Source organism: Spinacia oleracea, chromosome 6 (assembly GCF_020520425.1).
Source record: "Spinacia oleracea cultivar Varoflay chromosome 6, BTI_SOV_V1, whole genome shotgun sequence".
Lineage (NCBI taxonomy): Eukaryota > Viridiplantae > Streptophyta > Magnoliopsida > Caryophyllales > Amaranthaceae > Spinacia > Spinacia oleracea.
The window spans coordinates 615,407-687,495 of NC_079492.1; the positions used below are offsets into that span (position 1 = coordinate 615,407).

General features: G+C 36.0%; 3 protein-coding genes and 1 long non-coding RNA gene across 10 annotated transcripts in view; 2 read left to right on the top strand and 2 right to left on the bottom strand.

Annotated features, from left to right (window-relative positions):
* Positions 1 to 37,795: 37,795 nt before the first annotated feature.
* LOC110793588 (protein FAR1-RELATED SEQUENCE 4-like) lies at positions 37,796 to 38,850 on the bottom strand. Its single transcript, XM_021998476.2, has 2 exons — positions 38,110 to 38,850; positions 37,796 to 37,990 (listed from the first exon to the last, which is right to left on the bottom strand). The coding sequence occupies exons 1-2, from the start codon at positions 38,848 to 38,850 to the stop codon at positions 37,796 to 37,798; spliced, it is 936 nt and encodes a 311-aa protein (XP_021854168.2).
* A 4,758-nt stretch (positions 38,851 to 43,608) lies between these two features.
* LOC110781192 (uncharacterized) lies at positions 43,609 to 48,978 on the top strand. Of its 7 annotated transcripts, none has more exons than XR_008924535.1 (7): positions 43,609 to 43,905; positions 45,083 to 45,189; positions 45,706 to 45,824; positions 45,944 to 46,054; positions 46,221 to 46,414; positions 46,568 to 46,644; positions 48,735 to 48,978. It is a non-coding gene; the product is annotated as an uncharacterized lncRNA (long non-coding RNA). The 7 variants fall into 7 exon arrangements; XR_008924537.1 differs by having other exon boundaries at positions 45,100 to 45,189; XR_008924540.1 differs by having other exon boundaries at positions 45,100 to 45,189; positions 45,761 to 45,824.
* A 529-nt stretch (positions 48,979 to 49,507) lies between these two features.
* Positions 49,508 to 50,332, top strand: LOC110793587 (uncharacterized). Its single transcript, XM_021998475.2, has one exon. It carries the CDS (start codon positions 49,508 to 49,510, stop codon positions 50,330 to 50,332), a length of 825 nt encoding a protein of 274 aa, XP_021854167.1.
* An 18,189-nt stretch (positions 50,333 to 68,521) lies between these two features.
* The window catches only part of LOC110777041 (pyrophosphate--fructose 6-phosphate 1-phosphotransferase subunit beta), an 11,839-nt gene continuing 8,271 nt past the window's right edge, over positions 68,522 to 72,089 (bottom strand). Inside the window, exons 13-16 of the mRNA XM_021981634.2 lie at positions 69,696 to 69,780; positions 69,239 to 69,283; positions 69,005 to 69,073; positions 68,522 to 68,871 (exon numbers count right to left, since the gene is read on the bottom strand). Coding sequence (XP_021837326.1) covers positions 68,795 to 68,871; positions 69,005 to 69,073; positions 69,239 to 69,283; positions 69,696 to 69,780 — 276 coding nt within the window. The 3' untranslated portion in view covers positions 68,522 to 68,794. The remainder of the gene's footprint in view (positions 68,872 to 69,004; positions 69,074 to 69,238; positions 69,284 to 69,695; positions 69,781 to 72,089) is intronic.

Here is a 72,089-nt window from a genome sequence, read left to right on the forward strand (position 1 = left end):
TATTTTCCGATACGTACCATGTTTCCGTTTCCGGCAACATCTACGACTTGGATAATATTCATATTTCCGATACGATCCATATTTCCGTTTCCGGTAATATCATCGTTTCCGGAGTATTCATTTCTTGCCTGTGACGATCTTAGCTCCCACTGAAACCAAGATTCGTCGGTTCCGAATATTCATAGATGGAGTATTTAATGCCATTAAATACTTGATCCGTTTACGTACTATTTGTGTGACCCTACGGGTTCAGTCAAGAGTAAGCTGTGGATTAATATCATTAATTCCACTTGAACTGAAGCGGCCTCTAGCTAGGCATTCAGCTCACTTGATCTCACTGAATTATTAACTTGTTAATTAATACTGAACCGCATTTATTAGACTTAACATAGAATGCATACTTGGACCAAGGGCATTATTTCCTTCAGTCTCCCACTTGTCCTTAGGGACAAGTGTGCATTTCCTAATTCCTTTGTCGCTCGATGCTTGCTCTTGAACATAAGGTAAGAGTTGTCATCCTTATTATGTCCAGAGGTGTTCCTCGGTTTCAGAGTTCAACTGATCAAATAAACAGATAATCATAGCCTATGATTCATCCGAGCACGGCCATGCATTTCACAGTTTCTAGCTCTCCGAGTGGCCTTGTACAACTTTTAAGCATCTCTTCCCGATTTATGGGAGGACAATCCCAATCTTGCGATCTTGAGATTAGACTTCGTTTGATAGGTGATTACCTGAGCGTTGCCTTTATAGCCTCCTTTTACGGTGCGACGGTTGGTCAACGTCAAAGCAACCAGTTCTCAAACAAGTAATCTCAAATCACTCAGGTATTGAGGATTTAGTGTCTAATAATTTAATGAAATTTACTTATGACAGACTTTCATCTCTTACAGTAAAGTTTCATAGGTCTTGTCCGATACTAGTCTTCCCAAAGTAAGTATCTATGCAAATGATTATGACATTGCCATGTCCACATAGTTCAAGAAACAGAACTACTAGTCATCTTGCACTCTAATCGTCTAACGTTTTCTATGCGTCCACTTTTATAGAAAACTCCGATTAGGGACCATTTTCAACCTTTGACATTCAAGTTCACTTGATAGACATTTCTTAGTCACAGGACTGGTCCTGACAGTCTATCTTGAATATATCGTCAAATTGAAGGGACTCATCATTTAATAAACCACAAATTAAATGGAAAAATGAATTTCTTTCATTTATTGTGAATGATTAACCAATAATGTTTTACAAAGATTTAAACTCTAAAACTTTAAAACATTAAACAGAGACATCAAAGCCATTCTCCAATATGCTTGATTCCCATAGCTGCTGTGTGCGAGTTGTGCTTCGCTTGCGGCAGAGGTTTAGTTAATGGATCTGATATGTTGTCATCAGTTCCAATTTTGCTTATCTCGACTTCTTTTCTTTCAACGAACTCTCGTAGAAGGTGAAATCTACGAAGTACATGCTTGACTCTCTGGTGGTGTCTAGGCTCTTTTGCCTGTGCAATAGCTCCGTTATTATCACAATACAGGGCTATTGGTCCTTTAATGGAGGGGACTACACCAAGTTCTCCTATGAACTTCCTTAGCCATATAGCTTCCTTTTCTGCTTCATGTGCAGCAATGTACTCCGCTTCAGTTGTAGAATCCGCAATGGTGCTTTGCTTAGCACTTTTCCAGCTTACTGCTCCTCCGTTGAGGCAGAAGACAAACCCAGACTGTGATCTGAAATCATCTTTGTCGGTTTGGAAACTTGCGTCCGTATAGCCTTTAACAATTAATTCATCATCTCCACCATAGACCAGGAAGTCATCTTTGTGCCTTTTCAGGTACTTCAGAATGTTCTTGGAAGCAGTCCAATGCGCCTCTCCTGGGTCTGACTGGTATCTGCTCGTAGCACTGAGTGCGTACGCAACATCCGGGCGTGTACATATCATAGCATACATTATTGAACCAATCAATGATGCATATGGAATCCCATTCATTCGTCTACGCTCATCAAGTGTTTGTGGGCACTGAGTCTTGCTTAGAGTCATTCCATGAGACATGGGTAGGTAGCCTCGCTTGGAGTCCGCCATCTTGAACCTATCAAGCACCTTATTGATATAAGTGCTTTGACTAAGTCCAATCATCTTTTTAGATCTATCTCTGTAAATCTTGAAGCCCAATATGTACTGTGCTTCTCCTAGATCCTTCATCGAAAAACATTTCCCAAGCCAAATCTTGACAGAGTTCAACATAGGAATGTCATTTCCGATAAGCAATATGTCGTCGACATATAATACTAGGAAAGCAATTTTGCTCCCACTGACCTTCTTGTATACACAAGATTCGTCCGCGTTCTTGATGAAACCAAAGTCACTGACTGCTTCATCAAAACGTATATTCCAGCTCCTGGATGCCTGCTTCAATCCGTAGATTGACTTCTTTAGCTTGCATACCTTTTTAGCATTCTTTGGATCCTCAAAACCTTCAGGCTGTGTCATAAACACAGTTTCTGTTAAAACGCCGTTTAAGAAAGCAGTTTTGACATCCATCTGCCATATTTCGTAATCGTAATATGCAGCGATTGCTAACATTATTCGAATAGACTTTAGCATTGCAACTGGTGAAAAGGTTTCATCGTAATCCACACCGTGGACTTGCCTGTAACCTTTTGCAACCAATCTAGCTTTGAAAACTTCAAGTTTCCCATCCTTGTCCTTTTTCAGTTTGAAAACCCATTTGCTTCCAATGGCTTGGTAGCCATCTGGCAAATCGACCAAATCCCATACTTGGTTTTCAGACATGGAGTCTAATTCAGATTGCATGGCTTCTTGCCATTGCTTGGAGCTAGGGCTCGTCATAGCTTGCTTGTAAGTCGCAGGTTCATCACTTTCAAGTAATAGAACGTCATAGCTCTCGTTCGTCAAAATACCTAAGTACCTTTCCGGTTGAGATCTATATCTTTGCGATCTACGCGGGGTAACATTTCTAGATTGACCATGATTCTCACCAGATTCTTCTAAAGATCTCTGAGTTTCATCCTGAATGTCATCTTGAGCATTCTCTAGAGTTTGTTGTTCGACTCGAATTTCTTCGAGGTCTACTTTTCTCCCACTTGTCATTTTGGAAATGTGATCCTTCTCCAAAAAGACACCATCTCGAGCAACAAACACTTTGTTCTCAGATGTATTGTAGAAGTAATACCCCTTTGTTTCCTTTGGATAGCCCACAAGGATACATTTGTCAGATTTTGGATGAAGTTTGTCTGAAATTAATCGTTTGACGTATACTTCACATCCCCAAATCTTAAGAAAAGACACATTTGGAGGTTTTCCAAACCATAATTCGTATGGAGTCTTTTCGACAGCTTTAGACGGAGCTCTATTTATAGTGAGTGCAGCTGTATTTAGTGCATGTCCCCAAAATTCTAATGGAAGTTCGGCCTGACCCATCATTGACCTGACCATGTCTAGCAAGGTTCTGTTCCTCCGTTCTGACACACCGTTCCATTGTGGTGTTCCAGGAGGAGTCAATTCTGATAGAATTCCACATTCTTTCAGATGGTCATCAAATTCATAGCTCAGATATTCACCGCCTCTATCAGACCGCAGTGCCTTAATCTTCTTGCCTAATTGATTCTCTACTTCACTCTGAAATTCCTTGAATTTGTCAAAGGATTCAGACTTATGCTTCATTAGGTAGACATAACCATACCTACTGAAGTCATCAGTGAAAGTGATAAAGTAGCTGAAACCACCTCTAGCATTTGTACTCATTGGTCCACATACATCTGTATGGATTAAACCCAATAGTTCATTTGCTCTTTCTCCGACTTTAGAGAAAGGTTGCTTTGTCATTTTGCCAAGTAAACATGATTCGCATTTACCATAATCCTCTAAGTCAAATGGTTCTAGAATTCCTTCCCTTTGAAGTCTTTCTAAGCGTTTCAAGTTTATATGGCCTAATCGACAATGCCACAGATAGGTGAGATCTGAATCATCCTTTTTGGCCTTTTTGGTATTTATGTTATATACTTGTTTGTCGTGATCTAATAAATAAAGTCCATTGACTAATCTAGCAGATCCATAAAACATCTCTTTAAAATAAAACGAACAACTATTGTCTTTTATTATAAAGGAAAATCCCTTAGCATCTAAGCAAGAAACTGAAATGATGTTTTTAGTAAGACTTGGAACATGGAAACATTCTTCCAGTTCCAAAACTAGCCCGGAGGGCAACGACAAATAGTAAGTTCCTACGGCTAATGCAGCAATCCGTGCTCCATTTCCCACTCGTAGGTCGACTTCTCCCTTGCTTAACTTTCTACTTCTTCTTAGTCCCTGTGGATTGGAACATAAGTGTGAGCCACAACCTGTATCTAATACCCAAGAAGTTGAATTAGCAAGTATACAGTCTATAACGAAAATACCTGAAGATGGAACGACTGTTCCGTTCTTCTGATCTTCCTTTAGCTTCAAGCAATCTCTCTTCCAATGCCCCTTCTTCTTGCAGTAGAAGCATTCGGATTCAGAAGTGGGTTGACTGACCTTCCTCTTTGCAGATTTGGCGCCAGTTTGCTTAGTTGGGCTGGCCTTGTTGCCACCTTTCTTAGCATTCCTCTTCTTTCCAGATTTCTTGAACTTGCCCCCACGCACCATAAGCACATCCTGCTTATCACTTTTGAGCGTCTTTTCAGCGGTCTTCAGCATACCGTGAAGCTCAGTGAGCGTTTTGTCCAGACTATTCATACTGTAGTTCAGTTTGAACTGATCATACCCGCTATGAAGAGAATGGAGGATGGTGTCTATAGCCATTTCCTGAGAAAATTGCTGATCCAGCCGACTCATATTCTCAATGAGTCCAATCATTTTGAGAACATGTGGACTTACGGGCTCGCCTTTCTTAAGCTTGGTCTCAAGAATTTGCCTATGAGTCTCGAATCTTTCGACTCGAGCCAGATCTTGGAACATGTTCTTCAACTCACTGATGATTGTGAAAGCATCTGAGTTGATGAACGTTTTCTTCAGATCCGCACTCATGGTGGCGAGCATTAGACATTTCACATCCTTGTTGGCATCAATCCAACGATTGAGGGCAGCCTGAGTGACCCCGTCGCCAGGAGCTTCGGGCATCGCCTCATCTAGGACATACTCCTTTTCTTCCTGCATAAGAACTATTTGCAAGTTCCTTTGCCAGTCAAGGAAGTTTTTCCCGTTCAACTTCTCCTTTTCGAGAATTGATCGAATGTTGAATGAATTGTTGTTTGCCATATTAAAAACTACAATTGAAAAGAATAAACAAATAAATAACCATTCACAGTTTCTCTTAATAAACTTAAATTCTAGCATACATGCATAATTCAATGTTTATTAAGCATTTTATTCAAGTTATGTGTTCCGGCAGGTGTGAATAAAATGATTCCAAGACATATTTAAAGCAATAAATAACTTAAAACATGCATAAGATATTTGTGATCTAGTATGGCCCGACTTCATCTTGAAGCTTTGACTTCAAAGTCCGTCTTGAAAATCTCCGTGGGAGGCACCATTTTCTTCAAATAGGATAAGCTATAACTAATTACAACTATTTGATGGTACGCAGACCATTTTGAATTGAAAAATAACTTTGGTGCTTTAGACCAATTACATTCAAATTAATGGTACGCAGACCATATTTTCTATCCTATTTGGGCCATACTAGTCACTTCATAACCTGCAAAACAGTACATATACAATATATACCATTCACCCATTCATTATCATGAATGGCCCACATAGCTGGTTAGTAAAACACATTATGCATCACGTAAACATTTGCAGCAATTAATCAAGGGCACCAATAATCTACCAATTATTCAGTCCTTATTAATTCTAATCGAGTTGTTTTAACCTTAAGGATTTGTAGACCTAATCAAGAGTTTATGACTAAAAAGCGCTCCCACTGAAACCAATAAATTCATATGCTTTACTAATTTTAAACATAAAATTGTATTTCTAGTCTAACCGGAAACATACAAATTTAATTAAAATTTAAAGCTCATATAAATTTATAATTGAATCCAAAAATTTAATTTAATTTCAGTCGCATTTAAATTAATCCATGATTTTAATTTTAGTAAAATAATTAGAATAAATTCCATTTATTATAATTATAATATTCAAAATTAAAATCCAAGAAATTAATTCAAATTATTAATTTTAAAATTAATTAAAATTACTTGAACTGAAATTTTCAAATTAAACATTCAAAAACGATCTAATCGTAACGCAAACACCCTACGCGTTGCACGCCCATGGGCCGCACGCACACAGCCATTGCTGGCCATGTGCGCGCAGCTCATGCGCTCGTCGCATAGCTGCTGCTGTCCTATCGCAAGCCTCCGCACAGCGCCCCATCGCACGCGAGCTATCGCTCGCAGTGCGCGCGCGCGAGATCGCTCGCTGGGCGCGCTGGCTCGCTCGCTGCGCGCGCGAGCCATCGCTCGCTGGGGCGCGACATCGCTCGATGGGCGAGCGACATCGCGCGCTGCGCGCGCGAGCCATCGCTCGCTGGGGCGCGACATCGCTCGCTGGGCGAGCGACATCGCGCGCTGCGCGCGCGAGCAGTGCTGGGCGCAGCGCTCGTGGCACGCGAGCTTGCGCTCGCTGCGCGCGAGGCTGCGCGCACTTGTGCGAGGCAGCGCGCGTTGTGGCGCAGCTCGCTTGCTGCCCACACGCGACTGCCTTGGCTCGCCCTTCGCCCATGCCCATTCGTTCATTGCTCGTGGAACACGACACAAGGCAGGGCTGCTGCCTTGTGCTCGTGCACTACGCCCTTGCTCATTGCATTCGTGCCGCACGGGCGACGAGCTCCCTTGCTCGTCGTCGCATGCCCGCATTATACAACACCCCTTAAGGGTAACACGAAGCGTCCATTGCTTCGTGCGTGCAAGTTATTTGAACGAATCGCATAAAAATTTAAAATTTATATTTAAAATTAATGACAAATTAATAAATATTATTAATTTCATAATTTTAGGGCGAAAAATCGAAAATTTATTATCCAATTGATTTCCGATTGATATGGATTCAAGTCTAGGTCATAAAAATTTAAAATTTATCGTAAATTTACAATTTTTATGGTGGTTTTTAATCATAGGTTTCTAATTAAATTACAATTAATTATGAAAATCAAATTAATTCTAAATTATTCTAATTTTCAACAATTAATCATAATTACAAATTAGATTGCATAATTAACAAGACTAGGCATTCAAACTTGTTAAACATATGCAGTAGGTCAATCAAAAATTCAAGATTTATCAACAGGAATCGCAAATATTTAATTTAACATCTTAAATTTACGAAATTTTGCATTCGAAAAACTAAAACCTTCGAAAAGTCATAGTTAGGCTTCGAATTTGAGAATTCTGGGTTCGGCAGAAAAACACTATTTTTGTCAAAATTTTAGAATGCCTTTTACATGCGGAATTGACACAAAAATCACTCAATTCGGATGAGTAACGAAGAAACTGCCGAAAAACTGCGTACGTATAATTAAATAAACGCAATTTGCAATTAATTAACAATTACGAAAATTAATCACCCCTTTTAATTCTTGCAAATTTGTAATATTTAACCATGTTCATGCAATTTAGATTATGAAAATAATAAGGGGCTCGTGATACCACTGTTAGGTTATGATACATATGACATTACATAGATCATGCGGAAACAACCATTAACCCAGGACAACATATTATTTACACATAATCATATAGCATAATTTAGATGCATACTCTTTGTTGCGTGCCCTCCCTAGCTGCGCCCGAACCGAACAAGAACAAGTCTTTTAGGACTCCAAGTGTCGTCCCTCCGTAGATAGTCCACAGCACGTCCGGATCCGCCTTAAGATTGACCAACTAGAATCGCCCTTAAGGTACTAGAAAATTTCGGCACTTTATGAGCAAGATGTGTTTTAATTTTCTCTCAAAAAACTCACTTTTGAATACTTTGAAACTTATGTATAAATTATGACCCCTAGGCCTTTATTTATAGAGTTATGGAAAAGGAATCGTAATCCTAGTAGGATGCGAATTAATTGGAATTAGAATCCTACATGAATTCTATTTAATTAATTTATCCAATTAGGAATAGAAATTTAATCATACACTGACTCTTGTAGATTCAGGAATCACGCATGAGCACAAACTCACACACACACGGCAGCCACAAGGGCTGCCCATGCGCGTGCGAGCAGCAGCCCGCGCAGCACGGCCCACGCAGCCGTGGCCCTTGGCGCGCGCTGGGCCTGCCTTGCGGTAGGCCTGGGCGCTGCCTTGGCTGGGCTTGTGGCGCGCATGCTTGCTGGGCGATGGCCCCGGCTTCGTGCTGGGCCTTCGTCCGGCAAGCCTCGTCCGATGCTAATTCGTACGATACGCTTCCGATTAAATTTCCATTTCCGGAATCTATTTCCGATACGAACAATATTTAATATTTCCGATTCCGGAATTAATTTCCGTTTCGAACAAATATTTAATATTTCCGTTTCCGGAATTATTTTCCGATTCCGGCAATATTTCCGATTCTGACAATATTTCCGTTTCCGGCAATATTTCCGATTCTGGTAATATTTCCATTTCCAATAATATTTTCCGATACGTACCATGTTTCCGTTTCCGGCAACATCTACGACTTGGATAATATTCATATTTCCGATACGATCCATATTTCCGTTTCCGGTAATATCATCGTTTCCGGAGTATTCATTTCTTGCCTGTGACGATCTTAGCTCCCACTGAAACCAAGATTCGTCGGTTCCGAATATTCATAGATGGAGTATTTAATGCCATTAAATACTTGATCCGTTTACGTACTATTTGTGTGACCCTACGGGTTCAGTCAAGAGTAAGCTGTGGATTAATATCATTAATTCCACTTGAACTGAAGCGGCCTCTAGCTAGGCATTCAGCTCACTTGATCTCACTGAATTATTAACTTGTTAATTAATACTGAACCGCATTTATTAGACTTAACATAGAATGCATACTTGGACCAAGGGCATTATTTCCTTCAAATGGTAAGGATAAGCTAGTCACACTTTCTTATTCGTATTAAATGGTGTCTTTACTCGTCTCGTCAAATAAATTTTTAAATAGTCACACTTATCTAATTAATGATAGACACACTTCCTTACAATTCATTAATTTATGTTTACACTTTGTCTCAAGATATCAAATAAGAATAGTAGAAAACAGGAAGTACGATTCGTTAATATTATCGAATACTTTGCTTAACTAGGATTCAATAAATTAATACATTAATAAACAGTAAGTAAGTAAGATTCAATAAATTCAATAAGTAGTAAGATTCAATAAGTGCAAGTCGTGAAATTAAGACAAGGCGGCTTCTTGTCTCGTCTCGTCAAATAAATACTAAGGGGGCGTCTTGTCTCATCTCGTCAAATAAATAAATACTAAGGGGGCGTCTTGTCTCGTCTCGTCAAATAAATGTAAAGCTAATGCTAGTCACACTTTCTTATTCGTAATAAATGGACTAATTGGAATTAATACTAATGGGGTGTCTCGTCTCGTCAATAAATGTAAAGCTAATGCTAGGTGCAAGTAAACTTTTTCGTAATAAGTAAGTAGTAAGAACTAACTAGGTGCAAGGCGTGTAATTTATTGTAAAGCTACCCTATCAAGTCAAGACTTTACAACTACTTTTAAAAAACTTATCCCCTTTTACTCTTTAAACTAGAATTAAAACTTCTCTCTCTATTCCCTTTCACTCCCTAGTAAAACAACATGCCACGAAACATAGTGTCCCAATGTGATTTAGGAAAAATTTCATCCCGACGACGGAGGTTGGTTTATCATCCTAAAACTGTGTGTTACTTCAGACGTTCAGGACCTTCGGAGGGAGACGAGTTTGACCTTAATACCACGAAGTAGTACGATTCATATGCTGAAATGAATGTAGGTTATAATGTGCCAGAGGATGAAATCAAAGAAGAGCTATTCGCATCTACAGAATCTCGGAAAATGGTTACCAATCCGCACAGGGTGATGAAGCTTTTGGATAACTCGACCGGTCTGGCGTACTTGCCCGTCCTTGAAGATCTGGCAAACATACATCGAGGGGTTTGTTGTTTCGTGAACTGGTAATGTCATTATCACCACGGTACTACGGATGTAGTACCAAGGGAACTTTCCCCAATCATGAACATGAATCCTAATATTGACCTGGCAATCATCCCGACGTACACCTTGCCCAAAGGGGCAGCCACCATATTTGTCGGTCCTTACACCGACGCCGTTCATCTAATGCAAGTATCAGACACGATCACTGAAGTTGACATTGAGGTGCATCTTTGGAGAATATCAATTATGGATCGAAGGTACTACGTACTACATTAAAATTTCATCCCAGCTGGATTCTAAGGACGACAAGAAGCTTGTGGTTCCTAAGGGGTCGATGTTTGTTTGTTGGAATATCAAAGACATGAAGAGGCCCTCATTTGTTGATAATTTTCAGGTGTTGGTAGTGACACATTCCCCGTTGGTATTTGTCTTGACTGAGTGTCGCATTTCCAGAGACATGATCAACGACGCCCTCGCTACACTAGAGGATCGGTACATGTACCGTGCTGAACTGTTCGGGGACGATCACTGTGTTCGAGGTCCCGGCGTGGCTGTTGTTATGTGGAAACCATTCGATATTTATCCACGATTTTGGCTTACAGGATATGGGGTTGAGGGTTCATTGCTCGGAGCTACTTTTAAGGTAATAATTTCATATTCTCTTTCTATTGCTAATAATTTCATATTTTATTTCTATTTTAATTCAATTGTTAATATTTATTGTTATATTTATTTTTTATATTTATTGTTTAGCTATATTATCATACACCTTGTTTGTGACTTCTATTGTTAATATATATTGTTTAGCTATATTATCATACGTATTTACTATAAGTTAGTTACTTTATTGCCAATTTCTTGTAGTGCTAGTTACTTATTATAACCACAAATAAGTAATTTGGTTACTTAGAAGGGGTTTGACTAAAAGTATTTGGTTCAAAATAAATAATCGTACTTGTTAATTTGGTACTTATGGACAGTTGATACATGGATTTAAAGTATCTGGTTACTTATTAGAACCATAAATAAGTAATTTAATTCATACTTGTTGTAATCACTTTTATGGACAGTCCTTAAACCAACCAGGAACAATAAGAAGGATCCCTATCCCAACCCCAATAAGAAGGATCCCTATCCCAACCCCCCTGGAATCATCATCTGAAGAGGAATGGGATGATGACATGGCAGCTAGGTACAGGCCCGGGGATCAGAACTAGCGCGGGTGATGACGACCCCTCAATACCTGATTGGAATACCTAAACGGGGATATGCCCGACCGTGGGATATGCCCGGCCGTGGGTGGATGGATGCGTTTATTAATTATGCTACTTTATTAATTTATGCTACTTTTAACTCACGTGTTTATGTTTTGAACGTAATATATGTACTAGTAATGTACCCAAATATTGAACATTGAATGTACTCTACGTACTAATAATTATTGTTTCTTTTAATTTTACAAGGTTGTCATTGAATGTACTCTACGAACATTGAATATTGAACATTGAATGTACTCTACGTACTCTACGTAATAGCGTGCTTGCTTGTGACTTGTTTATTGCATACTTGTTTACTATGATGTGAGTTACTTGATTACCATAAATAAGTAAATTTAAAACCTCTTAATGGACAGTCGTTAATCAGCCGGGAGCAATAGGAAGGATCCCTATCCCAACCCCCCTTGAAGAGGAATCACCCAATTTTCCAGACATTGACTTTCAGACTTATCTGGATGAGGAAGAAGAGGAATCACCCGACTTTCCAGACTTTGACTTTCAGACTTATCTGGATGAGGAAGAAGGGTATGATGTCATGGCGTCTTGGTAAAGGGAATCTGGACTTGATGATGACCCCTCAATACATGAATGGAATATCTAAACGGGAATCCGATCGACTGCGGGTGGATGCATTTATTAATTATGCTACTTTTACCTCTTGTTATTAATCACTCTTATTATGAATTACGTACACTATCTTTTATGTTATGAACTAAATGCAACGTTTATTAATTTTGTTTAATAATTATGAAAACTAATGAATTGTTAATAATTATTGTTTTATTTTCACCGTTATTATTCACACATAAGGAAACACTAAAGTCAAATATGGAAATCGTCAAGGACACCTCCCTCTTTTATAAACATATCTATCTTTTTAAGACATCTCTCTATTTAAACACATCCCTCTCTGCCTCTTTCCTTTTTATTTAAGACGCCTACCTCCATAGCTCCCTCTTTCCTGTTTAGCTTATCTCCACTTTCTTTCTCCCACATTTCATCTTTATCCACATAATGCCTACCACTTTCAGTTCCAGTTTCATTGTTGACTTCAACAACTACATGTGGAACTCCTTGGTAAGTAACCTGGCAAATTCTTAACTTAGTCTATACAATTTCCCTAATTAATATATAAACTTTATTTTGTAATGAATGAAGGTTATTCTACGTACTTTCAACCCAAATCCCACCGACCAACTCGTCGGTAGTCGTTTGCTCCGCCCAAACACGGACGCTTTTTGGAATGTCAACATCACATATGGCTTAGATTCCCCATATACAATCGTCGGTGATGGGTGGGAGCGTTTCCTTAGGGATAACCGAGTATGCGTCGGAGACAGTCTTCACTTTCATTACGCCGGCTTCGATCAGATCATGGTGGATGTTGTTACCCCCACTGGTGTATTTAAGATATATGGAGAGAAACTCGAAGAAGATGAATCGCCTGAGCCGGTACGACGGCATTTTCCTGGACGTCTAAGGGTATGTCCGTAATTATTGTTATTTACGTGTGGTAATATGTTAACAAAAGAATTATTTATGTGTTTTTACATCATTATATTTAATTTTATACTACTCCCCCATAAAGAGTTACATTATATAGTTATTTTATTGACAGTTACTATTTAAACGCTAAACCCAAGTACCAATCCCCCTTGTTGTTATCAGTGGTTTTTCAGAATATCCCCCTTTCATCTCCCCCTTTCAAATTTCTCTTTCAGAATCTCCCCCCTTTCATATTTCTCTTTCAGAGTCTCCCCCCTTTCATCTCCCCATTTCCATCATCAATGGGTTATCATAAAAAACAAAATCAAAACATAGTCTCCCAATCTTCCTTAAGCCAAATTTCATTCGAACGTATGAGATTGTTTTATCATCCTAAATCTTTGTGTTACTTCAAACGGTCAACGTCAACCGAAGGCGAACTCGATTTAAACAACACAGGCCACTATGATTCATATTATCACTTAAACGTGGGGGACCAAGTTCCAAACGCTTTAATTCGTGGCGAACTTCAAGCATCAATGTTGAAACGCCGGATTTTCACTAACCCTACCAGAATTATGGTGCAATTAGACGGTACGACGGGTCCGTCGTACGTGCCACTTCTTGAAGACCTCGGTGGTAACTTTCATCCTGTCGCCCCCACTCTTCGTGGAATGGTTTTGTGACTACAACGATGATGTTGTTGTCGTACCATATGATCTTGGTCCTATCATAGCACTGAAGCCGAATATCAACCTAGACGCTCCGATTTACACACTTCCCATTCGAAAGGCCTTCATATTTATCGGCCCTTATGTCATTCATCAAATGGAAGTACACCGAACTGTGACGGAAGTCACCATTGATGTGTCTAAATTCACTGAGACAACTAAACGATGGTATTACATAGTCAATTTTTGTTCCAATCGGGGTAAATTAGAGGGGGGCACACATGTTGTGCCGAGAGGGGCGGTGTTTCTGTGTTGGAACGTGAAGGACATGCAGGCCATCATTTGTTGACAATTTTAGTCTACTTTTACAGAAATACTCACCTATGGTGTTTGTTTTAACCGAATCTCGCATTCGTAACGAAATGATGGAGGTTGTTTTAGATCAACTACCGGGGTTATATAGTTTTCGTGTATTTGGGGCGCAATCAGGAGGTCCGGGCGGGGTTGTGATACTCTGGAAAAGGTTCGAAGTGCACCCGCTCTATGCTGATCGGGAACTAGGTCAGATGGCTAATTTTACTTTTAAGGTAACTTTCATTTAACATGCAAGTGTAGTTGTTCGATTTTATTGTGATTGGATTTCATCAAGCATGCAGGTGTAGTTGTTCGATTTCATGCATTGTGATTCATTCTTTGTCGTTTCCCATTGTAGATTACTTCTATTTTATATTCATTCTATTTATATTCATTCTATTCATTTTATTGCCATTCTATTTGTATTAAGTTTTGGACGTTCATTCTTTGTTGTTTTAAGATCAAGTGTATGATTCAATTATAATGCTATTTATTCTTTGATTCTTTGGATTTTACAGTCTTTGAATCAACCTGGGGCTAGATCAAGGATTCCTATCCCTACCGTGCCATCTCGTCCCTCCTGGAGATTGGAACAAGAGGAGGTTGACGAAGAACAGGAATCTGATCCACCAAGCGAAGACAATGATCTTTTTGAGGGAGAGGAAGATGAAGACGAAGACGGTATTTTTGAGGGAGAGGAAGAGGAAGATGAAGACGAAGAGGAAGAGGAAGACGCGAGCATGTGTTCCACTTGTCTAACCCCTTCTTTAAGTGATGTAAGTTCTGAGCATATGGACGTCGAGTAAAGGGGATCCCGGGAGTGTGCCCTTGCGTTTATTTAAAGTTGTGTTTTATTTTTAGTGTATCTATAGTGTTGAGTAATATAGTGTTTTGATGATTATGAACAAATGATGATTATCTAACTAATGTGTGTATTGTTTAGATGTGCATGAACAAGTAATGAAGGTTAATAAAGATCATTTAGTTGGAAATTTCTGAAGATATATACAAGAAGAAGTGAAGTTCCTGAAAGGAACTCAAGAAGTGAAGGGAACTTCAGAAGAGAATTCTAATTATATAAGTATACCATTAGACTTAGAGTTTGTGTCCTTAACTACTGCATACTTTTTTATTAGTTTGGTTTTCTTCATCTTGCTTGTATTGGTTGTCATCACTGACTTTATGGTTTTGATGACAACTAGCAAACGACTAACCTATGTTTGAGTTTCAATATGTATACGAAACAAATATAGGTTTGATGAAGAAACAAACATGAAGAGTTCAAGTCAATAAATCAAGTATCCAAGCTGCAACAAAGTTCTTCAAAGGAACACAAACAGATCAGTTCCTCAGCAGATCCTACGAGGAACAACGAGTATAAAGTTCCTGAGTAGGAACAAGCATGGAGAAGTTCCAGAGGCGGAACTATCAACATGAGGCTCTTGAGTTGGAGCATCATGAAGCATGAAGAAGAAAATAAGAGTTTATTTTCTAGGATTCATGTAAGTATGTAGAAACTTGAATAATTGAGGAACACGGTGCCAAAAGGAACTTGTCGGAACTTATGAGAAATAACGTCAGTTTATCTTCCTAGAATACTCCTAGTTTTAAGGTAATTTTAAATGTCAATAACGTGGCTTTTAACACTCCTAGTTGTTAGGGATTTACCTTTGACTTTGAGTATTTATCTCCTAGTAAAACTCTATTTATTTATGTTTTTAAAATAAAAGATAATTTTTATAAAATCTTATTTTAGTTAGGATTCTGATTTTTATATCATATATTTATTTATTTATTATCTAAAATTCGTTTTTAATAATGTCCTATTCATTCTAGGATTTGTTTTGAATATCTTTTGTAGTTTAATGTGTTTAAAATTTTATTTTTCATAAATAAAAAATAATTAATCTTTTTGTAAAATAAAATCTGATTGTTAGTTATTTTATTTTAATAAAATTTATTTTTCTATTTTATTAAAATCAGATTTAAAAGGTTTTGTTTTAGAAAATTAAAATCATTGTTTTACGTTGTTTTGGAAAAACTACATTAGTGGAGAAATAATAGGAGATCATGGAAAACCTGATTATGCTTAGCCCTAACTCCATGATTTTCTCTACTGACTAAAGTCATGGTATCATGCCTAAATTGAAGGGCTTAGTGGTTGTTAGTGGAGAAGATTATGGAGAAAGTGGTTGAGGTTTCTTCCTCTATAAAAGGAGAGCTTTCTCATTCATTCAAGAGTGTCTGACTTGCGTTGTCATTCCAAAAAGGGTCTGGTTTATGTGGAATAATTTTACAGAAATTATATTTTGTTTTCCACGTTTTTAGAGTCAGTTCCTACAGTTCCAAGTTCCTGACAGTTCCGAGTTCCTTTACAGTTATTCACTCTCTACATATTAGAGTTTAATCAATTATCAAATGTCTATATTTTAAGAGTTGTTCAAGGGTTGAGTGAGCTCTTGTAATGGGTAATTTGTCAAGGGTTTGAGTGAATTCTTGTATAAGTTTTGGGCAGGAACTTGAGTGAGTTCCTGATGTGTATGGGGTAGGAACTTGAGTGAGTTCCTGTTGTATTTGGGGAGGCTTTGAGTGAAGTCTATGAGAGAGAAGCTGATAGGCTTTGAGTGAAGCAAAAGAGTCAAGAGAGACTTCTAGGGAAGTCAGTGAGAGCGTAGTTGTTTGAGGAACAACTATTGGAACTTGAGTTCGTAGAGGAACTCAAGTAATGCCCGAGTTCCTTATAGGTTTGTAACTGAGTTGTTGCCCTATAGTGAAAAGAGTTTAAGTTGAAATCCCTAGTGGGTCGAGGTTTTCTTTCTAGTTGGGCGTAGAAAGTTTCCTCGTAAAATCTCTCTTGCATTGTTTCTCTACTTGCTTAAAGTTTCTTTATAATTCCGCAAAATTGGCTAGAAAGTTCCATACTACAATTCACCCCCCCTCTTGTAGTGTTCCATCCGAATAACAATTGGTATCAGAGCCGGAACTCGCTGATAAGCAGGAAACCCTGCTGAGTTAAGTTCCTGGAAGGAGGAACAATTACAAGAAACTTGATGAAAGGAACTCGATCCTACCCATTCAAAGGAACAAGGCAGATCTGACTTTTATTGTTGAATAAAAGTCAGTCAAGGTATAACTGGCGATCTTCTAAGGTAAATATCTATTCCTTTAGACCTTCTTTGTGTGCATACATTAATTTATTGCGTGTTCCTTGCATTGTTTCTAATGGAACTTCTGTTTTGTTTTGATTTAAAATTGAATTTGAAAAATCTAAAATCTATATTTAATAAATGATTTTTCAATTTATTTTTTCAAACTTCAGTACATTAAATTTATTTCAAGGAAACGTATTTTGAAAATGCATATCTGTGGAACTCGGAGTTTTTAATTTTTAGGCAACAAAATATCCTACTTATTTTTTCTCTGCCTAAAAACTATTATTTTATATGCTTCATGAATATATTGAATATCATTTATATGAAGGCATATTGTATCTTGGTAGTAGTTGTTGTGTTGATTAATTTCTTAACAGTTACTACTAACAAGAAGGGACCCAAATCTGTTGGGTTCCCTCGACAAAGAAATTGGTACAGGAACAAACAAAGGTGCACATTAATATGTCAGAGTTCCTGTTAATTTAAGTTCTACATTGAGGAACTCGCTGGATCATTGTTGACCCACGAGTTATACTTAGGAACTCACGAAGGTGCGACATTATAAAAATACATTACATCATCTCCCCACATCCGAACAAGGATCAAAATCCGAAGAGAAACTTTCGAATAAAGGAACTCATTTCAGCACCATTCCAAGGAACAGATAAAGGCTGCAACGAAAAGATCCTTAATGATACAGTTAAGGTAAACATCTAATTTTTGAGATCTTTATATGCATACGCTATTTATTTAAATCAAGTTCCTAACAACGTTTTATGAAAATTGTTCAAATATATTTTAAAATTTGTTTAATCGATTTTGGATTGTCTCAAATATGTTTTTGTGAGACAAATTTCAGATTCTAAAACTGATTTTGCATTCATGCATTATTTGAATGGTTCAAGGAACAAGACAAAGGAACAATGCATATAGCCACTCTTGGAACTTGGTTTCCCTGCAAAGGAAACTTTATTCTTTGGGCTGCATAAGTTAATGTTATATCATTTTATTGTCCAAATAATGGATTTTTCATGTATTATGAGTATATTGAATATTTATTATATGTATGCATGTTAAATCTTAGATCTAGCAGTTTAAAATAATCATTTTCTAAGATGCTACTGCTAAAAAGAAAGGAACTGAAATTATGTCAGGTTCCCAAGACCATGAATTGTTTACAGGTCTGTTAGTATACAATTTTTGTATACTTTAATCTTCTAAATTATGCTACCTAAATATATTTACTACTAATGCATGATTTTGGAATGTAGTAGAAGCGAAATTATTTTTACAGGTTTATAACTCATGATTGAGTGTGTGTATGAGGTAAAGGAACAACATCAGAACTACACCAAGAAAAAATGAGTTGGAAATCCATTAGATTCGTTGGAACAGTGAAGAGGAACTCAGGCTCGGAACTTGGAACTTAAGATGTAAACTAGTTCCAGTTCCACCAACATGTAAGTTCCTTTCAAATATGATGGGTCATATCAACGAATCAACTCACATGAACTATATAATTGGAAGTCACTTTGAACATCTCAAAGGAACTCAATCATGTGAAATGTTAGTAAGTTGTTCCCTCATTTTACTTGTGTTAATTAATGTTGAATATTTTTTTGATAACCTGTTTCCCTTAAATTGTTGTGCAAACTAACCTTATTTGTGTCATAGGTTTTATTTTGAAATTTAATATTTATAAAATGCATAATAATAAGTTCCATTGATCAAAGGAACTCTTCCTAAGATCTGGTGGAACAATCAACGAACTCAAGGTTACAGTAACTTGATAAATGGTACATAAACTATTTGACATTAAATTTATGGTGTCAAAGTTTTTCATGTACAAGTTCTTGATTCTTGTTAACCTAAGTTCCATGGAACAAAATATATGTTTCATGTTTCTTTCGTGAAGTAAATTTTCCAGGAACATTATATGTTGTTATTATGTTTGAGTATATATTTATTTAGACTAACTTGCTAATCATAAATTTGCACAAAAGTATTACACTTGAGTTTTATTTTTTTCCAAATTACTCATATTAAAATAGCTCAAGATGGACAATTTTCATGAATACCATAGGAACATGTTCTAGCTTACTTGAAACATGAAAAATGAGGTGGCTCCAACTAAGGGGGAACACCTCGTTATATCTCGACAACGATTGTTCTATGAGAGAAAATTCACTATATTGTTTGGTTCTACCTACAATGGTTGTAACTTTGGAGAACTAAAAAGATCAACTCGATCAATCAATATCATGCAACAAGTTCCACTACTTCTCTAGTAGTAGAGAAATTGCCAATTTCAATCATCGAGTTCCTATGTGCACTACAACTTTCATTTAATCAATTTATCAATGACATCGGCAAAGGAACTCGGAGAAGGTTGGTTCTTGAAAGGAACAACCAGTAAAAAAGGTATTGATTTTTAGGAGACTCTCACTCCATTAGCTTGCTTATAAGGTAATTATGTATAATTTTATGTTGATGCACATATGGGACTTAGGTTGTTCCAAACAGAATATGACTTCTTTTTGCCTATAAGGAACAATGTCAAGTTCCTTCTTGAAAAAAAATTTAAAATTACTATTTTTTGTTTTCAAGAGAAACTGATTCATTAGTATATATATTTACAATGATATATATACATAAGTGTAGATCCTAACGAATTTTTTTTAAAGGGTTCATGAGCATAAGTGTTTATATTAACATGATGAAGGAACTTTTGAAGAATGATTGACAATATTCGAGTGTAAGTGAAAGTTTCCATAAGATATGAGGGCATCAAGATGATGGAACTAGCACTCAAGGAACTCGAACATAAATTCATCAAAATTAGTCCAGCACCTCAAAGTAATCATACACATGATAAAAAATTATATAAGGTACATTTTTCTTATTCATATCATATCATGTTTTAATGTGTTATATTGTTTACTTATTAATTTAATTGTACAAGTCTTGAAATGCATTATGTGATTATGCTTTCCTTATGATTTCATCTATTCATGGACTGTTTAGAGGATCAATACTTAATGAAGCAATGACATGAGCATAACCTAGTCTTTTCTATGAGTTTTGTTGATTTGGAACTCCTATACATATTTAGATAAGGCAATTATGTATGCTTAAAGTAAATGTGTCGCAGTTATATTTTGTGCTGTAAAAGGCATACTCACTTGCCCAAAGAGTATTAGAGGTCTCATAATAGAACTATATGGATGCTATCAAACAAGAAAATCCTAAGTTGCCAAAGAAACAATGGAAGAAACATTGATGGAACTAGGCAAGTAGATTCCCATAAAAATAGTTCTTTATCTTGCTTAATATTGTCAGAGGGAACAAACCTATATTTTAACCAACTTCCACTTATCCACACCATATGTATTTGAAGAACAACATCTTTCCACAAGACTGGTTTGTGTGTTCGTGATTGGGTTGAGCATTATACTACATTCGCAAAGAGTGTTCTATTGTGCCGAGCCATTAGCATTATTCTACAACCTTTGGGTTGTGTGTCCGTGCTAAGTACAATCATACTCTACAATCCAGTATTGTATCTCTACGTTGTATTCTTTATTCCTATCATTAACATTTCATAACTTCGAAGATCCTTATTTCCAAAATTACCATTCCACTCATATCCCGACACTTCAAATATACTACTTCCCACGAGCTCTAAGTTAATATTCATTGATTTGTATGGTTTGATGATACATAAAGAGTTATAAATGGATGGATACATTTTGAGGGGGAAGTTTGTGGAAGAAGTGAGAAGCAAGTTTATTATACTTTATCAATTGATATTTCGAGGGAAATCATTAGATGGAGCTACACTTACAAGCTCCAAAATGAAGAGAGGAATGGTAAGAAACTCTGGGGGAATAAGAGAGGAACAAATGTAAATGATTCATATTTGGTGGTGGAACTCAAGTATGTATGAATATATTTTCTCTTTACTGTTGTACTTAAAAACTCTAGGAAAGTGCCACAACGTGTAATGACACCCTTGTTTCAAAAAAAAAAAAGGTATGATGAAAAAAAAAATGAAAAAAAAAAGAAAAAGAAAAAGAAAAACAAGGGTGATCAAATCTTTATTATTTCCTAGATGACATATGATTCTGAAGACGTTTACTCGTGGAATCAGTTGAAAGGGGAACATAAACAAAAATTGAAAGAACTTGATGAAATACGTTCAAGTTCCTTTTATCAGTGTGTTTCTCAAGGAAAGTTGGTGGTTGAAGAGAAGTGAACTTGATTGGTACATATCATGGTGAACGTGTGTTATGTTTAGAAGAAATTTCAAGATTGTGAGGTAAAGTGATAAACTCTAATGATTGTTAAGAACCTCACTTTGAAAACCTAACTATAGAGCACACTATCTATCTCAAAGTTCCCTCTATTCAAATTGTTCCATAAATTTCTCTCATACTTCTTTGAGCCCGATATTACAATATCATACTCTCTTAATCCATTTTTGACTTTCAAATTTGATCTATGCTTGACTTTAATTTATTATTTGTCAAGTTCCTTCAGTAATTTTAAAGTTGGATCTTTGGATTGTGAATTGGAAATTCGTGTAGCATATGCATCCTAAGTTTGAAAATTGAGCATCTTGAGACTTTTAGGACTAACAAGTGTTTAACCTTTATGGTGGTAATTGTGGCATATAGCAATATGTATATATGATTTACCTAAAGCAAATATGTGTAAGAATGTCCTTTTCGATAATGACAAAAGGGGGAAGATTATGTATAATGCTTATTGTCTAATATAGTCAAGTCTAAATCCTCTTATGCATGACTTGTTCAATAGTTTCCAGTCTGTATTATTAAGGGGGAATTAATGTAAATCTTTAATGTCTAATTTGCGATAACCATCATTTGTTTGTCATCATCAAAAAGGGGGAATATTGTTAAGTAATATAGTGTTTTGATGATTATGAACAAATGATGATTATCTAACTAATGTGTGTATTGTTTAGATGTGCATGAACAAGTAATGAAGGTTAATAAAGATCATTTAGTTGGAAATTTCTGAAGATATATACAAGAAGAAGTGAAGTTCCTGAAAGGAACTCAAGAAGTGAAGGGAACTTCAGAAGAGAAGTCTAATTATATAAGTATACCATTAGACTAATTAGAGTTTGTGTCCTTAACTACTGCATACTTGTTTATTAGTTTGGTTTTCTTCATCTTGCTTGTATTGGTTGTCATCACTGACTTTATGGTTTTGATGACAACTAGCAAACGACTAACCTATGTTTGAGTTTCAATATGTATACGAAACAAATATAGGTTTGATGAAGAAACAAACATGAAGATTTCAAGTCAATAAATCAAGTATCCAAGCTGCAACAAAGTTCTTCAAAGGAACACAAACAGATCAGTTCCTCAGCAGATCCTACGAGGAACAACGAGTATAAAGTTCCTGAGTAGGAACAAGCATGGAGAAGTTCCAGAGGCGGAACTATCAACATGAGGCTCTTGAGTTGGAGCATCATGAAGCATGAAGAAGAAAATAAGAGTTTATTTTCTAGGATTCATGTAATTATGTAGAAACTTGAATAATTGAGGAACACGGTGCCAAAAGGAACTTGTCGGAACTTATGAGAAATAACGTTAGTTTATCTTCCTAGAATACTCCTAGTTTTAAGGTAATTTTAAGTGTCAATAACGTGGCTTTTAACACTCCTAGTTGTTAGGGATTTACCTTTGACTTTGAGTATTTATCTCCTAGTAAAACTCTATTTATTTATGTTTTTAAAATAAAAGATAATTTTTATAAAATCTTATTTTAGTTAGGATTCTGATTTTTATAGGAAAAATTACATTTAATAATCCAACCTTTTGACGATTTTCCGTTAATAATCCAACCTTTCGATTAATATCTAATAATCCAACCTTTGCACCCCATTAACTTTTATTGCTCCTAACCGGTCATCAACCCACTATAGCAGGTAATATGAACACGTGTCATGCATACATTCGCTATAATTTATTAAAAAATTAATTACTTTTTTTCCTTCATTTTTTCTGACTTTTCTTTCTTTCTTCTTCCTTCCTCCTTCACTCATGCCTGTAATTTTTGTTATAGTGAGAGTCAGAGTTAGCCCTCCTCCCCACTCACTCTCTCTCTCTCTACACCACCACCATATAAAACCACCGCCTTCCTCTGCTCTTCCACAGTTCCACCACCTCCCTCCACTACCGCCACGCTCATCTCCTTTCTCCTTTCCTCCACCCCGTAACTCACCGTTCACTTTCTCCTCTCACTATCACTTACGCACCCCGTAATTCCTCGCCATTTGCCCTACATCATTGGCTGCTTCGTCCATAAACTAAATTCAGTGAAGCATCCATAAAAAGGAGATCGAGAGGAGGGAGAGAAAGAGGAGATTGAGGGGAGCACCCATCCTTACCACCGCGACTCCACTGTCGCCTAACCTATTGTTTCCCTCAAAACCTTTCGAATTCCACCATCTGAATCCATACGACCTTTACCCATAAACACAAAGCTAATTAAAACACTCAGTAGCCAATAACCGTAACACAAACTCACGCACATTACCTATTTTCACTCTCCTATGGTCCACCGCAACACCAGTACACCACCTTGACTCCACCACCTTTGCACCACCCTATCAGCGTGCCTCCAACCACCCAATTAAACCCCGCCCCTTTTGGTCCAACCCATCTCATCTCGCGCAAGCCCATGCCATTTAATTTTCTACTCCTCCTTTGTTTCGTGCCTCACCAAGTACGGGTTTTGAAAGTTGAAACTCATTACCGATTTACTGTAGACATAAATTAAAATATCAACATTTACTTCCTTTTCATGGATTTTAAAAAAAATAAAAATAAAAATAAAATAAAAACGTGACCTTTTTAGCCGGTCTCCCGTCAGTTAGGATCAATAAAAGTTAATGGGGTGTAAAGGTTGGATTATTAGACATTAATCAAAAGGTTGGATTATTAACGGAAAATCGTCAAAAGGTTGGATTATTAAAAGTAATTTTTCCATTTTTATATCATATATTTATTTATTTATTATTTAAAATTCGTTTTTAATAATGTCCTATTCATTCTAGGATTTGTTTTGAATATCTTTTGTAGTTTAATGTGTTTAAAATTTTATTTTTAATAAATAAAAAATAATTAATCTTTTTGTAAAATAAAATCTGATTGTTAGTTATTTTATTTTAATAAAATTTATTTTTCTATTTTATTAAAATCAGATTTAAAAGGTTTTGTTTTAGAAAATTAAAATCATTGTTTTACGTTGTTTTGGAAAAACTACATTAGTGGAGAAATAATAGGAGATCATGGAAAACCTGATTATGCTTAGCCCTAACTCCATGATTTTCTCTACTGACTAAAGTCATGGTATCATGCCTAAATTGAAGGGTTTAGTGGTTGTTAGTGGAGAAGATTATGGAGAAAGTGGTTGAGGTTTCTTCCTCTATAAAAGGAGAGCTTTCTCATTCATTCAAGAGTGTCTGACTTGCGTTGTCATTCCAAAAAGGGTCTGGTTTATGTGGAATAATTTTACAGAAATTATATTTTGTTTTCCACGTTTTTAGAGTCAGTTCCTACAGTTCCAAGTTCCTGACAGTTCCGAGTTCCTTTACAGTTATTCACTCTCTACATATTAGAGTTTAATCAATTATCAAATGTCTATATTTTAAGAGTTGTTCAAGGGTTGAGTGAGCTCTTGTAATGGGTAATTTGTCAAGGGTTTGAGTGAATTCTTGTATAAGTTTTGGGCAGGAACTTGAGTGAGTTCCTGATGTGTATGGGGTAGGAACTTGAGTGAGTTCCTGTTGTATTTGGGGAGGCTTTGAGTGAAGTCTATGAGAGAGAAGCTGATAGGCTTTGAGTGAAGCAAAAGAGTCAAGAGAGACTTCTAGGGAAGTCAGTGAGAGCGTAGTTGTTTGAGGAACAACTATTGGAACTTGAGTTCGTAGAGGAACTCAAGTAATGCCCGAGTTCCTTATAGGTTTGTAACTGAGTTGTTGCCCTATAGTGAAAAGAGTTTAAGTTGAAATCCCTAGTGGGTCGAGGTTTTCTTTCTAGTTGGGCGTAGAAAGTTTCCTCGTAAAATCTCTCTTGCATTGTTTCTCTACTTGCTTAAAGTTTCTTTATAATTCCGCAAAATTGGCTAGAAAGTTCCATACTACAATTCACCCCCCCTCTTGTAGTGTTCCATCCGAATAACATATAGTGTTTATCGTGTGTAGTTAAAGTTGTATTTTGTTTTTAAGGAATCTATCGTGTTTAGCGCGGCTATCGTGTGTAGTTAAAGTTGTGTATTGTTATTAATGTAGCGCATCTATCGTGCTCAGACAAACTTTTTTTCATCCCCTCTATCGTGTTTTTAATCTTCTTTTTATTATAATTACTTTAAAACTTAAAAAAGAAGATTTAAAGTTTTATGTATTAAAACTTATAGTGTTAAAGATTTAGCTTAGAGGCGCATAATTTCAAATAAAAGGTTTCGATATTTAATAACATCAACTTGATTATACATTTAAAAGAAACTCACATACATACTAAGTTACATTTCCTTCTATGTCAAGCCACCATTGTTTCTTGTGATAATGTTTATCCACCAACCCCGTCCAACATTAGCGCACCAAACATATGGAGATGGACATAGGATTTAATCTCTATCAATTACAAACTTACAGTACATGTCACACTATCTTATTAGGTGTAATAAGTAAGTCGTAAGAACTAACTAGGTGCAAGTTGTGTAATTAATTACTAAGGGGGTGTTTCGTCTCGTCAAATAAATGTAAAGGTAATGCTAGTCACACTTTCTTATTCGTAATAAATGGTAAGGACTAAGTACGTAAGAACTAACTAGGTGCAAATTGTGTAATTATGTACTAAAGGGGTGTCTCGTCTCGTCTCGTCAAATAAATATAAAGCTAATGCTAGTCACACTTTCTTATTCGTAATAAATGGTAAGGACTAAGTAGGCCCTGTAATCAATACTAAGGGGTGTCTCAGCTCGTAATACTCGTATATCGTCAAATAAATTTAAAGTAAACACTTTTTCGTAATACTAAGGGGCACCTCTCGTAATAAGTAAACTACCCTTTTATTTGTTTTTTTATTGTGGTGCACCTATGGTGTTTTTAATGTAACGCATCGATTGTGTTTAGAAATCCTTATCTTATCTTAACGTTAGGGTCACACCGTGTTTAGAGGCATTTAATTTAAAAGACAGGTTTCGAAATAGAGTACATACTAACACACTTGTTTAATAGATACACACATTAAAAAGAAACTACATTCTTTAAACACATTATGACTACTTCTTCCATTCTAACACACAGTCTTCGGTACCAACATACATATATACTAAAACTGCACTAGATATCATAAAAATCAACTACATAACACACATTATCTAAAATCCCACTACTGGTTTACATCTGTAACACATGGACGGAGAGTGGTGGAGTACGGAATAAATCGTACTACACGACTTGAACTACGCACATTAGTTTATATGACTTCTAGCTGCCCATAATGTTGCCCATGAAGGAAATATCTATATATATAACTTCCATGACGGAATACCAAGATCTTACCCACGACAGAGAAACAATTTGTCCATAGATGAGGGCTAGGGATGCTTAAACTTTGAACCACGTCAATGCTAATTTGTTCACGCCATGAATTTCTCCCTTGCATGTCTTCAGTAGGTACGTCTAGTACCCACAAAGTAAGAAGGCCTTGTTGGTAACTAGCCAAACAAATAGATTCGAAATACGATTTGCCTGGGTTTCGTTCCCATCCAAAAATTTGTAATGGCCAGTGAGTGTTGAAATACTCAGTTGCTCCTGTGGGCAACGCAATGAATGCGGAGGTTCCATTTTTTGACATTGTAATGGAATACGTAAGGCAGATAAAATTTAGAACGTTCACCTAAATAATCACCACAGTCCGAAAAAACATACAATCCATCACGGCATGCCACCATGTCATCGAAAATCAATCTCCTATGGCCTATGTGAAGATTGACATGTTTCATAATGAACTCACCGTTTGTGGATGTCATACCCGACATTCCATAGATCATTATCATCAGTATCAATGTGCATTATAAACAATAAAAGAGTATAATCGATTGGATGATTACTAATTTCCATTCCAAAACCATAACCACAAACCAAAAAAACATGACAATTATCGGACTCGTTGTAAGTTCCCTTGGATACCTTTACTTCACGAGGCCAGTCTATGTAACTCCACATTTGCATTGCTGGATTACCGATAAAGATCATTGAAGATTCCTCGTCCTCTCCATATGTCGTGCCCACAAGTAAACCATTACTAGATGCTAGGAGACGACGACAGTTTTTCTCCAACCATATCTTCGATTCCATGGGAATATCACATACGTTCAATGCTTCTGGAAGAAAACAAACCCAAAAACGTGTGTCCACTCCAAATGGCCATGACCATTCTTGGATGATCAAGGATTCTACTTCCTTGGTTAGTGAATTTTGGCATTGATTACAAATGAAAACCTTATCAGAAAGGTAGCCTTGACATTCTTTAGACGTAGCCGCAAATCTAAGCAATGGTTTAACAGATAACAAAGACATTATCTCGAAATAAATTGGATCCATTGACATTCCTACGAAAGAAAAAGCTTTATAAATTACCGGCAAGAGAAAGGGGACAAAACTGAAGATGATAAGGATGTGTAACACAAAGGATTTATACAAAGGAAATATGTAACTTACAATGACAGTTATAAAAAAGGAAAATCGACTCATTATTTAACTTACAATGACGGTTATAAAAAAGGATTTATACAAACACAATGACCGGTTATAAAACCTCTATACGGTTACTAGTATAATATAATCATTTGTTATAATATAATCCTTTGTTATTGTATCATTTGTTAGTGTATCATAGACACATGTAATTCCATTGGCCATGGACACTAATCATTTGTATTTGTGTCATGGACTCATTCGCTGTATTTGTGTCATGATAATAATACCTAAGATGGGTCATACCTAAAATGGGTCTACGTTAATCTAATCTAAGTCAAAATATGATAATCATAGAGTATAACAGTTAAATACCAACAATAAACACGAGTTTTAATTTATCCCGCTCTATTAGTAGTTTTATGAATTTTCTAGTTTTAACTTAAGAAACATGTGATTCTTATTATATGATAATGTGGCTATAATACAATTCTAGTGAATTATTGGATTCAACTTTCCCGTTAGATTATTGGATTAACCTTACTCGTGTTGAGTTTGTTCACTTTGGCATATTATTTTTGAATTGGATTGATTAGCTTGGCATATTACTCGTGAGTGTTGAATTACATTTAAAGTATCTTGTATTATCAAATATTACATTTAAAGTATTTTGTATTATCTAAAGAATTGGTTCGTTCACTTTGGCATATTACTCGCGTTGAATTATGATGATTTGCGATAGGAATTGGTTCGTTCACTTTGGCATATTACTTAAATTATTCAAATTTGATATTTACATGCATTTGTTATCCATTTGTTATCCATTTATATGCAAGTGATCTTATGTGACATATTCTTATCCAACAAATAATCTACACTAGTATAATAAATATAATCATTTAAATATATAACGTCATTTTAAATATAAGTTTTTAAGTCGAATTGTGAGTTGCATTTGAAGTTACTTGTGACTCCTAGTAGTAATACAGATAAATAATAATGATAAACACGAAATGCAGTATTAAGTGACCCCTAGTATGAAATAATTGGATTGATCACCTTAAAACCCAACTAAATCAACACAAACCCAGCATAATCGATAACAAATTACAGTAATCGAATGAAGTGAAATCAACAAATCATTATTAATAACAAATGTGACTAATTTAATAACAAAGGTAGCAAAGATATATACCTGCCTCTTTGAGACCCGGCTCTTTGAGATGAACAAAATGGATTTTGAGATTAAGAAAATGGCGGAAGAGAGATAGGATTGTGCTCTAGTGTTTGTGATGTGTGAGAGAGGGAGAGAGAGAAATCACTTTACATATATTAGTTTAGTTGGTTCAACCTTCTTAAATGTGAAAATGGAAAATGTGAATGGAATGTAAATAGACTAGGAATTTATTAAATGGGTCTAACGAAATGGGTCGTGGTAATTGTGTGTTTAACTTGGAATAGCGAATTTTAACTTGAAAAGTCTGAAATCTTAATTAAAAATTATCATTATTATTAATTCGTCAACTCATTGCATTAAAGACGGTTTTCATTTCCGATACAACAGTCTTTGTTCTCTGCGTTAATAATGTACCATACTTTGCATCTTCCTCTTCTATGCCTCTTCTCTCTCTCCTCTGTAGTTTCTCACTCCTCTTTAACTTTCTCTCTCAAAAACACTCTCATTTCTTGCATAACTTCAAGCACATACGGCTGATCTTTACCCTAACACGTGGTCTTTTAGTATCCCAGTTACACCCGATGTAGTAACTAATATGGTATGTCATTTTCTATTCTTTCTCAATTTGAATTAATGATTGTAATTGAAATCGATAGCGATGGGATTCCTGATTAGGGTTTATCTAATAAGGGAATTAGGAAATTAGGGATTCCTGATGGGATTCAGACTAGGGTTTTGTAATCTGTTTGATACTCTGATATTGTTTATCTTAGTTTACTTGATCTAATAGAAATGAGGGTTTTGGATTCCTTATAAGGAAATTACGGGTTTTGAATTTGCGAAATTGTTTACTCTTTATGTACTGCTCATATTTCTGCTGATTTATAATAAGGAAATGAGGGTTTCTACTTATAGAAACGAGGGTTTTGGATTCCTTATAAGGAAATTACGGGTTTTTGAATTCGCGAAATTGTTTACTCTTTATGTACTGGTCATATTTGTGCTGATTTATAAAAGGAAATGAGGGTTTCTGCTTACAAAAATGAGGGTTTTGGATTCCTGATAAGGAAATTACGGGTTTTGGAATTTTCGAAATTGTTTACTCTTTATGTACTGTAGTCATATTTCTTCTGATTTATGATTTATGATTTATAATACTGTTTTAACTATGTAGATTTGATAATCATGCTGTTGATTATCTGTTGATTATATAGGTGATGAAGTATTATTTTGATCCTAAAGTTGATTTTATTTGTTTCTTTTATGTGTATTTGGGTTATGACGAGTTTTAATTTATCCCGCTTTGTAGTTTTAGGGATTTTCTAGTTTTAATTTAAGCAACATGGCTGCAAGTGGACTAAACTAATTACCATGTGATTCTTATTATATGATAATGTGGCTATAATACAATTCTAATGAATTATTGGATTTAATTTTCCCGTTAGATTATTGGAGTGACCTTACTCGTGTTGAGTTTGTTCACTTTGGCATATTATTTTCGAATTGGTTTCATTATCTTGGCATATTACTCGTGAGTGTTGAATTATGATGATTTGTGAGTGGCATATTACTCGTGAGTGTTGAATTATGATGATTTGTTATATTTCACCTCGTTTTGTTGCAATAGATATCCTAACCTATAATCACAGACTATTGAATTATCAAATATTACATTTAAAGTATCTTAATTGTTTATATGCAAGTGATCTTAATTGTTTACTACACTTCATTCGATGAGTGTGATTTGTTATCAATTTATATGCAAGTGATCTTAATTGTTTACCACACTTCATTCGACGAGTGTGATTTGTTATTATCAGTTTTCCCGTAAGCATGCTCGCACTAGGCGTGGAAGACCAAGGTCTTACGAGAGCGCTGGAAATGCCTCTGAACCCCAAGTTAAGAAAGCGTTGGACTATTTAAAAATGCTACAAAATGAGGGATGTATGCACCTCATCACGAAGACGTGCATTAGGCAAAAATCAATGGTGATCTAACTCTTTTTTTATATTCATTTATGTTCCCTCTTAAAACTAAAACTATATATTAGTATAACTCTTTCTTTACATTAGTGTGACTTTTGTTTTGTTGCAGTACATTCCAATGGAGTATGCTCGTCCCTATTTGGACATTGGGCAAGAGCCAGAAATGGAGTTTACTCTTGGTTGTAAGGACATGATGTACAACATTACGATGAAAACGACGTGGAGGCATGATGGAGCTATGTCTTGGTGCTCATTCAAATACATGGATTCTTTCTTCAACAAGCAGGGAATTAAGGAGAAGGATGTCATTACTTACTTTGTTACTAGCAAAAATCCTCTAAGGCTTGAGGCAATCATCTTCCCAGCAGTGATTGATTAGTATATTTGTTGATCCTTTATCGAATATGTTAGTCCTATAATACTTTTAGTATCTTGTCTTTTGTATGCAAGTTGATGATTGTGTGGTACTTAACTTTAAACCAGCCAAATGGATAACAAATCACATTCGTCGAATAAAGTGTAATAAACAATTAAGATCACTTGCACATAAATGGATAAGAACATTAATTGAGTTTTATTAGGTATTTCAGTTTAGAACATTAACAAAAAGTAAGTAGTATAAATTAATAAAGAGAATATAATAATAGATTTAGTAAAATAATAATTACATGAAAGCTAAAACTTGTATTTACAACTAATTGGTGAGTACGAGTTGCTCTTCGGTTCTGATCGGTTCTGGGTAATTTAAATTTTACCGTTATTTTGGGGTTACATATCGGATAATCGTGTTTTCTTTTTCGGCTCTCGTTCGTAAATTCGGATCATTTTCTGGCTGGTCAATTCGGTCATCATTTCCATTAGTAAGCACGCATTTTGGATGTCTTGTCCACTGATTTGTATTAACTCCTTTCTTTACTTGTAGAAACAAGGTGTCATACATTAACTTTCTTTTTGAAGTACTTTGTATCGTCTAATGTACACCTTCGCGTGGTCATCAATTTATCTAATTCACATTTTCGACTAACTCATCGAATGAAGTGTAGTAAACAAATGGATAAGAACAATAATCGAGTTTTATTAGGTATTTCCATTTAGAACATTAACAAAAAGGAGTATAAATTAATAAAGAGATAATAATAATAATATATTCAGTGAAATAATAATTACATGAAAGCTAAAACTTGTATTTACAACTAATTGGTGATTTCGAAAAAAAGTTATTTTAGAATACCTTGTTTTTTTAGACAGATACGAAACTACGGTCGTACCAACCCTCGAACCCATGACCTTGGGGTTATAATTTGTAAGCATTCCCACTAGGCCATGGAAAGTTGGTGACACATAAGCTTTAGAAAATAGTAATAACATTACATGGTTAATGTGGGCCTTTATTTTGGATGTCTTGTTTAACTCCTTTACTTTTCTCCCTGCTTCTACAAGTGGGGAAAGTACCATTTAATATTACTCTCTTCCCAGTGGTATTGCATTAAAGTAAATAACATTTTCCAATAAAACACTCTAACTACCCCATCCTCCCGTTCCTCGTTGTCATTTACTTTTCATCTCTCTCTCCTCTCTCTCCTCTCTCTCCTCTGTGCACTTCTCTCTCTTCTCTGCATTTTCATTTCTTTCTTTTTGTTTTTGACTCGTCTCTCTCTCTGCTTTCTTCCTTTTCGTGTTTCTCTCTTCTCTTTCTTCTCTCCGCCCTTGCACCTACGACAAGTTTCCCTATCACGTGGTATTTTTTCATCGATGTTACCCCCAATATCGTAAATCATGTGGTAAGTTATTTAAATTAGGTTTTTCGAATTGTGTGATAATGTCCTGATATTATTTATCTTAAGTCGCATGTATATTAGGGAATTTAGGGTTTTATCATTTGCGTTTCAATTGTCTCCTGAAATCGCGTTTGAATTGGTTATATGACCTTGAAATACCTTGTTAATTTATATTAGGGAATTTAGGGTTTTATCATTTGCGTTTTAATTGTCTCCTGTTTTATCTGAACTTGAAATACCTTGTTGATTATATGTAGGTTTTAGGATAATATGTAGGATTCAGGGTTGCATGATGATCCTAATATGGTAGTTGATGATCTCTGTTTAAGGTAAATCAGATGGACTTTTAATTAACTAATTCTTAGGGAGTAAGAAGCGGAGTTATAGATTAGCTCGGGTTTATTGATTATCTAGTTTTAATTTGACCTTCACTCCTGTTGGGATTAGCTTGGGTGGTTAGTGTTTATAATTCTTTATATGTTTCTTGTGGATGTTGACTAGAATTTGACTTATTTGCAGTTTAATGTTTAAAATTCTTTAAAAATAAATAATCAACAAATGGATTGATTTAGGGATGTTTCTTGTGGATTTTCACTAGAATTTGACTTATTTACAGTTTACTGTTTAAAATTCTTTAAAAATACATAATCAATAAATGGATTGATTGGGACTTTCTTGTAAAACTGAAATTTGACTTACAGTTTATTATGGACTTTGTTAATACGACTTTGTTTATAATTTATTTGTTGAAATTAAAACAGGATAATCAATAACATGACTTTGTTATATTAGATGCTTCCTGAATATTTCACTCCCAATATTGAAAAAGACCCTTTTGAAAACAGCATACTCTACCGGGTTGTAAATATGAGCTGGGATGTGAGATACGCACAACAAGAAGACACAGGAAGGTATTCAATGCTAGGTGATGGATGGAAGAAATATCTGGTTGATAATGAGGTAGTTGTTGGAGATACCCTAGAGTTTCGATACTTGGGGAAGCAAGGAAATTTTTTGGTTCATGTAATGTCAGCAGACGGTACATACAAGGCCGCTGACTCGGAATGGGATGATTCGGACATGGAGGATGAAGTTGATTCTGATATAATATCTATTGATAGCGATAGTGATAGTCATAGTCATAGTAACGAGTCCAGTGTGTCACTGGTATCTTTTTCTAGTGATACTGATGATGAGGGCGATTTTGCTGCTAGGACAAGTGCTAGGGGGAAAGGAAAAGTTGCTGCTAGGTCAAGTAATCTTGCAGCTAGGACAAGTGCTAGGGGGAAAGGAAAAGTTGCTGCTAGGTCTAGTAATGTTGCTGCTAGGTCAAGTGCTAGGGGGAAAGGAAAAGTTGCTGCTAGGTCTAGTAATGTTGCTGCTAGGTCAAGTGCTAGGGGGAAAGGAAAAGTTGATACTAGGTCAAGTAATGTTGCTGCTAGGTCAAGTGCTAGGGGGAAAGAAAAAATTGAAAATTTTGATTCTAGTGATAGTGATACCGTGTCCAGTGCATCTGCTGCAGTACGTATTTCTAGTGATGATGATAGGGAGAGTAGTGAGGGTTATGTTCCTTTTATTGTTGATAGTAGGCGTGGAAGACCTAGATCTAACGAGATCGCTAGAAATGCCTCTAAACCCCACGTCAAGAGAGCGTTGGCCCATATGGAAGACAATAACCTTGTTGGATTTACGTACCTCGTCACGTCCCCGTTCATTACAACAAACAAAATGGTGACTTACTCTACCTTTTTCCATTCATTCGGTTAATGCTTTGAATAGTTAAAACAAAGTATTATAGATCAAGACTAATTGTGTTGAAAATTATTGTCCCAGAATTTTGCTGCAGTACGTTCCAAAAGAGTTTGCACGATTTGACTTGGACTTTAAGCAAGGGCAGGAAATGGAAATTGATCTTGTTGTAGGCGGGGACAAGCGATACACGATTCTTATGAAAACGAAGAGGGCCAAGGGCGATATTTGTTCGTGCTGGTTCAAGCGTATGAGTTCGTTCATCAAGAAGGAGAATATCAAGGAGGATGATGTTATCACTTCCGTTGTTGATGGCCTACGAACACGCGCTCCGATTAAGGCAACCATCTTCCGGAGTGACCAGGGTATCGGTTGGTAATCTAGCAAACCTTATAATACTTTTGCTGAATTGTTCCACACAAGCATCCTTTTATATTTGAAGCTTGTGTATGTATATGTAAGGTGAACTTTGGTGTTATGCTTTGGTGTTATGTTTTGGTGTTATGCTTGTATTTGTATGTACGTTGAACTTTGGTGTTATGCTTGAATTGTGATCTTATGATATGCTTGTATTTTGTATAACAAATCAACTTTGGTGATATGCTTCAATTGTGATCTTATGATCGACATGTTTGTATTTTGTATATCAAATCAACTTGGTGATATGCTTGAATTGTGATCTTATGATTAGTATTTACTACTAATATTTTATAATTTTCCATAATTAGACGTTACTATAATTAACTGTCATTATAACTAGATGTTACTATGTTTATAAGTTTTTATGTTGAGTAGTTACTATAATTAGTAGTTATTTTATTTAATTATAATTCGATGTTACTATTTAGAAGTTACGATAATTAACCGTCATTATAATTAGTATGGTGAACTTTGGTGTTATGCTTGAATTGTGATCTTATGATGTAAATTATCATATGCTTGTATTTTTGTATATCAAATCAACTTTGGTGATATGCTTGAATTGTGATCTTATGATGTAAATTATGATATGCTTGTATTTTTGTATATCAAATCAACTTTGGTGATATGCTTGAATGTCACGATAAACAAGCATTTGAATAATATATAGTCTAGCATTTGGATGTCTTGTCTATTAATTTCTTCTAATTTACATCTTCGACGTCTTAAATATACATTAGAAATGATAAACATAATTTTTGAATGTCACGATAAACAAGCATTTGAATAATATATAGTCTAGCATTTGGATGTCTTGTCTATCAATTTTGTCTAATTTACATCTTCGACGTCTTAAATATACATTAGAAACGATGAACATAATTTTGGACTAATTTACATAATTTTGGACTAGGGTTGTGTAGTAAAATATCCATGGCCTCCTCTCTATGTTGCTCCAAGTCCTACAACAAACTAAACGGGAATACTCAAGAAAAGACTTAAATACACAACACGACCATCTCTTATTACTTGAAAAACCCTATTTATCTCCAGTTATAGGGTTTGATATGTCATGAATTATCTATATAGCTATAGACTATCACTTTACTTAATTTATGTACTATATCCCATCATAAATAAATGAAGTTAACTACTACTTGATTTATGTACTATGTAGTACTTGAGTTATAGACCATCACTTTACTTAATTTATGTACTATGTCCCATCAAAAATAAATGAAGTTAACTACTCCGTACTACTTGAGTCATCTTTATAAGTTCTTGTCAATTGGGGAATATTCAAATAATATCGTTTCTTTTTCTCAAGTTTTTGTCATCTTATGGACACCTTCGTGTGGTCGTCGTTAGTCCATCATTTTCGTCTAATTTCGACTTATGTCCTTGATTAGTTATAGCCATTTAATTTTATAATACCAAAACACTAAAAATGGCAAACACTAAAAATGGCATAATACATGTATTATCATAAGTCGGTCTACCCCTTTTCATAATGAATAGTTGCAATAATCTAAAATACATTTGAAGAAGATGATAAATAGAGTATGAGGAAGTGTTTGATGAGAGGTAGAGACTGGAGAGACAAGTGGGTCAAAAGTGTAACAATTGTGTCAAAGTGTGTCAAGTTTGACAATGTTTTAGTCACAATTTGATGACGTAGTACATAATAAAATAAGAGACAAGCTAAGTGATAATAATAATAATAATAATAATAATAATAATAATAATAATAATAATAGTTTATTTTTAAATTAAGATAATAAATAAGAGTACGAAGTTACATATTAATATAATACTAAGTAAGATCCGATAATACATGTATTATGCTAGGCTATATTTACGATAGGAGGTGCGAGTTAGACTTCTTTACCATAGGCTATATTTATGATAGGAGGTGCGAGGGTGAGGGCTTGGACATACGGGAATAGGATTACGTGTACGTATGCAGGAGGGTAGGTACCCCTAATCAGTGCGGTCAAAACATTAATTTTTAAGTAGGAAGAACTATTTGATCCTATTTACAAGATTACAATACTCAACGTCACTAAGTAGAAACAGTCGAAAAAATTTGATATAGAAGATCATCAAATTAATGTTTACAAGACTACAATACTCAACGTGATTAAGTAGGAAGAACTATTTGATATATAAGGTCATCATTTCCATTTGTATCTAGCATTTGTAGCTAGCATTTGATTGATATTAACCCACTTGTCCACTTTTACAAGCAAGGTGTCTTGTCCAATTTACTACCTCAACCCCCTTATTAATTAACTCTCTTGGGAACGACCCCCCCCCCTATTAATTAATTCTCTGAAGAAGTTTGGGACGACCCGGTCATTGAACCAGACCAACAAAGCCCTTCTTGTATGAGCACAAATAGCGTTGCGCGGGACGTTGATCTGAAGGGTCAAATATGGTCTAAAGATGGATCGACCAACTAGGGTAAGTTCGGTTTTCGCATGTAAGAAATGGACCATCTACTCTAGAAATGAGCGCTACGCCCTGCTTGTTGTTCCTATTAACGTTGACTTCAACGAATTTGATATGGACTCGCCCAAATCTAAACTAGTTTGGAGAATATCTCATGTTGGACTATAGTTATGCGGCTGTGTACTAACTAGGGTATTCATGGTTAACTTATTATGTCTCGGTTTTATTTGGGTTTGAGTGTGTTACTTCATTTGAATACTCCGTAGTTTTTAAGGGTAAGTATTTTAGAATACCTTGTTTTTTAGACGGATACGTAATGACGGTCGTACCAATCCTCTAACCCATGACCTTAGGGTTATAATTTGTAAGCATTTCCACTAGGCCATGGGAAGTTGGTGAGACATAAGCTTTGAAAAATAGTAGTAACATTACATGGCTAATGTGGCCATTATTTTAATTCATTGTACAGATTCCTTGCAGCAATCTTCTTACTTTCCGGCTCAGTACACGATAGGAACCTCTTACTTGTTTCCCTGTGAGCTTTTCTTTTTGGAATAGGAGGATCCTTGATGAACTCAGCACCAGAAAAAGAACCTACATCACAGCTTCCCTGCTCAGCAATGCTAGGAGTTGCTACATCAGCCTTCCGTTTGTGGGAAACATTATCATTAACCGGGTCTGATCAGGCCGACAACATTGGGAATTTATCATAGCCACAGATGATTGAGGAGTATCAGGGACAGACGACGGAGTGCCCACAACCTTGTCATTGGCCACAGACGACGGAGTGGCGAAAACATTGTCATTTGTCGCAGATTCGGCTTGTGCATCCTTAAGCCTCTTTTGTTTCACCATTACGCTTACCTCGTCAACCCAGATATCCATTAAACTCATCAGTTCTGTCATAACTAACATACTTTCCTGGTACGCTGATGCCTTTGAGCAGATTGACTCCAAGTCTCGCATCATGGAGTCATATATAACTACATCCTCCGTCTTAGACGGATCATGATACGGGACCTTGACCCTTGTATGCTTCCTTGGTATGTCCTTCCACCCTCTCCGCATAATAAATCTTTCGGGAATTATATCTTCACGAATACCATTCATGTCATACACCTTAATAATGTGCCTACACATTATACCCCTACATTCAAACCCCTTGCATTGGCAATATATGTCATGGGTTGAGGTGTGATATGTTACCACGTATTTCACTCGATACTCAGTCGGTATTTCAGCAGCCCTTGAATTCTTTGGTTTAATCCACTTCCGGTCCTCAAAAATATACTCAATGATAGTACCAGTATCACATGTGATGATTTTGGATGCCTCCGACGTCGTGTAACAGAACTTTCGGACCTCCTCTTGCACCAACCAATACGCACTATCTGTATAGATCCTCCGGAACAATGTCTCAACATGGAACGTGGTTGCAAGCTGCCTAACAAACCGTTGATCGCTCCTATCTGCCGAGTCTTCATCCATGGCCTTTTTCGCCATGGCATTAAGATAACTCCGCACAAACTGGTAAAGGTATGTGTTGCGATCCACATATCATTTGAAGAAGTGATTATAACTCTCAGAACGTTGGGTGGTCCGCATGCCAGCCCAAAAAACATCTTTCGTATACGCTGGAATCCACATATGCCTCTCGTTATACATAACTTCACACACAAAAAGTGTAGTTAGTTATCATTATTATTAAACAACAGAAATCATTATTATTAAACAACAGAAATCATTATTATTAAACAACATAAATCGTATTTTGAAATTTATACCTTCCAACCATTTGTACTTGTCATTGTACTTGTCATTCTCTTTGACCCGGAGTGAACAATGACATCATTCCAACTCTTTTCAAAAGTAACGGGATCACCGCTATCATATATTATATTCTCTAGATCAGCCTTCAAATCTTCATATCTCTCATGCTTATTCAAGTATTTGGGGAACTTTTGGAGAATATGCCACAAACACCACCTATGTGTTGTACCTTTCATGGTCTCCTTCAATGCTCTCCTCATTGCAGGATCCTGATCAGTTAATATCGCACTAGGAGATTTGCCTGACATGCAGTTTAACCAAGTGGTAAACAGCCATGTGTAAGTCTCTGCAATCTCGCGAGAAAGCAGTGCACAACCAAAGAGTATCGTCTTCCAGTGATGATTCACACCGCAAAAGTTTGCATACGGAAGACGGTACTTATTGGTTAGGTACGTGGCATCGAAGACTACTACATCTCCAAACTCTTCCTACGCTGCCCTGCTCCTTGCATCAACCCAAACTATGTCTTGAAAATCACCTCCTTCCACGTACCTTTCCATGTGGAAGAAGTTCTGATTATCCGTTGTCAACTTGTGAAAGTAATCAACCATTGCCCGGGCATCACCACCACTTAGGTTCAACTTCACCTCTTCCTTGTTCATCTTTTGAATATCCCTTGAATTACATCGGCAGATTTTCCTCTTCGTCCCTGTCCTCGGCCTGTATTTTTATTATATCACTATTGCTGATACCCGCCTTAGAGCTATTCTTAATGAAACGTACTAAGTGTTTCTCTTTTTCCAGTAAATTGCGTTTCCTGAAAGCAGGCACATCCCTGGATTTCCTCGGTGTGGGTTGGTGATTCTGATGGTCCAACATCACTCTCCTAATAATCCAATCACCCTTTTCATCTACACTTGCATACATTTCAACTGGACAACCTACTTTTTTTTATCTCCTTGCCTTAGTCGTGGCACTCTGAATTTGCTTTGGTAATTTGCTTCCATCTTTGTATTGCTTTGGTGGAGCTGGTTTTCCAGCGCACTCACAATTCCAAGTCCCACAATGCCTCACTTTTATATCACTACCCTTCGATTCCCTTTTCAAACTACTAGCGGTTCTGCAAATTCCAAATCCCTTTTGCCTTGCATAGCTAAAGAAATAATCATGCACTTCTTGATATGTACTAAATCACATGTTTATCTCTGGAGGAGTAATTTCTTCCTCATCCCCAAAACCTGTTTTCACAATCTTCACAATCTTCTTCTTCGGAGTCTGATAAGGTTCAACCGTCTCCTCATAAATATAATCCTCTTTTACTAGCCCAACAATCTCATCCTTATTACAATCCTCATTATCATAATAATCATAATCAGTCTCCAATTCATTACACTCATCATCTTCCTCATTAAAAGGAAATTCATTACACTCATCATCTTCCTTATTAACAGCAAATTCATCATCACCATTATCATCATTAACACGAAATACATTACACTCAGCATTATCATCATGGTGATCATCACAATACTGCAGTCATATAACTAATTATCAATTAACCAATTAAACTAAATAACTAATATCATACTAATTAAATAACCATGGTACCAATTAAACTAAATAACTAATATAATACTAATTAAATAACCAATTAAACTATAATATACGGCAATCCACATAACTAGTTAGCAACTAATTAATTAACTAGTTACCAAGTAAATGTAGTCAATTATAGTCAATTACCAAGTAATTAGATATCAATTTTAAATCAAAACTCAGACTGGCCTCTTCAAATTCTCTGGCACCTCCGCCGCCGTCGTATCCGCCGTAGTATCCTCCGCCACCATCATATCCTCCCCCGACGATCTCATCACCTTCGTCGACCATCTCTAATCTCCTTCTCGCCGGCACTATTGAATAATCCGGCCAATACGGGTCGTTCATCATGTAATTTCAATTTCAATTTCGAAACTCTTCAATTTCGGTTAGTTTTTCTCCCTAGGGTTTGAAGGAAATTGGAGAAGAGGAAGAGGGGGAGAGGAATTCACGATTCACGAGGTGAATATTTTTCCCGCTCATCAACGGCTTCCCCGTTACAAATTTTTACTACCCCGTTTTCCCTTTACCCCCTCATTTTCACCTTACTTTACTTATTTGCATTTACACGTCATTTATTTTTATTTTTGGGCCGCTATTTATTGGGCTCTTGTATAGCCGCTATGTGTAAGTAGTTCCCCGTAATAATAAGAAGCGGCGTATGTAACGAATAAGTGAAGGGTTTTAAATTTTTGTTTTTGGGACTATTAAAATTTAAAGGGTGTTTTTGTCTTTCTTTTAATTTGAATGTCATTATATAGTTCTGCATTTAGGGTTTTTTGTACTGTATTTAGTACCTGCGTTTAATAAATACAAAAAGTAAACTAACAAAGTTCAATAAAAGGAAACATTATTAGGAAAAACTAGCTTTTGAGTCCGGTCAAAGAATGGGCGGTTGTATAGTGGTTATTTAATCTATCTTTTTAAGTTCCATTTTTTTTGAACTTGTGATTTTAAAGAGAATATATGATTTAAATAGAGGTAAATTTTGAAAGTTGAAATAATACATAAATTAAATAGTATATTAATATTAAGTGTTAATCGGGAAGATGAAGTGGAAGATGTTGAATGAATAGATTAATGAATTGATGTTGTATTAGGAAGATGAAGTGAAAGAGGCAATTGGAGTTGTGTAATATATCAAGCAACAAAGAAAAACTAAAATAAAAAATCAAATTGATGGAGGAAAGAATGGGGGACACGTGTCATCTAATTAAATGTGTTGACACGTGTCATCTAATCAAATGTGGTTTAGCTTTTTAAATACTACTCCCTCCATTTCTAAATGTTGTATCCATTTGGAATCTTGGGGGGTTTTTAAGAAAAATAGAATCTTGGTTTGTATGGGTATAAGTGTAATGATTGGGTGTAAGAGAAATGATTGTGTATAAGAATGTGTAAGAGATTCTTTTTTAAAGATTAAAGGAGAGAGAAAATATTAAAGAATTATGGGAAAGGGGATATTTTCAATTAATTAATCAAAAATCAGAAAAAATCTGATTGAAGTGGGGACCAAAGTACATGAGGTGGATTTATTTTATCCAATGAGATTTAAGCAACAAAAAAAACGGAGGGAAGACTTCCCAAATTGGGAAAGTCCACTTCCCTTTTTACACTTCCCTCCCAAAACAGAAATTCAGCCAAAAGTTTTCCCTCCAAACTTTCTACATTTACCACACACCCTTTATAAATAGAGGTCAATTTCTACCCAAAAACCCTCATAAATTCCAACTGTTTTAATATCAGTTACAACAACAAAAAACCAAAGGCAATAAATGCACTACAATTAATCAGCAAGGGGACATTAATGGCTTCAGATCAAGAGGAGGACGAGTTCCTCGGTTTTTCCGATGATGAAGGAGACGGCACGAACTCTGATTCAGATTATGATGATGATGAGGCAACCCAAAATGCTGAAAGTGAAGTAAATGCTCATCAAATAGGGGACTTTGAGTAAAATCAACAATTGCCAGATCTGAATGAAGTGGGACAAGAATATGCACAAGAATGTGAAGTGGGACCACAGCATACATCAGGTATATCAGATAACCACTCAGTTCCATTTTTGTTTGATTTGAACATGCCAACACAACAAGAGTTCCCACCATCTCCAATTCATCAAACAGAAACAGAGCAAAATCATCATAAGCCTAGAACCCCAAGGATTAACAACGAATTAAGGTTGGAAATCTTGTTGTTCCTTCTCTTAAGAAAAGAAAAGCATTCAGATGAACTCATTCATGGGACAAATAGGCAGGCTGTTATAAAGTTTGGTTACACAAGGAAGACAATTAGACTAATATGGCAGAGAGCATTGGCACATAAGGCAGCCATGGATTCGTATTTCTATGATAGCAAATATCACAACTGTGGGAGGAAGAGAATTCAAGTAACATATGAGTCTATAGCCTCCATAGGCATGGGGGATAGAACAACCATTATTGATCTAGCAAGGATGCTCAATTTGAGTCCCACAACAGTTTGGAGAATGGTGAAAAGAAAACAGATAAAACCACATTCAAGTCCCTTGAATCCAGGCATTTCAGAAGAATGCAAGATGGCAAGGATGAAGTGGGTACTTGGTCTCTTAATGGACTACTCAATACCAAATGATCCCACATATTACAACATGCACTAGTAGAAAAATCGACATGTGCTTCCCTTCAAGTGCGGGTTATTTAGTAAATTGGCAGCACTTGAGATCACTAAAAAAAAAAGAAAAAAATACATTATCACAAGTGCGGGTCATTATAGAAAATTGGCAGCACTTGAGTTTAAGTGCGGGCTTTGAAACTCAAGTGCGGGCTCATTTCACAAGTGCCGCACAAAAGTTTCTAAAATTACAATTGCAAAAAAAAAAGACAATTCTAAAATTAAAGAAGCCTCATCTTTCTATCCCTGATTCTTCTCCCTCTTCACCTTCGTTTTCTCGTCGTCGTCGCTTCCTCACTGCCAAACCTCTTCGTCGTTGCGTAGTTGTTCATGGATGTTGTAGGGTTGATTGTTGCAGTAGCTCCACCCTCCATCTCACTTGTCTCTGCGCTCTCCCTCGTCTCCAGTCTGTACCGCCGCCGCCAACGGTGGTCCTGAATCCAATATCAACTAGGCAGAGATGAAGAATGAACCAGAATCTTCGAGTCGCCCTAATTTGAAGAAATCGTTCAACTATCCTGGTGAATTCAAGTTGCCCATGTAATTCCTCTTTCCCTCTTTGTGATTTAATCTACGTTTTAGTTTCAATTCATCTGTAGAATTCAATTCCAATTCATCTATAGATTTCCCAGTTATCAATTCACCAATTTCTGCTTAATTATTCAATAAATTATCAAACGAATTTCTATTGTGCTAAAGAACTAATTCAGTCCCAAATATAAAGAATTGGGTTTTTGTTTTTTAACTTTCTTATAATTATTTGTGCAGAATTATGTTGAGTGTCAATTTGATTATCTTTTCTTTCTTGAAAATTAGTTGATGACTTCACATTAAATTATGCATTATTCTTTATGGAGTAGCAATCAAAATGCTCGTTGAACTTAATTGACAGTGTAATACACCTAGCAGGCTTCCCTAATTGAATTGGTTCATTCTTAGGAAGCAAAAAGTTCATTTGTTAAGAACAACAAGTTAATTGTGATTGTTAAGGGACACGAATCAAAATCAGTTTGGAATTTCATCTTCCCAGCTGAACTTGTCCATTTTTTCTGGTGTCATATTATGCTTTTCAGTTGTCATGATTTGATATTTAAGAATATTTCAATTCAAAACCCATATGTGTCTTCAAATTGTATTTTTGGGACGCTTCTGACTGTTTTACGCTAGTTTATGTCTGGACTGCTGCTATTGTTTACTGCTCTAGTTACTAATGTTGTTGTTTACTGCTGCTGCATACTGTCTGCATCTATTCTGAACAGCTGCTGCTGCTCTTGTGCATCATTTTATGCGTCACCAACATTGGTGCTTCTTTCTTTAATGATGCACGTCTCATATCAGCAAGTTCATTTGGGTGGTAGTCTACAGAGCCATGCAGTGTTGCAGCAGCTGGTGTGGGTGTTTAGGGCCGAATTGTGCTTTGTTCTGGTCAGCAGTAGAAGGATGTTGGGTGTTGGTTATAGCTGGTTGCTTAAACTCAATTGCAAGTTTGCAATGCTACCAGAAAAAGGGTCTTTAAAGTTAGATGTCGCAAACGCATAGCTGCTGATTGTTGAGGTTTGGTAAGAGTTGACCTTGGTTGACTTTTTCTAATATGTTGTTTGGTCTGTTGTGTCTGATCTGCACTGTTGTGTTATACATATCTGCTTTTCTACTATTGTTCTACTTCTAGGGTTTCTGTTTCTACCCTTTAAAATCCTTGCAATCTTATATGCTGCAGTGCCGATTCAAAAGCAGATTGTTGCAAACTCTGTTGTCCAAATGATTATTGCGCTGGCATTCATAAAGATTAGCTTGATTTACGTGGAGCTTAAGAAGATTCACGAGGTTAGTTATTTGTGCATTTGTTTCTTGTCATTTTTTATCCATGATTTCAGTCACTTGTTCTCTTTCTTATAGTTTAAGATTGTTCCATAAGTTGACATTTACTTTTAAAAACCCATGCTGGGAAAACTTTGAGCTTCTTGGTTTAAAAGTTGGTCTTTATTTCTTAGAGTATCCTATTAGATGGATGGAGCTTTGTAACTTTTCATGTTTTTTTCCCCGTAACTACAATGTTTGGTAGCTAGTACAAAAAAGCTCAGTTCACAATTGTTGTTCTAATCTAGTGAACTGAGTTTGTGAAATGAAAGATCAGATCCGAAGCATCAGATCAGAAGCATGCTTGTGAACTGATCTGCTTTGGATCGGATCTTTCAGTTCACAAACTCTGTTGCTGCTTCTGATCCGTTCTTCATTTCTGTTGCGAGAAGATCAGAACACTCACAAATGACTACTTCTTGTGTTGAACTATAGACTATTACATACTGAGCATTTCTTGTACCGATCTGCTGTACTGATCAGTTCACCAGATCAGAACAGCAGTTGTGAACTGATCTGCTGTGAACTGATGCCGCAGATTTGTTGTGAACTGATTCTGGGATGGTGAACGAAAGTCGTAGCATTGATTGTCACTTATTGAGGTTGGATGCCTAATCTCTGTCTTTTTGTAATGACTGGATTTCATGGTAATATTGTTGTCTTTTTGTGACATGATGCATTAAGTTTTTATTATTCACTTTTTGAACCATTTGACAAACAGGTCAGATCTCTTTTCGGAGTCTCAGAGGATTCAATAAACAATCCAAACCCGAACCCGGGGTATTCCAGATGCTCGCACATATCTTTTGGCTTTGAAGGAGATACGACTCAAGTATGTGTACAATACTAAATGTTTTCCTTGCTGTTGTAGTATCTCTCTACCCGTACACATTTTACATGAGCTATTGGATATATATTTATATATATATAAATTTCAATTAGCCATTAATCTTATCTAGTTCAGCTATGCTAAAATCTGTCTGCATTTTTCTGTTTAGGGTAACAAGCTGGTTGACATTTTTCTGTTTAGGGTAACAAGCTGGTTAACATGGTTCATATTTCTTTTGTGCGAAAGCTTTATCCATCTTACACAATCTGCAATCTCGACAAGGCGATCATCCACTAGTGGATGATCGCCTTGTCGAGATTGTTGTATCAACAAATCAAGAACTTCGTTTTCTTTCTATGCAAGGTAGATGTTTCCAACCAGTTATCATATTTCGTAAAGCGCAAAGCATGCATGTTCAATAAATTGAAAAAGTTCCAACTTGACACTTTTGTTTTTTTTAATGTACTTTGCTTTTGGTTGGTAACATCTTACTCTTTTTTCTCACGGGTTCTATAGGTGTTTGCATGACATCTTCGCTATTTGGTAAATATGAAGATGGGGACATCGTGAATAAGTTACAAGAGATGTATGAGGTATATGGAATTTATCTATATCTATTTAGGTAAAAGGTTTAGTATATCTATTTAGATTCATTCGTTAAGAGTTAAGAACGAAAACGACAATTTTAGTCAAAATAATGACATATAACAATCAAACGACCCTTAAATGTGCATAACTTGACCAAATTAGGTAATAATGAGAATTATAAACATAAACCTAAGTATATTAAACATGTAAAAGGTTTGGAATATCTATTTAAATTCATTAGTTAAGAACTAGGAGCAAAAACGACAATTTTAGTCAAAATATGACATATAACGATTAAACAACCCTTACATGTGTATAACTTGACCAAACAAAGTAAGAATGAGACTTAGAAACATAACACCAAGTATGTAAAACATGTATATGGTTTCAAATACCTTTTTAGGTTCATTAGTTAAGAGTTAGGAAAGAAAACGACAATTTTAGTCAAAATATGACATATAACGATCAAACGACCCTTAAATGTGCATAACTTGACCAAATTAGGTAAGAGTTAGACTTAGAAACTTAAAGCCATATATGTTAAACATTTATATGGTTTGAAATACCTTTTTAGGTTCGTTAGTTAAGAGTTAGGAGCGAAAACGACAATTTTAGTCAAAATATGACATATAACGATCAAACGACCCTTAAATGTGCATAAATTGACCAAAATAGGTAAGAGTAGGACTTATAAACATAAAAACAAGTATGTTAAACATGTGTATGGTTTCAAATACTTTTTTAGGTTCATTAGTTAAGAGTTAGGAGCGAAAACGACAATTTTACTCAAAATATGACATATAAGGATCAAACGACCCTTAAATGTGCATTACTTGACCAAAATAGGTAAGAATCAGACTTAAAAACATAAAACCAAGTATGTTAAACATGTATATGGTTTCAAATACCTTTTTAGATTCATTAGTTAAGAGTTAGGAGCGAAAACTACAATTTTAGTCAAAATATGACATATAACAATCAAATGACCCTTAAATGTGCATAACTTGACCAAAATAGGTAAGAATCAGACTTAGAAACATAAAACCAAGTATGTTAAACATTTATATGGTTTCAAATACTTTTTTAGGTTCATTAGTTAAGAGTTAGGAGCAAAAACGACAATTTTAGTCAAAATATGACATATAAGGATCAAACGACCCTTAAATGTGCATTACTTGACCAAAATAGGTAAGAATCAGACTTAGAAACATAAAACCAAGTATGTTAAACATGTATATGGTTTCAAATACCTTTTTAGATTCGTTATTTAAGAGTTAGGAGCGAAAACTACAATTTTAGTCAAAATATGACATATAACAATCAAACGACCCTTAAATGTGCATAACTTGACCAAAATAGGTATGAATGAGACTTAGAAACATAAAACAAGTATGTTAAACATGTATATGGTTTCAAATACCTTTTTAGGTCCATTAGTTAAGAATTAGGAGCGAAAACGACAATTTTAGTCAAAATATGACATATAAGGATCAAAAGACCCTTAAATGTGCATAACTTGACCAAAATAGGTAAGAATGAGACTTAGAAACATAAAAACAAGTATGTTAACCATGTATATGGCTTCAAATACCTTTTTAGGTTCATTAGTGAAGAGTTAGGAGCGAAAACGACAATTTTAGTCAAAATATGACATATAACGATCAAACGACCCTTAAATATGCATTACTTGACCAAACTAGGTAAGAATGAGACTTAGAAACATAAAACCAAGTATGTTAAACAATTATATGGTTTGGAATACCTTTTTAGGTTCATTAGTTAAAATTTAGGAGCAAAAACGACAATGTTAGTAAAATTATTACATATAACGATCAAACGACCCTTAATTGTGCATAACTTGACCAAATTAGGTAATAATGAGACTCATAAACATAAAAACAATATGTTAAACATGTAAAACGTTTAGAATATCTATATAGGTTCATTAGTTAAGAGTTTGGATCGAAAACGACAATTTTATTCTTTATTTCATTGGTATGAGCAAATTAAGTCTTACTTTATTTTACGATACAATATTTATAATATAACTAACTAAAGTATACATATATTTTTTTTTATTGTCAATCTTCGTAAGGTACTCAAAAATTCGAGGGAGGAGCCTTTCACGATTGAAGAGATAAATGAAGTTCGAGAAAAGTTGGCAAACTTCATTTCTAGTGATTGTCTTTGATATTTTCTTGTAGTGAATTTTAGTATTGTTTTTGATATTTCCTTGTAATGAATTTTAGGTTACGGATGCTAGTTTTTTATGACTGTTATGTAATCGAGTTTTCAACTGTACAATTTAATTATCTATATAATTGGGTACTTTTTTATAAGATGTATGGAGGTTAACTAGTGGTGTGGTCCAATTATATAAAATATGTGGCAGGAAAATAGGATATATAACAAATACGGCTCGTTTATAGGCTCGTATATATATCACAAGTGCGGGCTCATTCCCAAAATTGGCAGCACAAAAGTTGTCAAGTGCGGGCTCATTTACAAAATTGCCAGCACAAAGTTTGTCAAGTGCGGGCTCATTTTAAAAATTGGCAACACAAAAGTTGTCAAGTGCGGGCACATTTAAAAAATTGGCAGCACAAAGTTTGTCAAGTGCGGGCACGTATTCGAAAATTGGCAGCACAAACTTTGTCAAGTGCGGGCACGTATTCGAAAATTGGCAGCACAAAGTTGTCAAGTGCGGGCACATTTTCTAAATTGGCAGCACAAAAATAGTTTTGTGCGGGCTCATATATTGGCAGCACTTGAGAAATGCCAAGTGCGGGCAGGCCATGTGTTGCACATGTAAAAGCCCGCACTAAACCCCTTAAAATGAGCCCGCACTTGAGGTTTTTTCCTCTAGTGATGTATGATTTCATTCACATCGATGAGAAATGGTTCTATCTTACACAAAAAAGTCAAAGAGTTTATTTTGCAAACAATGAACCATTTCCACACAGGAAGCGAAAATCAAGAACTAAGATTCCAAAGTTCATGTTTATGGCAGCAGTAGCAAGGCCAAGGTGGGGACAAGATGGGCAGTGTGAGTGGGATGGGAAACTTGGTATATTTCCATTCACAGATGCAGTGGCAGCAAAGAGAACATCCAAAAACAGAGTGAAGGGGACAATTGAGACTAAACCAATCAAGTCAGTGAATCAGATTGCAACTAGGGCCATGCTAATCAACTACCTAATCCCAGCAATTAAAGAGAAATGGCCACCACATGAGGGGGAAAGGGTGATATACATCATTCAAGACAATGCAAAGGCACACATTTTGCAAAATGATCAAGAATGGCAGCAACATTACAAGCAAGATGGCTTCACATTGATATTGACTCAGCAGCCAGCAAACAGTCCAGATTGTAACATATTAGACTTGGGGTTCTTTAGGTCAATTCAATCACTAATGCACAAAAAGATGCCTAAAACAGTTGAAGATTTAAGTGGTGCTGTGACTGAGGCATATAATGAACTGCATGCAAAGACTCTATCTAATGTGTGGATGTCACTTCAATATGTTGGAAATGAAATTTTGAAACACAAGGGGGACAACAACTACCAACTCCCACACAACAAGAAAAAGATTTTAGAAGATGAGGGAAATCTGCCAGAACAAGTTAAGGCCCCAAGGTGGGCTGTGAATGAATGCAAACAACTTGTTGATGAATGGAGAGCAAATCAGTGAAGTATAGAGCAAGAACGAGAGATTACTTTTTGTGTTTTGGGAACATGTTTTAAAAGTTACAAGAACAAACAGAATGTCACTTTTGTAAGCTTGAATGAAAGCATCACATGTATTTAAAACATTTTGGAAGCAACATATCAACTGGAAGAATGAATGAATCAATTTATTGTTGTTAATCTTTAGTTTTTGTTCATCATACTCACATATTTGTAGTTATTCATGTACATTGCATATTAACATATGATTTCAGGATAATTCAAAATCATAAGGGAACATGTACATTGCATATTAACATATGATTTCAGGATAAGTCAAAATCATAAGGCAACAATGCACAAGGCAACATGAACAAGACAGCATGAACAAGGCAACAATAACTAGGCAGCAATGCACAAGGCAACAATAACTAGGTTATCACAATCATAGTTTAGTTTTTGTTCATCATAATCACAATCATGTTTATTATTTCTAGTTGTAATTGAAACACAAAACATCAATTGAATGAGTCAGCCATTCCTTAAACCATGAAGGGGACATCTTTATGTTTTCAAGGCAACACATGAATTCATTTTCAAGCCAAGGCAAAGCATGGGGACATGTTGTTCTCAGTTTGTATGTGTTCATCATCATTGAATCCTAAACTTTAATATCCTCCTCCCAAATGGAGTGAATGACTAACACAAACAGAAATGGGAAAGGAAAGTCACTCCATTTGACAGAGGATACTGAAAGTGTAGGAAACTCAGGACATGCAAAATCACAACTCCGAACACATCGACTTCAAAATGGAAAGAATGCATATCACATCATTTTCAGATGGAATTTCTTCCCACTTTGAAACCGATGCGTCAAAAGATGTAATTGAAGGAAATAATGCCCTTGGTCCAAGTATGCATTCGATGTTAAGTCTAATAAATGCGGTTCAGTATTAATTAACAAGTTAATAATTCAGTGAGATCAAGTGAGCTGAATGCCTAGCTAGAGGCCGCTTCAGTTCAAGTGGAATTAATGATATTAATCCACAGCTTACTCTTGACTGAACCCGTAGGTTCACACAAATAGTACGTAAACGGATCAAGTATTTAATGGCATTAAATACTCCATCTATGGATATTCGGAATCGACGGATCTTGGTTTCAATGGGAGCTGAGATCGTCACAGGCAAGAAATGAATACTCCGGAAACGATGATATTGCCGGAAACGGAAATATGGATCGTATCGGAAATATAAATATTATCCAAGTCGTAGATGTTGCCGGAAACGGAAACATGGTACGTATCGGGAAATATTATCGGAAATAGAAATATTGCCGGAATCGGAAATATTGCCGGAAACGGAAATATTGTCTGAATCGGAAATATTATCGGAATCGGAAAATAATTCCGGAAACGGAAATATTAAATATTTGTTCGAAACGGAAATAAATTCCGGAATCGGAAATGTTAAATATTGTTCGTATCGGAAATGAATTCCGGAATCGGAAAATTAATCGGAAGCGCGTCGTACGAATTAGCATCGGACGAGCTTGCTAGACGAAGGCCCAGCACGAAGCCAGGCCCACGTCCAGCAAGGGAAACGCGCGCCACAACACGCCAGCCCAAGGCTGCGCCAGGCCCACCGCAAGGCAGGCCCACCGCGCGCCCAAGGCTGCGGCAGTCGTGGGCTGCGATGCTCGGGCTGTGCGCGCGCGCGCATGGCGCCCCTCGTGGGCTGTTGTGCGTGCGTGGGTGTTTGTGTTCACATACGAAACCTAAAACGTACAGGATTCGTTTAATGATTAAATTCCTAATTCTATTTGATAAATTAATTAAATAAGAGTTTCATTAGGATTCTAATTTTAATTAATTCTTATCCTAATAGGATTCCAATTCTCTTTCCATACCCCTATAAATATGTGGCCTGGGTTCACAATTTATAACGAGTATTCAAGTATTCAAAGTGAGTTTTTGAGAGAAAAATTCAGTCACATTCCTTGCTCAATAGTGCCGAAAATTATTAGTACCTTAAGGGCGATTCTAGTTGGTCAATCTTAGAGGCGGATCCGGACGTGCTGTGGACTATCTACGGAGGGACGACACTTGGAGTCCTAAAGACTTGTTCTTGTTCGGTTCGGGCGCAGCTAGGGAAGGCACGCAACAAAGAGTATGCATCTAAACTATGCTATATGATTATGTGTAAATAATATGTATTTCTGGCTTAATGGTTGTTTCCGCATGATTTATGAATTGTCATATGTATCATAACCTAATAGTGGTATCACGAGCCTCTTATTATTTTCATAATCTAAATTGCATGAACATGGTTAAATATTACAAATTTGCAAGAATTAAAAGGGGTGATTAATTTTCGTAATTGTTAATTAATTGCAAATTGCGTTTATTTAATTATACGTACGCAGTTTTTCGGCAGTTTCTTCGTTACTCATCCAAATCGAGTGATTTTTGTGTCCATTCCGCATGTAAAAGGCATTCTAAAATTTTGACAAAAAAAAGATTTTTCTGCCGAACCCAGAATTCTCAAATTCGAAGCCTAACTATGACTTTTCGAAGGTTTTAGTTTTTCGAATGCAAAATTTCGTAAATTTAAGATGTTAAATTAAATATTTGCGATTCTTGTTGATAAATCTTGAATTTTTGATTGACCTACTGTATATGTTTAACAAGTTTGAATGCCTAGCCTTGTTAATTATGCAATCTAATTTGTAATTATGATTAATTTGTTGAAAATTAGAATAATTTAGAATTAATTTGATTTTCATAATTAATTGTAATTTAATTAGATACCTATGATTAAAAACCACCATAAAAATTGTAAATTTATGATAAATTTTAAATTTTTATGACCTAGACTTGAATCCATGTTAATCGGAAATCAATTGAATAATAAATTTTCGATTTTTCGCCCTAAAATTATGAAATTAATATTATTTATTAATTTGTCCTTAATTTTAAATATAAATTTTTTAAATTTTATGCGATTCGTTCATATAACTTGCACGCACAAAGCAAGGGACGCTACGTGTTACCCTTAAGGGGTGTTGTATAGTGCGGGCATGTGACGACGAGCAAGGGAGCTCGTCGCCCATGCGGCACGAATGCAATGAGCAAGGCCATGGTGCACGAGCACAAGGCAGCAGCCCTGCCTTGTGTCGTGGGCTATGAGCAATGGACGAATGGGCGAGGGCGAATGCAAGGCACAGCAGTCGCGTGTGGGCAGCAAGCGAGTTGCGCCACAACGCGCACTGCCTCGCGCAAGCGCACGCAACCTCGCGCGCAGCGAGCGCAAGCTCGCGTGCCACGAGTGCTGCGCCCAGCGTCGATGCCTCGCGCATTGAGCGCTGGCTCGCACAAGCGAGCGCTGGCGAGCGCGCGCAGCGAGCGCTGGCTCGCATCAAGCGAGCGCTGGCGAGCGCGCACAGCGAGTGCTGGCGAGCGCGCACAGCAAGCGCTGGCGAGCGAATGCAGCGAGCGATGGCTCGCGTGCATCGAGCGCTGGCGCGCGCGCAGCGAGCACCAGCTCGCGCGATGGCTTGCGAAGGAAAGCAGCAGTAGCTATGCGACGCAGCGCATGGGCTGCGCGCACATGGCCAGCGATGGCTGTGTGCGTGTGGCCCATGGGCGTGCGATGCGTAAGGTTGTTGCGTTACGATTAGATCGTTTTGAAATTTTAAATTTTCAGTTTACGTAATTTTAATTAATTTTAAAATTAATAATTTAAATTATTTTCTTGGATTTTAATTTTGAATATTGTAATTATAATAAATTTTATTTATTCTAATTATTTTACTAAAATTAAAATCATGAATTAATTTAAATACGACTGAAATTAAATTAAACTTTTTGGATTCAATTATAAATTTATATGAGCTTTAAATTTTAATTAAATTTGTATGTTTCCGGTTAGACTAGAAATACATTTTTATGTTTAAAATTAGTAAAGCATATGAATTTATTGGTTTAAGTGGGAGCCCTTTTAGTCATAAACTCTTGATTAGGTCTACAAATCCTTAAGGTTAAAACAACTTGATTCGAATTAATAAGGACTGAATAATTGGTACATTATTGGTGCCCTTGATTAATTACTGCAAATGTTTACGTGATGCATAATGTGTTTAACTAACCAGCTATGTGGGCCATTCATGATAATGAATGGGTGAATGGTATATATTGTATATGTACTGTTTTGCAGGTTATGAAGTGACTAGTATGGCCCAAATAGGATAGAAAATATGGTCTGCGTACCATTAATTTGAATGTAATTGGTCTAAAGTACCAAAGTTGTTTTTCAATTCAAATATGGTCTGCGTACCATCAAATAGTTGTAATTAGTTTTAATTATAGCTTATCCTATTTGAAGAAAATGGTGCCTCCCACGGAGATTTTCAAGACGGACTTTGAAGTTAAAGCTTCAAGATGAAGTCGGGCCATACTAGATCACATTTATCTTATGCATGTTTTAAGTTATTTATTGCTTTTAAATATGTCTTAAAATGCATGAGATCAAAAGCTTGATTATGTTGCATGATTAAAGATTTTAGTTCACTTAAAATCTAACCAACATAGTAAGAGCCTTAAGTTCCAAACTTAAAAAAATTGAGTTAAAAGGTGCCATGCCAAAATATACACTTGCTTGGATATCCTTTACATCAATCTAGTAATAGTTTTCGCTCAGCGAGGTGTTACTTATTGGTCCTAAAGGGGCAAGGTACACAAATAATTGTGAGTACATGTTAGTTTTGGTGAAACTCAACGATATAAGTAAAAGTCCTTTTATGTCGTGGCAAAATCGATAGGTTTACCTAATAAGTTCTTAGACGTACCTATCAACCAAGAATAGTTTCTAGACTATTAGCAAAAGGCTTTTGCTTACCTAAGATGTTTTAGGATTAAGTCGACAAACTGTGCTTAGTTCTTCAATGATTTTAGGATCTTGGAATCATTTTATTCACACCTGTCGGAACACATAATTCGAATAAAATGCTAATGACTTGTTTGAATTGCATGGTTGCTTTAATTTCAAGTTATTATTCATGATAAATGTTTAGACTTTGCATGCTTCAATGAATGTTTTAATTATTGTTTATAATTAAATATCTTGTACTGCAGTAAATCCTTTTAGAAAGGTAACAGTAAATTTCCTCGATTGGTAGTGAATCCAAGAACGATTCACGGAAATGAGAGAAAGTGAGCAATTTAAAATGTACGTTTCTTATAGCGACTTTTATGGTTGTTTTCGAATATCAAAGTCGAATGGCAAACCAATTGGTGCTTGTGAATTCAAAATACACTGTAGTTTTGAGATCATAAAGCATTGAGTCTAATACGCTCAGCTTTACGAATAGTTAACAACCTAATATCTTTGTCCATTTAATTCTCGAATGAGTCTAGTCCCTAGACATTCGAATAGATCGATGCTTAGAGAACTTTAGAAGCTTCTGGTAAGATCATCTAGTTGAAACTTAATATTCAACATAAATTAAATGTTAAGAACCTTGTTGGGGTGACATTGGACATGTCTAACAAAGTATAAAAGTCAACACTAAAGAATTCAATTCTTAAGACTATAAGAAAGGGTACAAGAAATAGGAAAACGAGGAACAAATGAAAGGAATTTACGATTCCGTTTCTACCTATAAGTTTATGTTTAAAGAGAAGTGACCTAGCAATCAAACTTCCTTGGTATCATATACCGCTTGAGGTTCTTACTTCGGTAATAACTCAAACAATGGAAGCTAGGATACACTAATGACCTACAAGTGGGAAATGAAGCATGGCAATGCTACATTAGTTGTAGGGTCATCTAGTTTGTTTTAAGTCCTTTCAAAGGCTGGAACTTAATGGCTATTTTGTTCCATAATCAACATACCTAAATTTCTGTTTTCAAACACAGAAAGACTCACATTCAAGAAAAACAAAAACAATGTTTGTTTGTTTATTTGAATGAATGGTCAATTACAGGTTGAGTCAATATGCTTGATTAAAACAAACAACTCTTTAAAGAACTTTACTAGGTTCAAATCAACCCCTTGATTTGAGTTCCACTAATCTTTGGCATTGTTGCTTAGACCATATTAACAAGTTAACATTCAAAAGCTCTATTTTGATGGACTTTTGAAAGTTGATTGATTTCTAGATCATTTTAAGACAACTAGTCTTACTTGTTGAAAGTAACAAAAGATATGAACTATTGTTAGAACGCCTAGACAATAGAGTTCAAAGCTAAAGAAAGATTTTATGACTTTATTATTTCACACAGATTTGAGTGAATATAGGTTTATTTACTCAATGTGATATAAGTTTGAATCTGTTTGGCTAGTTCAAAGATTCAGAAGTATAAATCCACTTGGCAAGAAATCATAAAGATCTAGGTTAGATCATGTTGATGATTACTTGAGACCAAATATGATCATCAATGATTGTGTGGTGTAATTTCACAATCTAGGTCCATAAGATATGGCATATCTTAGTTGGAATAATCGAAGTCAATTAGTACTTGATTCGATTAATGATGAATCATAAAGACTTTTCCTATAATTTCTAAAACAAAATGCTCAACTACCACCAAACTAAACCAAATTCGTCAAAGCTATTGAAAAGTAATTTCAGAATAACTTTTCATAAAATATATCTAGAGAGTTGCAAAACTCAGTGGGAGCTTAGTGTTTGTCATTCGACAAACTAAGGCCCAAGTATAGATATATGTTTCATTGTGATTTATTCAAATGAGACACAAGGGTATTGTTTCTACCACGAATTTTTGAGAACATAATGTTTGTTTGCTCGAAATAATGTCCTTTTGGAGATTCGTTTCCAAAATGACAAGTGGGAGAAAATAGACCTCGAAAGTCTTCGAGGCGAGCAACAAACATAAACGGACATTCCGGAGGCTTTTCGAAGTGCTTCAGAAAATCCGAACTTATTCTTTAAGGACTTTAGAAGTGGCTTTAAAGAATAGACATCTCTTAGAAGACTTTACAAGTGCTTCAAGGAGAACAGAATATTCAAAGGACTTTCAAGTGGCTATTGATATTCTATTGTTTGATGTTCTATACCCTAGTAGGCATAGAGTTCAACTCACTGGAACTATGAGATTCTTCTATTAGATAGTGAAGAAACATGGAGTTCGGGTCATTGAAACTATGCGATTCTTCCATTAGATAGTGAAGAAACCTACAACTTGCAGTCAAACTATTATCATGTAGATTAATGAGTTTGTGACTTGTAAGAAAGCTATGACGAAACCCAGATTCCCTAAAATGGTTAGAGGCCATATATAGACTCAAATGTTTTAAATGGTTAGAGGCCATAAAACATACTCAATGTTTTGATGACAAAATTGAAATTTTGTTGATTTGCAAGAATAGTTTCACACCTATTGGTTGCAAGTTTGTTTTAAGGATAAAAACCATCAAACATGAATTGTGTTCACACACAAATCTAGATTAGTTGCTAAAAGTTACAAGCAAATTCACGATGTGGATTGTGTTGAAACCTCATGCAAAATCGTAATGCTTCAAGTCTATAATTCAAGAAATGATTGCATATTGGTAAATATGGCAATTGGATGACAAAAGTATTCCTCAATCAAATGTTGGAATAAATTATGTACATGGCATGTCATAGGATTTGTGGATCCAAATAATGCTTGAAAAGGAAAGCTAGCTTATGAAATCTAAGTCCAGATTTAAGCAAGCAATTGGGAATTAGAACTGTATTTTAGTGAAGCTAATAAGTATTTTAGTTTCATAAAATGTACATGATTCTTATAGATATATAAGAAGTTTAGTGGGAGTACATAAAACTTAATTGGTCCTATGTGTATCACACACATATCTCTCTATTGTGAAATAACATTCAAATGCTAAATACTTAGATTTGAGATTATTCATCAATGACGGACCAAGGCGAAACTTAGTACATACTGGGTATTAAGATCTATTTACAAAGATCTTATGATATTGTTTTGGATTAAGTAAATGGCATTTACTAAATCAAACACGAAAGTCTCCATTGGAGATATTCGACCCATGTGAATAAATCTAATTAAAGGATGTTTGAACTATGTATAAGCATTTACTAAGTTAAACATCAAAGGATCTAAATAAGATTCTTAACCTATATTATATGTCAAAGAATTTAGCTGGATTTAGTATCTACTGAAACTAGATAAGCTAAAGTTACATGAATAGAATTCAATTGGGAATTATTCTGCAAAAGAATTTATCATGTATGATATAATATGAGGATCGCCAAAAACGTATCGTATGACTTTAGCCATGACGAACATATACCAATTTCTATTGATCTAAGTAAAGATCAACTAGATTGAGATCAAGAATACTTATGGTACTTGAAAAGGTACATAGGAATAGTTCTTGATTCAAGGAAATAAAGATATGCTAAATATTGATGCTACACGCATAAACACTGGCAAAGGATCAAGCAAGACCCTTTGGAGTTAACCATTGATAAGGACGAGCAATAGAGCATCGTGTTTTGAAAATGGAAACATGGGTTGGAGACCATGAGTTGTTGCGTGGGAAATTAAAATAATAATTTCTATGTTCTAAGATATAGTTGGAGAGTCTTCCACATATCTATGAACTGCTTGGATAGGTAAATCCAAACAAAGCATCACTAGCAACCTAAACAGTTGAAGTAAAAGTACTTATTGCCTAAAAAGCAATAAAACAGGGTTGTTTATGTTAAAGAGTTCTTCACTGAACTTGGGAAGATCACCTATCTGCTGGCTTGATGGTTCTTCATTGAAAAATGCGTAGAACCACTCTTGAAGCAAGAAAAAGGTCTGCTAACTTGATGGTTCTTCATTGAGAAATGCGTAGAACCACCATTGTAGCGAGAAAGACTAGATCACAAAATAAACATACTCAAAAGATCTTATCATCTATCTCGAAGAACATTCGATGAAAAGGATATTAAGATTGGCAAAGCATGATAACTAAACCTATGCAACAAGTGAGAAGCAACACTCACGTTGTAGCACTGGAAATCAAGCATAGCTTTGAATTCCATGAAATGTTTTAAAGATGGGTTAGAGGCCCATGGTTGTAAAACATTGGGGTTGAACATTTATCATATATGAAATGTATTTTCATATTCCATTTAATCTTGGTTTAGTATTAAATGATGAGTCCCTTCAATTTGACAATATATTCAAGATAGACTGTCAGGACCAGTCCTGTGACTAAGAAATGTCTATCAAGTGAACTTGAATGTCAAAGGTTGAAAATGGTCCCTAGTCGGAGTTTTCTATAAAATTGGACGCATAGAAAACGTTAGACGACTAGAATGCAAGATGACTAGTAGTTCTGTTTCTTGAACAATGTGGACATGGCAATGTCATAATCATTTGCATAGATACTTACTTTGGGAAGACTAGTATCGGACAAGACCTATGAAACTTTACTGTAAGAGATGAAAATCTGTCATAAGTAAATTTCATTAAAATTATTAGACACTAAATCCTCAATACCTGAGTGATTTGAGATTACTTGTTTGAGAACTGGTTGCTTTGACGTTGACCAACCGTCGCACCGTAAAAGGAGGCTATAAAGGCAACGCTCAGGTAATCACCTATCAAACGAAGTCTAATCTCAAGATCGCAAGATTGGGATTGTCCTCCCATAAATCGGGATGAGATGCTTAAAAGTTGTACAAGGCCACTCGGAGAGCTAGAAACTGTGAAATGCATGGCCGTGCTCGGATGAATCATAGGCTATGATTATCTGTTTATTTGATCAGTTGAACTCTGAAACCGAGGAACACCTCTGGACATAATAAGGATGACAACTCTTACCTTATGTTCAAGAGCAAGCATCGAACGACAAAGGAATTAGGAAATGCACACTTGTCCCTAAGGACAAGTGGGAGACTGAAGGAAATAATGCCCTTGGTCCAAGTATGCATTCGATGTTAAGTCTAATAAATGCGGTTCAGTATTAATTAACAAGTTAATAATTCAGTGAGATCAAGTGAGCTGAATGCCTAGCTAGAGGCCGCTTCAGTTCAAGTGGAATTAATGATATTAATCCACAGCTTACTCTTGACTGAACCCGTAGGGTCACACAAATAGTACGTAAACGAATCAAGTATTTAATGGCATTAAATACTCCATCTATGGATATTCGGAATTGACGGATCTTGGTTTCAGTGGGAGCTGAGATCGTCACAGGCAAGAAATAAATACTCCGGAAACGATGATATTGCCGGAAACGGAAATATGGATCGTATCGGAAATATAAATATTATCCAAGTCGTAGATGTTGCCGGAAACGGAAACATGGTACGTATCGGGAAATATTATCGGAAATAGAAATATTGCCGGAATCGGAAATATTGCCGGAAACGGAAATATTGTCTGAATCGGAAATATTATCGGAATCGGAAAATAATTCCGGAAACGGAAATATTAAATATTTGTTCGAAACGGAAATAAATTCCGGAATCGGAAATGTTAAATATTGTTCGTATCGGAAATGAATTCCGGAATCGGAAAATTAATCGGAAGCGCGTCGTACGAATTAGCATCGGACGAGCTTGCTAGACGAAGGCCCAGCACGAAGCCAGGCCCACGTCCAGCAAGGGAAACGCGCACCACAACACGCCAGCCCAAGGCTGCGCCAGGCCCACCGCAAGGCAGGCCCAGCGCGCGCCCAAGGCTGCGGCAGTCGTGGGCTGCGATGCTAGGGCTGTGCGCGCGCGCGCAAGGCGCCCCTCGTGGGCTGCTGTGCGTGCGTGGGTGTTTGTGTTCACATACGAAACCTAAAACGTACAAGATTCGTTTAATGATTAAATTCCTAATTCTATTTGATAAATTAATTAAATAAGAGTTTCATTAGGATTCTAATTTTAATTAATTCGTATCCTAATAGGATTCCAATTCTCTTTCCATACCCCTATAAATATGTGGCCTGGGTTCACAATTTATAACGAGTATTCAAGTATTCAAAGTGAGTTTTTGAGAGAAAAATTCAGTCACATTCCTTGCTCAATAGTGCCGAAAATTATTAGTACCTTAAGGGCGATTCTAGTTGGTCAATCTTAAGGCGGATCCGGACGTGCTGTGGACTATCTACGGAGGGACGACACTTGGAGTCCTAAAGACTTGTTCTTGTTCGGTTCGGGCGCAGCTAGGGAAGGCACGCAACAAAGAGTATGCATCTAAACTATGCTATATGATTATGTGTAAATAATATGTATTCCTGGCTTAATGGTTGTTTCCGCATGATTTATGAATTGTTATATGTATCATAACCTAATAGTAATATTCGAGTTACTAAATCATTTCATCATTGAACAACTCAAAAAAACAAGGCCATGAGCAAGGCAGCAAAGGCAAGGTATTTACTTACAACATACTTAGAAAGTCATATGCAAAATCACTTCTCTAAACACATCGGCATCTAAGTGGAAAGAATGCATATCACATCATTTTCAGATGGAAAATCTTCCCACCTAGATACCGATGCGTCAACAAAAGTAAATTTTGATATGCTTAAACCAATTCATCATTGAACAAAGCATGAAGAAGAAGGCATCAAGTACATAGAAGCAAGTACACACAACCATCTCAGAATGTCCCCAAGCATCCCTCACACAAACCCCATCCACCAACACTTAGCTCCTGAGAAGCATTATTCATGCTAATGGCGCATGAGTGTTAATGGAATATAGGGTTTGAGTGTCAGCAAATGAAGACTCATCATAGATGACTCAAAACAAATAACAAGGCAGCAATGGACAAGGCACAACAATCTCAGTTAGGTTGATTTACAGCATATATGTAGTATGTTTCTAAATTTTAACAACCTCATCACCCTTTCACAAAAGGGATTACATGATCACTTCTTTGTTTTTGAAATGAAATTTATCCCCTTTTGTAAAAGGGGACGAGGGAATATGTTAGAAACCAAAATCTAAGATAATCAACAATTACATCACAGATCACAATGATCAAACTCACACATGGGACATTAGCAAACATTAGGGTTCCAATCTCAGTGTTGTTGAATAGCATCATTGATCTATTGTATCAATATTTTCTCAACTTTAACATCCTTTTGCCGAATGGAATGATTGATATTCACTACTGATCATGTGAAATGACAATCACTCCATTAGACAAAAGGAGTTAAAGGACAAGTATTGAAACATAAATCTCAGGATATCAACCTTTAACATCATTGATTATCATTAACACCACAATCAAACATGTTGTTTAAGTGTCATGGTGGTCCTTCCAAAGGGAATTGACAAATTGTGAACTATCGCATTGGATATTTAAAAATAAGTCAATCCCCTTTGAAGGACCACCTAACTAACAAAAGTGAAACATGCATGACATCAAAATTCATCTCAGATGTCCCCAAGCATCATTGAAACAAATTCAACCTACACACACTTAGCGCCTGAGAAGCATCATCACTGATACTAATGGCAGCACGAGTGAGTGTAGGTAACTTGAATTGTTTCTCAGCATATGAAAGACTCATCATCGATGTAACATACAAAGGTACTTAAGGGGACAACTAACCTCTAAGTAAACAAGACATGAATTGCCTTTCTGGTCTAATGCCAGTTTATATGTGACGGAATCAATTGAATTGTTTCCAAAGACATTTAAACTGGCAAAGGATCAAAAAGCCAAAACAAACCATGCTCATTTTGGTCTCAGATGTCCCCAAGCTTCATTGAAGCACACCATGTTCACAAACCATTAGCACACAAAAGCTTCAAACAGCCAAAGGCTGGATGCTAATGACGCACTGTGGTTTATGAAACATGGATAGTTTCTCAGCACTGAAAGACTCGTCATAGACCTCATTCAAACCCTAACATCACAGACCAAGCATTCAGGAAAGGCAAACAATAAGAGGGGACTTTAATGAAACTGTTTTTTTCCAATCACATGTTAAAATTTTATTCATAAACCCATCCCATATGCTTTCACCCCTCTCAAGGCAACACTAATCAACCAGCAAACATATCACAGTTTCAACGGGCAACATTTTTAAACCAGAATAGAGGACATGAATACACTCCAAACCCTATAACATCATCAACAAAACAACAACACCCCTTGCCAACAACAGATCACAGTTGTTGGCTACTCCACCTTATGTCTCCACAGCTAACCAGCAATCCAAATATAATTAAAAGAGGGTTTATAGAAGACACACTTATCTCTAAGCACCATCAACACCCTTAGGTGGCTTTTTTTTTTATTTCATCTTCCTTCACGTTTGGGGACGAAATCGAACATTGCCCATCAGAAACCTCTGGACCAGCAGTTGTGTTCTCACACTCACCCACATAGTATAGGTCGAATGAATCAGAGTGATTGGGTTCCTTGCAATCAAGAGGGGACATAAAATATGTTTAATATATTTCACATCATCACATACATTCATGGGATTTATTATTTAAACTGAACAAGATCATCATAAAAAGATCAGGTCACAAGATCATCATACGAAGACCATCATACATGTCTGAACTGAACAACATCACCAAAGAACAACCACGGGATTCAACATGCAATTTAAAGAACATGCAACATGCAACTGAACTAGATCAACTTAACAAGATCAAAGAACAAAATCATCAAATTAATCGTGGAATTGAACATCCAAATCAACCAAAACAGACCAACATTCATGGTATTTAACATGCAATTTTAAAAAAGTCATAAAATTCGAGAAAAATCAAGGGATCTCTGACATGCAATTCGAAAACTTCATCATTTAACCAAAAAAATCAAGGGATCTCTGACATGCAATTCGAAAATTTATCATTTAACAAAATAAATCAAGGGATCTCTGACATGCAATTAGAAAACTTCATCATTTAACAAAAAATATCAAGGGATCTCTGACATGCAATTCGAAAACTTCATCATTTAACACAAAAATCAAACATTTTTGGGACATGCATGATGAAAAAAAATGAACCAATGTTAAATCTAAAAAAATTCACAAAAATCATCAACAAATGAAAAAAAATCACTAAAATTCACAAAAAATCACAAAAAATCAGAACATGCAGAGTAACCCTAATTTTATTAGAAAACCTACGTTTCAACCAAAAATCACAGATTTTCTCCAAGAAACACAAAAAATCCCAAAAACAGAGTAAACCCTAATTAACTCGAAAAATCAGGAAAAAAACCCAAAAATAAGGAAATATACCTCATCAGATTCGTCTCCTCCAAAGAATCTCAGATCTGCTGGTGTGGGGACTCGATCGTCATATTTGGACTCCACCTCTTCACCAGGCTCCACTTCCATTTTCTCAAACCAAGCTTTGAGATAATTTCGGGTACTCGTGTTCTCCTTCTGGGCCAACCTCAAATTATTCAGATACTCGCCAGAATACGAGTGCTCGTTGTTGGAACAAATGCATTTCGAGCCCCAATCACAGTTTGGGTCAGGAATTCGTTGCCCAGAAGTACCAACCGAATAACTCGGAAGATATTTGGAGGAAGAGGATCCCATTAAGAAATTAATAAAACCCTAATAAAACTCCGATTTTATCCCCCAAAAAAATTTCACCAGAGAATCGATTACCAACCGGGATTTGGGACGACAAAGGGGACAAAACTAGAGGGGATCTCACCGGAATGTCGTTCCGGTTAAAGTTTGAGAACAATTTTGAGCGAAAAACCCAAAGATCTGAGAGATCTCACCAAAAAAAACGAAGAACATGGGCGGAGAAGGTTATGGTTTTTAGAGAAACAGAGAGATTTCTTGAGGAGAGAGAGGGAGACAGGAGGAGAGAGGGATCCGAAGAGAATGAGGAGAGAGAGGGTGAGAGGGACGGTTTATAAGGAGAGAGAGGTGAGAGTGACGTTAGGGTTTTATTAATTTAATAAGGGGGGTGGGTGGGTTAAATGAATAAAATATTGTGGTTGGGGAAAATTAGGTGGGAATATGGGTAGATTCTTTAGGTTTTTTGGTTATTAGATTGAAATATAAGGGTGTTTTAGGAAAAAAAGTATGTCCAAAAATAGAAAGATTCTAAGTGGATACAACATTATGAAACGACTAAAAAGGAAACGGATACAACAAAAAGAAACGGATGGAGTACTAGGTATAGATGTATTGATGGCCAACTTTTGTAAATTGCTAACATTGTTTACAAAAAAAAATATTATTTCAACTAATAAATTTAGGAGACGGATAATTTGTTTAGTATTCAATAAGTTTAATAGCTTTTAAAAAAAATCCCTTAAAATATTTTGTTGGCTATTAATCAATTATATCCAAATGGAAAAAATCATATTTAACCCCCTAAAAAACAAACTAATACGGAATAATGGAGAACATAATTGAAAAAAAAAGGGATGGATATACCGATTTTAAGATTTGGTATTCCGTTTAATTACTTGCCAACATCTATATGCCAACAATTTCGGTGTGGGGGTGGGGGTAGTTGAAATAAGAAGTTGGTGTTTTTTTAGAGAGGTGGGGAAAGTATGGGAAAAGATTGGTCGGGTTTAGTGGTAGTGGTGTTGTGACGACAAAAAATATTTTGTTGCCACTAAGTTAATTGGGAATGTGAGAGAGAGCACAGAAGTTGATATTAAAGTGAGTTGTAGAGAGAGAAAGTATTGGTGATGAAGGTAGATGAGGAGAATGTTGTAGCGTTGGAGGAGGATGTGGTAGTGGTGCAGAAGAGGAGACGGTAGTGGATTTTCTATTGGACGACAATGAACTATCAATGGTAGTGGGTGAGTAGGTCGTTGTGCATTTTTGGTAGTCAATGGTGAAAATTTCTACATAAATGATTTTTACAAAGGTTAATGGTTCTAAATTTGAAAGTTGAATGTCATAGACTATGTAGGTCGATAAAGAACAAAAATAACCGAAAAGTTAAAAAAAAAAACACATGGTACTCCCCCATTTCTTATAACGATTTCTGTTTTCTTAATCGAGTATCCAAAAAACGTTTTATGCATGTTTCACTTTAGTTCTATTTTAAGTCATATAATTCTTGCCACTTTTAGAGAAATTTGTGATTTTTTTTTTGAAGTATTGTGAAAAAAAATAATAAAGAAATAACACACCATTGTTTTTTCCTTCTCAGCCATCCCACATCCATTATTTTTTTTTCTTTTTCATCAAACAACAATTAAATTTTGTACATTTTCAATAAAAATACACAACAATAATTATTTTTTTCTTACACATATTTGTCTTTCTTAATACATGTGTTACATTATTCACCAAACACGAAACGTAATAAGAAATAGAGGAAGTAAGAAATTAATATTATGAATTAGTAGCCAACACATACCACACATGATATTCAAAATCAAATTAGTAGCAAACACATACCACACGAAACGTAATAAGAAATGGTATTATTGTGAAATAAAGTATACCTAAAATTGAGATATTCAAAATTGAAAGAACTTTATGGAATACCCTAAACAGAATGTAGGAAGAACAAAAGAAAACAAAGGGATCAAAGTATTATTACATATTAGGCGACCAATATTATTGTTTAAATGTATCATCAATTTGTGTTAAGCAAATATATATCTGCATAATACACATGCCAATTAGACAAACTGAATTTCATCAACTTTAACCAATATTTGTCCTTTTGAAAAAATAATTATTACAATAGAGAAAGTCACAAAAATATCTCTATATTTTCTATCAGGAATAATTGACATAAATATAAATATCAGTATTGGCATATTGCCGAATAATTATTATTAGCGCATATTTAGCCGTACCTTTTTTGTGACATCTTGATTAACGGATCTTGATTGTTTTTTAAATCACTTCATTAGAGGGGGTGCACGTATAATCGTACACCTATAGAGGCATAGATGGCTATACTCTAGTATAGCTATTAGGGGTCGTTTGGTTGGGGAGAATTATCAAAGGGAAAGGCAATCAACTACCTTAATTCCCCTCTATGTTGTTTGTTAGACTAATTCTATCATTCCCTTTACCCCTATGGTTCCCCTACTTTCCTCTACTTTGATTCACCACCTACCCCAAAGAATCATCCTTACGCCAAAGTCCTCTACACCTAACTAACCTTAACTACCATTTTGACCACCCTTAACTATTCAAGACACCACATCATCGACAACCAGTGACCGGAAAACACCACTCCTACCGGTGGCACTGCCCTTGCAATCATTGACTCACCACCAGCCACCTTCGAAACCACCCTACCACCACCAGCCACGTCAAAAAACCAACTCCACTACCCACAAAACCACCCAACTTCCTCGAACTCCCACCCAACTACCATGATACCACCCTCCGACCACCGAAAGTCCAGCCTAACTACCACAAAATACCACACCATTAACCCAATCCACTCGGAATACAAAAAACCCTTCACCCGGAAAACCATATCTCTAACTCGAAACAACACAACTACCACAAAAATCCAGTAACAAACCAATCCTAACAGTTCAAAAAAGAAAGAAAAAAATCAAGAGTAAGAATGGAAAAATACCACATTTTATCATTGATTATGATTTTACATGGTCGAATTCGACCATGAAAACTCATGATCTGGAGTTTCATGGTCACCTATAAAATCTTCACCTGGCCATTAATGGTAGTGGTGGAGAGACATAAGAAGGGATAGAGAGGAGTCGGCGGCAACACAAACAATAAGGGGGGCTCAACAATTGGTCGGTGAGGCTGAGATGGCCGGTGTTAGTGCGGGTGAGGCGGCGACGGCGACAATGAAGGACAACGGCAGAACAGTAATAAAGGGAGATATTATCAATGAAAGGTAAGGAATAGAAGATAAAAGGAGAGATGAACATCATAAATAGTCTCACAAAAATACGGAGTACACCCAAACTACCCTTTAAATCAAACGGTTTCCCATTTTTTTCCCCCTTCTTTTCCCTTTGTTAATTCCATTCCCTTTACCCCTTTTTAACCAAACGACCAAGGTCAACCATTAAATTTTCTCCACATGCTCCTTCAATACAAATTTCAAGCAATCTGTTAAGAGTAGTAGAGTACCTATAGTACAGACAAATGTACATAAGTTCAGGACGCATGATACACACATCGCGTGCAAAGGCCGCATCGCCACAACTGATTACATTTACGTAATTCTAATGAGTAATGAGGGATCATTGACATCTAGAAATTTGAGATGTGCCATGCACATATGCTCATTGACTCACCACAAAGTCCATACATATTCTAATTAAACTTTCAAAACAGAACATGGACAGCTAAATAGCTAACCATATAAGTCAGTCACCAATGTGTGAATCAAATCAAAATTATATCTTTGAATGTCCGACTACAGATCACAATAGAAAAAGTTGCAGACAGCACAGCTTTGAATCCCATTTTTGTAAGCGTGAAAAATGTATAGAATCGTGATCGACACTATAAAGCATTTACTTGAGTTGAATGTCCTAAAAGCCTAACATCGGAAAAAAAATCTTTAGACTTGGGCTCCAAGCTCCAGAAGCAGGGTGTGACTGACAGCATTCGATGTAGGACCAACGAATTGAATAGGACCTATATTGGTGGGAAAAAATCAGAACAAACATGAGAAATACTTTATAGCTGATAAAGGAAATGCCGAAATGAGCACTAACACTAATATCAAAGGATAGTCAATAATAGATCACAATTCACATGAACAACTTACCAGGACTAATGTACCGGTTATTGATGGCCCAGTCATCTCGCATGGATGCAAACTTCTTAAATGGTGCACCTACAAAAGATGACAGGGAAAACCAATCGTTTCACATAAATATTACTCCATAAATGGTTATACATACAAATAAAAATTTAACAAGAGTGTTGAAAGCATCTAAAAGAAACTCCCTAAACTATTACTGCTAGCATCGAGTAAGAATTGCATATTCAGAACATGTACCTTCCAATTCCACCATAGCCTTCTTAATAACTGGCTTGAACTTACCTGCAAGTGGCAAAGACAGTAAAAATTGTTGGAAAAGATAACCAATTACGATTTATTAGAGGATTGATGAAGCATTTTGTAAATTAAGGATGGTTGCAGATAGTTGTTTAATAAACATGATATGCAAAGTTAGGGACTTCAATGAAGAGACTGGCAAAAAATGTTAAATTACCCTCCGGCTTTCCATTGAGAAATTCACCATGATGTATAACAGAGTATTATACCAAAGACGGGGTTTGTGGAGGTCAACATGTCAGTCCCCTTCCCCTCAAGGTGAAGAAATTCATGATCCCATAGAGATAGTGTTAGAAGATTGCTAAGCACTATCACTTTGGGGTCGTGAATCTACAGCAGGTACTTTAATGGGGGCTCAGAAACAAATCACTTATGGTAATGTAAGTAAAGAAAGTACCATGTCTCCTCTCCACGTCCATTAGAGAAGTCAATGCTGTTCCACCAACAGTCCACTCCTTAACAGGTGCATCAAGATTTCCGACCTGCAAGGAAAAGAATAGATAAGGTCAAAACATCATATAGGCATGCACATCAAGATGTAAATGATTCAATTATTTGAAAGGGTTTAAAAACAAACGACTAATAAAAATGTAAGCAGGACTGGGTAAGTGATCACTTGCCATTCAAACACCACGAACTAGCCTGTTGTTGTCAACCTAACATTAACATACAAAGATGCAGTCGTCCAGGCAATATGGGATTGGAAAAAACAGTAATCGTAAAAACGTCTACTGTCAGGCATAAAGTATGTCCAAAATGTCAGTCTATGTCGAATACAGGATATGTCACATTCTAGAAGTGTCTGCGTTACACCGTTACATCACTGTGAACTAACAGACATTTGCATGTCATTAGCCCTTACTGAAAATGAAGAAGGCAATTGCGTGGATTGGAATACAATTCCTATCTATTGCGGACATGCTATGTGCTATGTAATTTATAAACTTGGTAAAACGCAGCTCACATTTCACAACTTAACACTGAATATTCAGGTCAATCAATTCTTACTATTAGAATGGGAAATCTGTGAGATAGAGATTGCTATGGAGTAGTAACAATTTAATATGGGGTGGCAATGTGGCAGTATACATGAAAAAGAGATCGTTTGTACAATGCCTTGGATGTCCGTGCTCCTTTGAGTTCAAAATAAAGCATGGAACTATGGAAGGGGTCTGCTTTTGTCATTTGTAGCAAATTCAGTTATGGCCTGTTTGGATATGGGCATTTCATTTGAAATGACGGAATTGGCCCAATTCAGCTGTTTCGGACTACAAATCATTTGAAATTGGATTTGGCTCAATTCCATACCCTAGGTAAAACACAACCCAAAACAAGAATTTGAAATTATTTTTAAATGCCTGTTATTTCAAATTCCAATTTTCTCAGGCCCTTATTTCTCTATCTACGATTCTACGACCACAACATCTGAACAAAGTCTTCAAATTCTCTCTCCTCAATTTCTCTTTCCTCCATAGATCACCTTCTCTTAATTTCACTCTCCTATTCAGCTTGTTCCTCCATAGCTCCTCATCTGCATCTTCTTCTCCAATACATCCACCTACCGAAAAAGACGACAAAGAAAGCAATGACCATGGCTAATTAGAGCTTGAAAAGACATCGTCCGCCATTAACTCGAGCTTGAAGAGGAGCAAGCGCCATTAATTAATTTGATGTTGGAATAAAGAGAGATGATGTGAGAACAAAGAGCCGAGGAATTGAAGATAACGATTAACAATGACATTTATGTTCTTGTTTGAAGAGAGAGAAAATATGAGAATAAAGAGGGAGAATGATAATGGTGGGTGAGAAATTGGGAGTACCAAAGAGTGAAGAAGAAGATGATGAACGATGATATATGAATCTCGGTTTTGATTTTTTTTTTTTTTTTTTTTTTTTTTGAGATTGGAAAATTTATTTTGTAGCATCTTCAATAAATGCATCATATTTCAGAAGATCTAAAACTTCATTCTGATTCCTTGTTGATTATGTACAATTTGATTATAATTTCCTAATTATTTAGTTGCTGAGAATATTTTGAAATTAAAAGTTTCAATTTCTTCCCAAACAACATAGAGAATTTCAAATGATGGATTTGTAATTCTTGTTTTTCCGAAACAAATGATTTGGAATTCAATGTCAGTATTTGAAATGAAATAATTGAAATGATGCATTTGAAATCAAATTCATTTATCCAAACACTAACTTAAAGAATTTCAGTGCACTTGTGCTTTCTGAGTTAACTATTACAGAACGGTTTCAATATTGGGAAATAGACTGACAGAGCCTGGTCATACATCATGAACTAAGTGACAAAAGACTGCGATAAGAAATGAATTTACCAAGCTAAGTCGTTCTGTTTTTGGCTAATTGGTAAACTAGAAGCTCCAACAAATTCAGTTTGCTGCAATTTTGGGTTTCTCCAAAACCCTAGCTACGATTTTGGAGAAATTACCCACCTTGCTGCCGGCAGATTTCCTCCAGCCACCAGCCACGGTCTCGCCGGTAAATCCCGCATCTCCAGGGATGTTTAATTGTTGTTTCAATTTCTCTTTTTTTTTTCCCTCTTTTCGATTTTCATTCTTCTTCTCCATCTTTTATTTTGATTACTCATCTTCTCCATCTTTTTTTTCTCGATTTTCACCTCTTATCTCCTCTATACTCTGCGCCCTCTGCGCCCTTTTTCCTTTTTTTTTCTTCTGTGGGGGCTGTGCGTTTCTGATTTTTTGAGGGGATAGAGTTTTATGGTTTGAGGGATTACGTATTTCAGGGGTTGTGGGTTTCTATGTTTCTA

Coding starts and splice junctions, on each gene's coding strand:
- LOC110793588 (XM_021998476.2), bottom strand. CDS start 38,850: ATGGCGAAAAAGGCCATGGATGAAGACTCGGCAGATAGGAGCGATCAA. Junction 37,991..38,109: donor CGTCTGTGGCCAATGACAAG/GTTGTGGGCACT, acceptor CACAAACGGAAG/GCTGATGTAGCAACTCCTAG.
- LOC110793587 (XM_021998475.2), top strand. CDS start 49,508: ATGTATGATTTCATTCACATCGATGAGAAATGGTTCTATCTTACACAA.